General features: G+C 28.2%; 3 protein-coding genes across 5 annotated transcripts in view; all 3 read left to right on the top strand.

Moving 5' to 3' along the window:
- The first annotated feature begins 10,692 nt into the window (after positions 1-10,692).
- On the top strand, positions 10,693-11,350 carry LOC107446686 (CXXC motif containing zinc binding protein). The gene has a single exon (XM_016061398.4). It carries the CDS (start codon positions 10,816-10,818, stop codon positions 11,296-11,298), a length of 483 nt encoding a protein of 160 aa, XP_015916884.1. The 5' UTR covers positions 10,693-10,815; the 3' UTR covers positions 11,299-11,350.
- Positions 11,351-17,071: 5,721 nt separating this feature from the next.
- On the top strand, positions 17,072-39,985 carry LOC107446678 (uncharacterized). 2 transcript variants are annotated; one of them, XM_087168105.1, is made up of 3 exons: positions 17,072-17,829; positions 37,725-37,781; positions 39,756-39,985. In XM_087168105.1, exons 1-3 carry the CDS (start codon positions 17,817-17,819, stop codon positions 39,866-39,868), a joined length of 183 nt encoding a protein of 60 aa, XP_087024231.1. In that variant the 5' UTR covers positions 17,072-17,816; the 3' UTR covers positions 39,869-39,985. The 2 variants fall into 2 exon arrangements, with proteins under 2 accessions (XP_087024231.1, XP_087024232.1); XM_087168106.1 differs by lacking the exon at positions 17,072-17,829 and adding an exon at positions 24,050-24,199.
- Positions 39,986-47,882: 7,897 nt separating this feature from the next.
- The window catches only part of pod1 (coronin), a 35,139-nt gene continuing 10,932 nt past the window's right edge, over positions 47,883-72,089 (top strand). The window contains exons 1-17 of one of the 2 annotated variants that reach the window (XM_087168109.1): positions 47,883-48,009; positions 48,977-49,061; positions 51,349-51,445; positions 52,950-53,030; positions 54,752-54,822; positions 55,969-56,155; positions 58,043-58,167; positions 59,295-59,381; positions 60,806-60,888; positions 62,659-62,713; positions 62,856-62,913; positions 64,958-65,103; positions 66,506-66,601; positions 67,719-67,928; positions 68,710-68,896; positions 69,800-69,975; positions 71,188-71,299. In XM_087168109.1, the coding sequence (XP_087024235.1) occupies positions 48,999-49,061; positions 51,349-51,445; positions 52,950-53,030; positions 54,752-54,822; positions 55,969-56,155; positions 58,043-58,167; positions 59,295-59,381; positions 60,806-60,888; positions 62,659-62,713; positions 62,856-62,913; positions 64,958-65,103; positions 66,506-66,601; positions 67,719-67,928; positions 68,710-68,896; positions 69,800-69,975; positions 71,188-71,299 (1,834 nt within the window). In that variant the 5' untranslated portion in view covers positions 47,883-48,009; positions 48,977-48,998. Of the gene's footprint in view, positions 48,010-48,105; positions 48,204-48,976; positions 49,062-51,348; positions 51,446-52,949; positions 53,031-54,751; positions 54,823-55,968; positions 56,156-58,042; positions 58,168-59,294; positions 59,382-60,805; positions 60,889-62,658; positions 62,714-62,855; positions 62,914-64,957; positions 65,104-66,505; positions 66,602-67,718; positions 67,929-68,709; positions 68,897-69,799; positions 69,976-71,187; positions 71,300-72,089 lie in introns of those variants that run through there. The other variant, XM_087168110.1, reaches the window with a different exon arrangement.

A 72,089-nucleotide genomic window follows, 5' to 3' on the forward strand; every position in this document is an offset into this window, starting at 1 on the left:
TACACCATAAGACGATGCGTCACAAGTTAAAATAATGGGAAGTTTTTCATCTAAACGGGCTAAAATTACATTTTTTTCAGTAAATCTTTAGCCGCTTTATAAGCTTTTTTCATAAATTGTTTGACCAATGTCAAACCACATCATTCCGAAGTAATTAGTGTTACGGAGAAAAAACTTCGGATCTTCCTTTTAGAAAAGAAAAGTAAAGCAACAGAAATTCAGAATTCTTAAAAACGATTACAACTCGGTTTTATTTCTAGGGCTGGGTGCTTCATGAATTACTTTTACTTTAGTGAAACTTGGGTTGAATTACATTTTTATCAACTCGGAACCCCACTAAAGAGATTTCAGAAATTGCGAACTGACATTTTTCTCACCACATCAGAACACCGGAATCTTGCATTCGTTTTACAACCATTCTTACATTATAGTCTTCAATATCTTTTCCCTTAGTGAAAATGTTATCAAAGTATGACAAAACACTATCAATTTGATGATAACATTTCTTCCATCTGTTTCTGTTTCCAGAAAACAGTGACAGGAATGCCGCACGGAAAGCCTTTTGCCTTAACCCTTTATGCGTATTTAAAGTTATTGATTTTGACGAATTTTCATCTACCGGAAGCTGAAAATAAACTTCAATAAGATTTAATTTCGAAAAAATTCTACCACCCATCATGCTCGTTAAAATTTCATTTACTGTAGGCATAGTTTAGGTTTTTATTTCATTTACCGTAGCGTCGGGGGAAATTTTCCCAAACTTCGTACGTACCAAGTAATTTTCCTGTAAGTAATTTTTACCAAGTAATTTTTTTTAAGATTACTACTTTTTTAAACCCTAATACACCCAACAGCTATTTTTTAATTTAAAAACCATAAAAAGATCGAAAATTTTCAATAGTTTATATATAATTTAATGAAATAATTGTATGATAATCACTTTTATGCAAAGACTATTTCAAAAACCAGTTAGAGTTTTTTTTAAAGGTTGTTAAGTTGTCGAACTCAATGAAACAAAATTTAAGAACAGTGAAACAATTTTTCAATGAAACATAATTTAAATAATATATATTTTTTATTATAATCGTAGTTAGCAGCTATTTTAGCTTATGCACAATATATTTTTTATTGTTATGTTTATTTATGAACACTTTATACTACTGTGTCAAAAGTGTCTTAGTATCATTTTAGTTTACTAGGTGGCTCCACTCACCAACTCTCGGGATTGCTTTTCGATAATTTCTGTTTTTTTATTATTCTTAAAAGTCAATATCGTTTTTTTTTTTTTTTTTTATATATATATATATATTTTTTTGAACGATAATTTGCTTACAAAATATAATAGATATAGTTTTGTGGAAAAATATTTTGTGAATATGTTAAGCCCAACAAAATGAACGAATATTTGTATTTACAGAAACATTCAACTGTACTTGAAAAAACAAATACTTAACAGTTCAGATTAGAAACGGTTTTTATCATTCTTGAGACTTTCTCATTTTTAAAAATTTCAATAGAAATGTTAAGATTTATTTCCGGTAACATCTGTAGCGTATCTACCACTACAAAATTACAACTACAATTCACTAGTATATAAGACATGTTAACTCGACTCTATGTCGGGGTACCTTTTCATAGATGACGGTTGACATGGTCGATTGCTCCTCTCCCCACATAGGTGACCTTCGGACGTGATGTGAACACGCCTACCTTGGCAAAAACGCCCACTTTGATCTGGATACGCCTACATCGGCAGTAACGCCTACTTCGTTGGATGGTCCACATTGAACAGTTGACTTGCTACTTGTGACTGCAACATTATCCACCTTCTCGCGCTGTTGCTACTCAGTCTCGAGCATACAACGTCGGCCTGCATACACTCGACTGCTAAAGGCAACACAGGAGCGACTACGACAGTGAAGTTAATACACCTCTCACATTCAGCACTCAAAAAAAAATACGGTGATCTTAATACAGCTCTCCCGGCTTCGCACAAAACAGCAATGAATCAACTAGTGGCATCCATTCATCGAATTCTATCATAGCTATAATTCTGGTGGGGGAGTACTGTAGCGTATCTACCACTACAAAATTACAACTACAATTCACTAGTATATAAGACATGTTAACTCGACTCTATGTCGGGGTACCTTTTCATAGATGAAGGTTGACATGGTCTGTAACTACTCTCCCCACACATCTAACGTCTCACCCACTTATTTTTTTTTATTTACTTACTTTTTTGTTGAGTGAGCTTATAATTGAAAATCAGGAGAGAGATAAGTAAGCTTTTTTTCAATAATAAGCAAACAGACACTTTTTTCAAAAAAAAAAAAAGTTTAAAAAAAGTCGTGAGAAAACTCTTAACATTGAAATAACTTTAAAACAAACAGAAATTTTTTTAAATAAAAATCTCATTGAATTCAAAATTTAAAATAAACCTTTATGCATGTCAAATTACAACTCTGTATTTGTGTCCGATTCAACAAATTCAAATTTAACAGTTGATATTTCTGGAACTAAGAGCCGAATTCTTTTCTCTTTTTTATTGCATTGTACTCCTTGGACATTTTTTATGCATCTTCGTAATTTTAATTTTCAAAGTCTTACAGTTTTCGCTCAGTAAAGCTAAATGCAACGCAAATTTAAAAAATCATGATAAAAACACTTAAAACAAATTGAAATTCTTTTTTTAAAAAAATTCCCGTGGATTGCAAAGCGACGTTTGGGGTTTTTTGCTAGAAATATAGCTGTTTATAAATCTTGTATTCATTGTAAATAAAAATAATACTAATTATATATATATATATATATATATATATATATATATATATATATATATATATATAAAATTATACTAATTAGAGAGAGTTTTGTTTCATTGCAACAAACAACGTTAGCATGTTTTGAGCTCGAAGTGTATATTCTGATTCGCTTCAAGCATAAATATTTACGTAAATTTTGAGAGATCTTTTTAATATCCCTACAATTATTACCGTTAAAATCTATTTCATACGTAATATCATTTTTTACAAACTAATTTAAATATAACGTAAATTTTTTTCTCATGTTTCATTAGAATGTGTTCTAAACTATTTCATTTTTTTATCAAACAACTTTTGAAAATTTTAAAGACCAAATTGCAGAGAAAAAAAATGCATTTCTGCTAAACTTGCAAGGTATTCTTCAAACAGATTTTAAAACGCTAGTAGGAATTTCTTCTTCTCCCGTCTAAACATCCTTCATAACTTTCAAGGGACCATTGGGTAATCTTGCATACACTAGTTGATATAGTGAAACACCAGTGATACTATATGGCACTTGTCGGTAGGCGAACATCAAATGTTGGAGATGTAGGTCCCTATCCCTGCCATTTTCTTGAAAGTTCTTATCTAACATGTCTTTTAGAGTCCTGTTCCAGCCAGTGCCGTAACTTCACCCTTCGGGGCCCTGGGGCTCAAATTTTTGCCGGGGCCCTTTGTAAAACTTTGTGTACTCCATCTCTAAACGTCATTTTAGCTACTTATGTATCATGTTGATTAATATATTCATGAAAATAAGTCACTTGTTCACATAGAAATGGGATTACAAAATATTGCAAGTTGTAAATTTAACACTAGAGTGTAAAATGTTATATTTAAAAAAATTAATTTTTAATTACAAAACACAAATAAGACATCTAAAAATAATTACAAAACACATACTAAATACAGATTTTAAATGTATTTAATGGTTCTAGGTAGATAGATTTATACACTTAAGTTTGTTGATTATACATCAGTTTGCATTAAAATAAATGTCTAGAATAAAGATTTCATATTTAAAATTTTAGATTAGTTTCAGTTTTTGAAAAATATTTAAAGTAAATTGTAAAATAGATTTCATAGTAATAAATTTTTTTAAAAAAGGTGTAAAGAAAAACAAAATTTATAAAATAAAAATAGTCATAAAATTTATATTTATAATTATTAGTACAAAATATAAATCCATCCATAATTTGAAACACAGTCCACTAAATTTGCTAATCCATTATCAATTAATAAAAATTATATAATAAATTATAGCAATTTTAAAATTACTGAACATAAATCTTTCTAAAGATTTCTGAAATCTGAAATAAAAAATTTCAAAACTTAAAATTTATTTCTCCTGGCCTTTGTTGCCGCAAATTCATCAATTATATCGCTGAAATCAATATTTCGTGTTTTTTCGTTTTCAATAGACAGTAGAGCAAGTCCATTCAATCGATCCTGTCCCATCGAACTTCTTAAATAATTTTTTATAAGTTTCAATTTTGAGAAAGTATAACAACAAGTATAATCTCTACACACTGTCACGAAGTGCATAATACATCCTTAATCCATTACAGTGATTTTTGTTAGTAACTGACAATTTTAATGTTTTTTTTTCCTTTCTTATTTCAAATTTTATTGTCGTAATCTAAATGTAAATACTCAAAGTCATTAACTTCTTTGTTAATTTCTTAATTCAGTGAGATCTTCATACAAAAATTTCTTTCAATTTTAGTTCAAATGGGCGAACAATTAATTATCTCATACTCATTTTATAGGTAAGCAATTACATTTAAAAGAGATGTTTAACAACTATTTATATTTTAGACTTTCTTTTCCTCCTACACCAGTCGTTTATCATCATATAGGTCAGTCATTTTAGATATAAAATAAAGTTTCAGAACTTCCAAGTGTAAAAGACATTTTTTTTCAAGTGTTACATTAGAATACTAGGAATAAGCGTAACAAGAAATTTTTATGATATAGTATAGTATAGTTACGTTAGAATTATCTTTCAAATGTTAAAGGGTAGGATATATTAATTTTAAGACATTATTAAAATGAGGAAAAGAAAGAAGAAACAAAATATCTCGATTTGACCAAGATTTCTTACATTTTGAGAAACGAACAAACTGTGTTCTTAGAAAAATATTCTGAGTTTGTATTTTAACGTTTTGTCTGCATATTAAGACATTTTTACGTTTTTCCGCTTTTTACATATTCTTGTCATCTAATTTATTGTATCAAAGATTTTAAACATATGACTACTAGGAAATAAAATTTTTATAATTTATTTTTGGTTGTTTCAATAACGTATCATGAATTTCTATCATCTTTAATTAATAAGTTAAAAGACTTTTTCATTACATAATTTAAGTTCACATGCATTCCTTCATACATAACAAGCTAGATAGTTTTAAATTGCTTTTAAATCACTTGTCATTTTGACGATTATTTATTGATATATTTATGCAAAATTGCTTGATAACATTTGTTTTATCGAATTAAAAAATAAACTTTTGTGATGTAATGCAAATTAATTTACATTTCAAATGTTTCAAGAAAAGCTTGTAGATATTTCTAGAAGTAAGTAGTAGTTCACGTAAGGAAAGATTTTCGATCAAAGTTTTGATACATAATTAAATGAAATGTAATTCAGGTTGATAGGATAAATAGTTTTGAAGTTATAATGGTCTTCTTCATAATAAGTGCATTTCAAAGACAGTACTTTAGTCTTTTTGTCTTATTTGGTTCAGTGATTTAAAATACAGACGAAATACTACCTCATTTGTCTGTATAGCATAGCAATGTAAGATAAATAAGTTCAAGTAAAAATTGTACTTGTTGTACAGGGTCCTAAAAATATAGTAATATTTTGAGCAGAATTCATCCATGAATATTTTGCCTATCGAAACTTCTGAACAGACAAAATGGCAAATAAATATATGTATTTATGATGTCATGTAATTATACATGATAAAAAAATTATGACAAAAAACTAATATTTTTTAATATTCCAAAAAGTTTTTTTCTTTTTTTTTCCAAAACAAAAAATAAGAAGAAAGCCTTTTTAATGGTTTGTAATGACAATGAATTTTATCTGATTTGGATTTCTATATTGAAAAATACAATAGCTTTGAAAATACTTCAACGAATATCTTAAACATTGGTTGCAGTGAAAATGATATTCACAATGGAAAAAATAATAATAATAAGTCTCAAAACTAGAATCTTAAGTGTAATGTTTTACACATCTTGTTCCAATATTGAAAACGGAAAATAAAGTAATTCATTGATAAACAGAAATGTTCACACATTTTAAAGAAATGATTAAATGTAATTCTGATGATCGGATAAATTCCTTTCCTACATCAGCAATATTTATAGTTTCAGTATTAAAATTTTCAAAAATGTATACTATAAACTAAGAAAAATAATGCATGAAAAAAGTTCTCAGAAAGTTATCACAAGATAATTACTTTGATGATCCTATAACAGTTTTATTTAAAAAACACTATATTAAGTGCGCTCAACACTACCTCCTTCCTCAAATGTTATGGAAACAAATTGTGCCATTTTTGAAAATATGATTTTTTTTTCTAATTAAAGCAGTTTTTAATAATAATATTTTAGTTAAGCGTTTATATCAAATAAAATTTCTTCGTTATTTTAATATTTAAAGTATAAGTTAAGGATATTTTTTTGTGTTAGAATAAAAGTTACTTTTGTTTATATAAATTAGCGTTGTAGAAACAACAGAGATAGTCAAATAAATAGGACAGAATAAATGTGCAATGGGTTTGGTGTTTTATCTCCGCTCAATATAATGTGGTTATCATATAAGATAAGAATGAAATAGTAAATTTAAAAGAAAATAATTGCATTCTCAACCCAATCGTGATATTTCCGTGTTGTTTGAATTAACATATTTTCTTTTTTTCTCTCTCTTAAGTATATAAAACTACAACATGTACCATTTTAGTCAGTGAAAGCAAGGAATTTGAAATTAATTTTAATGCAATGTAGATAATGCTGATCTTAAAGAATCGACAAAAGTCTCTCATAAAAGTAGAAAGATTTATCGAAACAACATAATAAGAAATTTTCTTCGAAGAATTTCTTTTTATTGATTGAAAAACAATAGTTTATTTAAACCAAAATACTTTAAATGATGACATATTTTCAGTTATTCTCAACGAAACAATGTTTATAGCGTTTTATTAAATTAAATGTGATTTTTTAATTAAATTAAATATGATTTTTTTTAAAACAAAATCAAGTTTGCTTTTCAATTTTTAATAAAAACAAAATTGTTAAAAAGCATAAAAAATCGAATTTCCTATTTTAAAAATTTAATGGTCTTAATTTTAAAGATATAAAATAAAAACAAAATGTACTACATAAAAGCAATTTGACATAGTTTATTTGCAATAAAAAAGCAATTCCAACAGTACATTAATACGCAGTTTTGAATGTATTAAATAATTTAATGTAAACAATTGCTTACCTCCTTAGAAATCAATTTCCTTTTCGTTTTGTTGTAATCCAAAGTAATGACATTTATATTTAAAAAAAAGTTGCAAATAATTTTAATTAGTATCAATTAAAGTTACATTTTAATTTGAAAGATTGAGCAAAATAAAAGTTCACAAAAAATCTATATTTGAATAAAAAAATAGTTAATTTAAATAAAGCAATTAAAGGAGCTAAAAAGTTCAACAGGGAGTGATTCCCGCGTTTCTTTCAGAAAAAATATGTCAACAAAAGTAATCCCCTTCGATCCCTTAAAATCTTGCATTTGTTTTCCTAGAACATCTAGATAATTGCTTGTTTAAGACAACTGTGACTAACCGACAAATGCATGGTTCTGGAAATATATGATATTTTAGGACAAAAAGCCTAGGGTCGTAAAACCCAGGGCAATTTAAAGAAGTCAAAGGAAGGACATTTTCCCATGGTGTAAAAGGAGATGGCTATATTTTGAGGGGTCAGATAACTGTCTCGGTTGGTGATCTGAAGGTGTTGAGAGTCAAGGAATGCTTTAAAATATATGTCAGTGAAAGATGCATTTTATTACACCAGGGAAGGGGAAAAGAGAGGCAATTATTTTAGTTTCCTAAACACTTGTTTTATTTTTTTATGCTGAGCTCTTCTTTTGGTTAAATTTAAATTTTAAAATTTTTTCTTAATAAATTAGAAATTGTCATATGTAGAAGAAAATTCAAACAAAACAGACGTATTTGTCTCGGTTGGGGAGGGGGGAGTTTTATTTTATTTTTTTTATTTGAAAAATAGCGTCAAAAGGTGGAAAAAATAGTAGTTTCTTTTTCTGAAATTGCTAATTCTATTTTATAAGCAAAAATTACTTTATTGTAGTGAATGTCAATGTTTCAGAAGGAATGACGCTCATTAATTAAATTTACGAGGAAAATAAAGATTGCTACTTGAAAAATAGCTTAAAAGTAGAAAAAAATGAGTTAAATACTAATTTTACTTTATTTTCGTGAATGTCTGAATTACAGAAGAAGCAAAGTACTTTCTTAGCTCCCTCGTTTTAATTTAAGAGGAAAATAAAATTTTCTACTTGGAAAATATCTTTAAATTTGCTTTTCCTTTAAAAAAAATGTAAGCAGATTTCTCTTTTTTTATTTGGAGGAAAATTAAGTTTTCTATTTGGAAAATAACTTAAATGTTGAAAAAAAAAGCTTTTTTCTCTTTCTGAATTTACTAATTCTACTAGAACTTACTTTTGAGAATGTCTGGCAGTCGGGGCACCACCCCGGGGCCCCGGGGTGGTGCCCCGACTGCCCCGGCGTAGTTACGGCCCTGGTTCCAGCGTTCCACGGCTCCCAAGATGTCCTGGAGTATCAAACTTTAGAGACATTCCCAAAGTATTTACAAACGATTCTGTTAACTCAGCAGTAAAATTTGTCCCTTGATTTGAACAAATGGTTTCTGGAAACCCTGTTTGGGTAAATATTTTCATTCGAACTTCACTCGTTGTTTTTGCTTTAATGTTTTTGACAAGAATTGCAATGGCAAATTTTGAGCAAAAATGAAAGGCATAAATAAGATAGGAGTGACCTCTTTTGGATTTTAGCACCAGAGGTTCAATGCAATCGACACTCCATAAGTTTCAAGGGGTTTTCAAGACGAACAATAGCCTGCATAGGTACTCGATCTCAATATATTGCAGTTCGCTTTCTGTGACATTTTTTACAGCTATTGCAATAGCTTTCTACATCAGTTTTTACTGTAGGTGAACGAAACAGATTTTTTAATTCTCTGTTTTTCTTCTTTTCCCCTAGATGACCTGATAAAGAGATATCATGGTTTAATCATACTGCCATTGCTTGGTAATTATTCTTTTAAAATTACATTTCCAATTAATATAAAAATTTTAAACTAATATAACAGTTAGCTGATCGTTAAGTTCTGAATCCTTTAACTGTATCTCTTTTACTGTAATTTGTAGTAGCATATAAACGCTATTTACATCAGGAAATACTAATCGTTAAACTGTTAATTCGTTAAACTGTTAATAAGTTTAGGCACCGATTCAAATAAGATCTTAAAATGTAGCATGACAAGGTAATATAATAGAATGCTTATGGTCCCGCAGTGGACTGATCGTTAAAACATGGTTCCCAGCAGATCACCAAAGTCTACGGTCACTGGCTACTGTCAGTGTGCGGTATTAGTCCTCGTTAAACTGTTCTACCGTAAAGTGCTCGGCTTCGCGTGCAAGTCGTCGGGCTACCGAAAATGGGTGCAATCCCCTCTGCAGAGGATCAAAATTGTGATTGCATGTCTTCGGAACATTCTCAGAGATGTTTCCCAGACTGCCGCCAATAGCCCATTGTGCAGCTCTAGTGCGACGTAAATAAACTATAACAGCAACAAGAATGCTTATGCAAGTATTTAATAACTTCAGATAAGAACTGCTCATGCATGCGCCAATGACAATAGCGTGAGCTCTTTTCAACGCACATGCGAATGTTTAAAAACTACGTGTATGAAGCCATTCGCACTTCATGGAAAAATTTCATGTTTGTGAATTTGGTAAAGCGAATAAGAACCTGATTAATAAAACGTATTTTCCTAGTAAACTTTTTCCTATTAAGTTCGTGCTCAAATTTCCAATCTCGCGTACGTAATTTTCTCGCATCCTAAAAGAGCATTCCAACTACATGCGATTGCCGCTCCTTTGACCGATGTTGAGAGAAATAGTGCACCTAATTGGTAAGCGTTCCGCATGAAAATATACTTCAAAAATCCGATTCTTATGTTCCCTCAACGGTGAAAGGAACTATGTGAACTGCAGACATTGAGATTGGCCCTTTGAGCTGCTCATAAATGCTGCTGATGATAAAGGCATCTTACTGAATGAAGTTCACGCACTTCCGTACACCACAGAAAGAAATGAAAATCCTGATTTATGAGCGTCTCTTAAGAAAAAGTTTTTAGCAATCAGGATCTCATTCTATCTCAGAAGTGCAGTTACCGCATTTGGGGAGATTGGCCCTCATGCAATAAATTACTACTTAAACAGCATTCTCGTTGCATGTGATTCACATATGTAACCCACGTCAATGCGAGTAATGAATAAGCGAACTTCGTCTTACACAGTTTCTAAATACTCAGACGTCATCTAAGGCAATCGGATGCAGTGTGAAGTTTCACTGCATTCAATCTAACGTAATTGCAATTCGCGCATGTACGTATATTTTACTTTAAGCAGCATTCACACTGCTAACAATTCGCATATGCGATAGCACGCAAATGTTATTGATGCAATTCTGAATTCGCGTACGCTTTTTTGAACATATAGCGAGAATGATCCTTCAATAAAAGAATTTTATTTTTTGTCTTTTCCTAACTGATCTTAACTGTTGCAAAATTAAGCAGACAGAAACGTTGTTAATCAAATAAGCAACGAAGATAAAACATAAACAAACATTAATGTGAATTGAAATCACCGATTGTTCTAAGAAACTCGCCCACAGAGAATTGTTGACTTGAAATGGGCAAGATTGGACTTCAATTCAAAGCCGTATTAGAAAACGTAACCGATCTTCAAGCTTTTGGTGAAGATTTTCGCTGGTATTTGAAACTGAAATGTCTTAACTGTGGGGAAGAGCCGGAAAAGTGGCAGTATGTAGCTCTTACTGAAAAATTCCCGTTAAAAGGAGGTCGTGGAGAAGCCAATTTTGTGAGTAAATGTAAACTTTGTGCACGGGAAAATTCAGTTGAAATTCTACTGGATACAATTAAGAAGTACACAATTGATGATTCCGAATCATTTAAAACTATAGTTGTTTTTGATTGTCGAGGATTAGAGCCTACAGATTTCTCTCCAAGAGTTGGTTTTCAAGCGATTGGAGAAAATTCCAATGCATTATTTGATGACATTAATTTAGAAGAGAAAGAATGGGTTGATTATGATGAAAAAGCAAATCTCTCTGTATCCATTGCTGAGGTGGAACATAAATTTGTAAAAGTGTAAGCGAATCTAAGTGCCATGTTATAAAAATTCAAAATAAATCGCTCAAGCAATATATTGTTTGTTGTTTATTTTTCCTACATTCTTTGAAATTGCAAGTTTCTTAATATTTTAAGTTAATATTTAAAAGTTAGCGTACTTTAAAGAGAAAAGATTAAGATACTTTAAAGAAAAGAGAGAATACTTTTATTTTCTTAGAGATAAAGAATATATCCCTAAAAACATACACATATTATTGTCTAAAAGGGGATACTTTTGTATACTTATAACTAGTATCATCGCTACGGCAGCTATCATCGCTTCTAGTATCATCGCTTTGAGTTTTGAAAGGGCTCTCAATTAACCCCGTAAAAAATTATCAAATTGTGTAATAATATGTAATCTGAATTTGATCCTCAACAATTTTTAAATTACCCTGTTATACTATTTTATGTGTGTATTTCAAAAAATAATTTTCTCTCATTATCAAAATAAGAGAAAATTTGTAGCTTATGAAAAATTTATTAAAGACATGTTTAAAAACAATCACTGTGCACAATTTTTTTCTAAAAAAGAAATGGTTATTGATAAACAGATTGAAATCTTTTTTTATAATTTAAACTGAAAATTATAAGAAAATAAAAATCTAAAGATGCCCTTTTTTTTAAAAAAAAAATCTATTTAAAAATTATTTTAAAATCACTTAAAAATGTCATTATTATACCTCCCTCAAAAAAAAAAGAGAAACTTATAGAAAATTAACCAGTTGGTAGAAAATAATTCTGGCAAAATAAATATTTGTAATAGTAATCCTAATTAAACCTATAAATGCAGATAATTTTATCAGTCTAAAATTATTACTTAAATGGTGAATTATTATTCTTTTTATTGGAAAATAAATAAAAAGGCAGTGTTTTTAAATGATGTTGGCTTTTTTTGGTAGTATTATTTATATGGATAGGATGCAGCCAAGAGGTCGCTTCAAAAGGCTGGCAGGGCAGGCAGCCTTCTGAAATCGCTTTGGAAGATCACTGTCTTTAATTCAACAAAATTTTAATGTTATAATTTGGCTACTAAGATATTTAGCTTGCTAAGAATTATTGGAGTTATCTTTAAGTATATTTTTATATTTTGTTATTTACAGTTAAATATTATAGATGCATATCTTGTGCTGATACATTTACTGAGATTTTTAAATTTTGCGGAAATTTAAATCTCTTTTTTAAAATTAAGCTTTTTAAAAATGTATGTTTACGCAAAAAGAAAATTGAATCTGTAGGAGAAAATATATTTTATGCAGTCAATTGAAAAAATTATTAGTAAACTCTTAATATTTATTTTTCTAATGCATATCTTTTTAATTTAGATATTGGAAGGGTAAAATTATTTAAAATTTTGAAAAACCAAAAAAAAAAAAGAAATTGATTCATTGAAAGTAATAAAACTTAACTCAAAAAATTTTGAAAGCTTAAACTTAATTTTTCTTAAACTTTTTTTTTTCTTACTTATACTCTGTTACTGTTCATTATTTATAAGACACTGAATGTATATATATATATATATATATATATATATATATATATATATATATATATATATATATATATATATATATATATATATATATATATATATATATATATGAATATATATATATATATATATATATATATATATATATATATATATATATATATATATATATATATATATGAATATATATATATATATATATAAAAACAATATATATATATATATATATATATATTGTTTTTTATGCATCTTAGAGATATTTAAAAATGCTTAATATTTTTGCTGTTTCTTGAATAAAATAATTTTATTATCACGGAATATTATGCGTTTGCAGATATTTTAAGATTGCGTGAGAGGATAATTTATTTATTTTATTTTGTTCCTGTTTATAGTTAGTTTAGCGTCATTTTTTCTATTATCATTTTATATTTTATTGATATGAAAGTGGCTTAAAAACTAAAAAAAAGACATAAATTAAAAAAGGTGTGTAATATAAAGTAATTTTTTATATTATAGTGTTATGATATTACCTTATAACTCAGCAATTTATGATTAACTAATAAATATTTTCAAAGTGTATTTGTTAAATATTATTATTCAAAGAAAATTGATATGAAAACTTCATCCTTAGGCTCTACTCTGAGGTTATATTATAGTATCAGATAAAGTTCGCCTCATCTCTGTTTGCCGTGTAGATAGATATTTCTTGATGTATGACACAATTTCTACATTTCTGTTAGAATAAACTTGCACAAATATTATCTCAAAGGATTTGAAAGAGGATATTAAATAAACTCTTTGAAGGTTAAGTAATAAAATTGTACTGGATCAAAAGATTACGAAAAAAATAAAATGTTAAAGGTTTCCCAAATAAAATGGCATTAGTTTTATTGCTTTGGATAATAATTCAAATTTGATTATATGCTATATTGTCATGTATTGTTGTAAGAAGAGAGTCTGCTAGGCTAGGTACATTGCAAATGTTTTTAAAAAAATTATAAAATATTTTAAGCCTTCCATCTTTGTCTATGAGGAAAAGTATGTTGAAAAAGCTTAAGATTTTATTCTTCCAAATTTTTTTTTTTTTTTGTTGAACAAACATATTAACATCTAAGATAATACTTCCTTTTAGCAGAAGGGAAGGGAAAGCCATGATAGTTGGACTAAACCTTATTAATTATAATGAAGGATGCATGAAACTAGAAAAATTATAACTTAAAAAATTTCTTTGTCTGAACCAAAGCCAGCTATTTTCTCTCTGATTAAAAATGTTTTTATAATAGAAATTCTGCTGTAAGTATAAAATATTATCAACTGAATACCCAATTTTCATATAATTACAGTAATACCCTGTTCTATGAATGTTTATGTTTTATGAAGGAAAAATAAAACAGTTAAAATTAATTATATTTTTGGCATTCATACAATCACGTGTGAAACATTGAGGTTCATAACCAAATTAACAGACCCTTACTGAAGTAATACAGGAATTTAAACAATCTGTCTCAATTACATTTTCATTCACAAATTAGAGCCTTTAGGTCTATTTCAAGTTTTTCTTCATGGTTAAAAGGTTAATTTTGTAAGTCTTTTAACCATATCAAAACACTAAAATTTAAATAACAGAGATGATTTGTAGAATATTAATCATGCATTTCGAGCTTCCCTAAAATAGCAATAAAAAACCCTTTTCAATAACTTTATTATTATAAATTATTCCCTCAAATCAATCTTACAATTCTCATTAGGAAACTTAAATTTAATTTTTCTTAAATCAGGTGTATCTCATAGAATTTTTTTTAAAATTATAATACAAAACTGAAAGAATTAAAACATTATGCTGCAATACTTTTTTTAATTTATTTTTATATTCTAGTTTTATGAATCGTGTTTTTCTTATGCTTTAACATAAAATAATAAATTTCCTTTTATACTTTGAGGTTAACATACTATTACTCATGCATAATTTTTTTATTGACCACTTTTTTATATATATTTTCTTGCTAAAAGTTTAAATATGTACTTAATATGCTTCTTAAAACCAAATAACTTTTGGAAATTGATTTTGAAAAATTTAGATGAGTGCACTTGAACGCATTTTATTAAAATTGGGCATGAGTTTTGAAATATTTTAATGTTTCTTGGTTACATCTTCTCGAGAAAGCTTCTGTATGTGTGCTTTTGCACTTGTTGCATTTACAGTGTTCTCTTGGGTATCCGTAAGTGGATTATTTATTTGTGCCTTTTGCTTAAATTAAAAATTGGGGCGAAAGATGGGATATGATTATAAAATCGATTAGATAAGTGTTAAATTTATATGAGCATAAAACTTTTCAAAAATCTTTTCCAGGGGCGTAGCGAGTGGTTTGCTATGTGTATCATAATAAGTAAGTACGAAAAGAAAGAAAAAAACACGAAGAAAATTAAGAAAAACTCTAAGTTTTATTTACTGCGCATAAGCTGCAAGTAAATAGAACTCATAAAATAAGTTCAAAATATAGAGAAAACATGAAAAAAATAACAGAACAATGAAAAAAGTGGGGAAAAGAAAAATAATAATCAAAATAACAAGAGACAGGAAAAAAAGGAAGAAAAAAAATCCGGAAAATAAAAGATATAATCTTTCCATCAGCTCACACCATTCCTTTTTGCGGATATTATCGTGTGAGCTGATGAAAAGATTATATCTTTTATTATCCGGGTTCTTTTTAATTTTTTTTTTTAACCTTTTTTTCGGATTTTTCTCCGGTTTCTTGTTATTTTTATTATTATTTTTCTTTTTCCCCCTTTCTTCATTGTTTTGTAGTTTTTTCCATGTTTTCTCTACATTTTGAACTTATATATATATATATATATATATATATATATATATATATATATATATATATATATATATATATATATATATATATATATATATATATATATATATATATATATATAAATTAACAAGGAGGCCGGCTAAAGAAAATATTTTACCATTATTTTTTCTATTACCAAGGTATATATTGTAATCAACTTTTCTCTTATCTTTCTTTTTTTTTTTTCTTTTTTTTTTTTTATCTTTACCAGGGGCGTAGCGAGTGGTTTTCTATATATACACACACATATATTTTCTTTTATGAAGGAAAGTTATGCGTCATATTTTTTTTTTTTTTTTTTTTTGCTTTCACATTTGATTGAATTGATGCAAGTAAATAGAAATTCTAAATTTGATTTTGTGTTTTTGCGAATTTCATTTTAGCGAATGGATTGGTTTTTCGTCGCCAGAACTAAAAACAGCATTTCTTTTTTTTTTTCCCCACTTCACTTTAATACTTCAAATGACATAGAGTTTCACAAATCCCAACTAGTGTTTCAAATCAGATATTTTTTTTTTTAATATCAGTAAAAATGTATCGTTTAAAATTGATTATATAAAAATACTAATTAAATCTAAAATACAAAAAGAAAATAAAATATATCAAAGTTTTTTTTTAAGGGTTTAAAGCGAATTTGAGCCGGGCAATTATGCATTTTGCCCTCCTTCATCAAAAAGCTATCATTTGCAACGGCCCTGATCCCTTCTAATATTTTTATTTCATGTTTCAAAGCAATTAAATCTTCCAAAAAGGGTGGTTTCAGCACATTTCAAATGAAATTCTTCGAAATTGGAACGTTCTAAGAACTTTTTAATCGAATCTAATTCTTTGACCAAAAATTGATTAAAATTGCCCTCCCAACAAAATGAGTTGGAAGAAAATTTTGCTGCCCTAAATTTTGTTGGTCAATACTATACTTTGATTGTACTCTAAGTATGTTTGAATTTCATAGAAATAAATAATAAATGAAAAAAATCTATCTCGTGAATTAAAAATTTATTTTGGTTCAGAATCCTTATATAAATTTTCTATAAATATCTTTTTAGAAAAATATTTTAAAAATATCTTTTTATCCGATGTAGGAAACTTAAAATTTTAATGTTAATTTATTTTTGAATTAGTAAGTTATAATGAACGAAATCTTAAAATATGGATTGAAAAACAGACGATATTTTAAATGGAAAAAAAATCTTGTGATTCCTAAATTGTGAATTAAAAAAATTTAGCAACTTGTTTTGAAACTAAAAATAATTCGCAAATAAACAACAAAAATATGATTATGAAGATAAAAATATGTTGTTTTCCACAACTGGTATTCTCATTAAATGTCGAGTTTTTTATTGTGAAAATAAAATTAACAGATTTTAAGTGTCTTTAAAAGTAGATGCCGTCATAACTACTCTGCAATTCATTCTTCCATCGACGCCTACTCGAATTTAATCGATGACCTCGACATTTACAAAGTGGTATTTCAAGGTTGCTCAATTGGAATAAAAATAAAATATTTATTTTCATAACCATCAAGTTTATAGCAACGACTTAATATGCTCTTCGAATATTAAGACAAATATAAAGCCCTAATAATTCCGTCTACATCAAACCTAGGCTCAATTGTTAACTTCGCCAATATTACTAAGCCAAATTATTACCGCCAATCCCCTTTCAATTTCAATGACAAAAACTTGGTATTAGAAGTAGTAAGATTTGTTTTTCTTTGAATGAAATTGCATTTCTCATTACAAAAACAAAACCCCTATACGAAAAAAAAAAGAACAATAAAGAAACCTCGATTTGTATTCAGGTGTTTAATGAAGTGTCAAATACGGCAATCCTGTTTTCCTGTAGCATTGAAATAATTCCGCTTGTATCTATTGTTTTGTTGGCGACTTTTGATTCATGGCGCAATGTCCGTGAAGCGTTATTTCTAATTTTTCATTGATGTGGAAAAGGAGCTGTTTTAAGTCTTACGGCATTTTACACAGCTACTCGTATACATATTTAACTAAAATTTGAGAAGACTATCGTATTACTGAAATTATGGGATATTTTTTCTTCATCCTTGAATGTTTGTGAAATCTTACTGTACTGTGATTTGCTATGAATAATTTAAGTCTCACTATGTAAAATGGATTAAAAAAATTGTTAAAGATGACTGCTGGCAGTAAGTTGTGAATTATATTTTTTCTCTCGTTATTAGTTAATTTTTTTGTGATGGTTATAATATTACATTTTATTGAATTCGACGTCTTTTTAAAAAAAATTTAACTGCATATTTTTCTCAGATTTAAAATATATATATTATTTTATTTTGAATTTAGTTTTTAAGTTACGCTAACTTTGCTTATTTGAAATATGCTATGTTCAATTCTAACTATTTAAAATATAAATATTTTCATGATTATTAATACTTAAGGATTCTCTATTTAATAATACTATCATAATTTCATTTGATTTAGATTAATTTTATTATAGTAACTTAATTGTATTTATATTTAGCGATCTGAAAATATATAATTGTTGTTTATTTGTCATCATTTCAAATCTATCTTTAATATATTATGTCATCATTTTAAATCTTATATTGTTTAATAATTATACTTGGACTAAAATATTTTATGACTCTTCAAAAGTTAATGATTTAACTATCAAATGTGTAATGAGTGTTTTTTTACATTCAGTTAGTCTAAAATGAAATTGAATCCAAGATCATTTGTGGTTGTAGAACCGTTATTAGATAGACTATGTAATGCCCTGTACCCTTTAAACATTTACTTTCTGAGTTGCACTTCGGAAAATGATACTCAGCACTAGGTATTTAACTAATATTCGGCCACTACTGCTGAATATTCTGCCGTGCAATTGAAAAAAAAAAAAAAAAAAAAACGTAAAAACTTCGCTTGATTCCGAGAAAAGTGGTTTGACAATTTTCTTTTATTGCTAATGCTATGAACGCTGAAATAGAATTTCAAAAAACTCATTAAAAAAAATTTTTTTTTTAAATTTTTTTGCCGCTAATCATACAAAGAAGCCAAATATATAATAATCTCAATTTAGAATTTTTTGTCGCTTACGTTGATTTTTCAATTGCACAGCAGCATTCGGTTGGCCGAATGTTTGGCAAATATTCGGCAAAGTATATTTCAAAAAGTTTTCATCGTCAGATTTTTTTTAATTTGAATAGATATAATAAAGGGCTAGTATAGCCTTTTTCGTTGGGCACTGGGCCCATGTCCAAGAGGTCGTGGGTTCGATCCCCGCCGGCCGAAAAATCCCCGTGTAGTAAATGGTGACTGATGCACATTAAATCTGTCGAGTCACATAGTCCTCCATGTTCCCATAGCAAATCATACCTCTGGGAATACTGATCCAGGAGTTTCCTTGTCTTCTGGATTGGTTCAAAATCACAAGGCTACGGAGTTGAACATTAATAGTCGTAAACCCAAAATTGGGTCGGGTGCTCAACGACGATTATTAAATTATTATTATAAATAGATGTGATAAGGAGTAATCTAAAATTGTATTTTTTACTATACGTTATTATAAATAGTTTTTACACATATTTAAGTTCTAAAACTTGCAAATTTAGTTCTGAAAGACAAATGAAAAAGCGAAATTTGAAGAATTGAAACTAGATTACTATATACTGAACCACAAGTTTTATACTGCTGATTTTTTTAAAAATTTTATTCGGACTTGAAAATTTCGTCCTTTTTTCAACACTTTTTGTTTTAAGAATTGAGTATGTTATTTTTTTTTACTGTTTTTATTATATCGTAGAGTTTCTAATAGACTAATTCTTTTAATATCACTTTTCTACGGTAAGACAGATAACCGATAACACAGAAAACTGTGATTTTGAACGTTAAAATTATATTTTATCAACTAAGAAAATTTTTTTTTACTATTTCACTTTTGCTTTTTATCAGCAATTTTTAAGGACCGTTTTTAATAAACTTAATTCTTTTATCCGTATTTTTCTTTTAAAAATACGGCAATGGCAAAAATTTTAGTTGAGATTTTTAACGTTGAATTTTTCATTTAAAAATTATAAAAGCATTTTGTTTTGGTTTCTAACTACATTTTTCTTTTTTAACACTAGAAAGACTGAAACTTTATATACCTATATTGCTCAAAAGCAGTCAAAATGACTGGATTGTGAAGGAATAACTAATGTGTAAAGAAATTTGTTTAATTAATTTTTAATATTTTTTATATTATTTACAGTTATATAGCAAGTTATTGATAAATATTAACAATAAAAAAATTTACTTCACTTGGAAAAAAACTACTTATGCATTATTATTAGGCAATTAAGAGGGATTCTATTATACTTAATTCTGTTTTCTTCATTTTTCGAGAAAATACGGTAATTGGACAATTGAGATGTTCAGTTTTAAAATTTTCTTTAAAAATTAAGGTCGATTTTTATTTTTTGTGTTTCGCTTTTGACTATCTTTTTTTTAATGGACGTTTTTATGTTAGCACGGCATTTTTAAAAGCGTTTCTGATGAACTATATCTCTTTTAAGCGTTTTATGGATATTTTTTTCTCCAAAAAATATGATTTTTAGTATTAAAGTTTTGTTTTAAGAATAAAGAGAATTTTTTTTTCTTTTTCCTACTCAATTTTTTTTTTAAAATTGCCGTTAGTCAGTTTATTATCTTAAGTATTTCAAATGGATTATTATAGTTTTTTTCCCCTCAACATAAATAATGTAGCTAAGTCTTGATTATTTTTCTAAAATGATTAAACTTATTTATAAATAAAAAATAATATTTATTAATGTTTTTTTTTTCTTTTAAAAAAAGAAATGGTGCTATTCGGCTGATTTTTTTTGGCCGATAATCGAATATATGACCAAATCATTATTCGTTACATCCCTACTCAGCACCCCAGATTTCTGCTTGTATTATTGAAACGCTTATTATTATTATTTTTTAATTAATTTTTAAAGACAAACATCTTTAAAAAAATCTTATCTTTTACATTTTACACTAATGAATCATGTATACCTTATTAATCCAACAGTTGTAGATTATAGAAACAATGAGGTTTTGCGTTCAAGGGCCCTGTTTAATAATCACCATAAAATGTTTAGCTAAATCTCATTTCATAATTTTAAAATTTTGATGTGAAGTTTTTTGTGCTGGGTATCTAAAAATGTAGACTTCTACTTTCTTTTCTATTTCATATATATAATAAATTAAATGTTCCGCAGGGATCTTGATCGTTAAGACACGGTTCCCAGTAGTTTACCGAAGTCAAGCAGTAAGTGTGCGGGTGGCTGACCACTTTAATCAGATTACGAAGGTACCGAGGGTGTGCGGTATTAGTCCGCGTTAAACTGTTGTACCGTTAAGTGCTCGAGTTCGATTGCAGGTTGTCGGGTTACCGAAGCATGAAGGGATGCTATCCCCTCTGCAGAGGATGAAAATTGTGATGGCATGTCACCCGATCATCCTCAAGGATGTAACCCAAACCGTCGCCAATAGCCCATTGTACAGTTCTAGTGCGACGTAAATAAACTACAAGAAATTAGATAACAAGTTCTTCAATTGTAAAAATTTTAATTTATTAAAAATGAAATTTTTATATATTTTTTTAAATGGAAAATCACTAACTTTGAATCCCCTAGTGTCTTTGAAAGGTGAACCCCACTTGCTCTACTGTCTCTATATCCTTATCAGGGGTCTGTTTAGAAGAAATTTGAGTCCGTTAACGGACCCTTCACAAAATATCTTTTCATAAAAACGGACCCTTCACAAAATTATTTTTGTTTTAATTGGACCCTTTCCAAATTTGTTTATCTTCATTATTATTTTGTTAATTGAATAAACCCTTCCCAGGACAGAAAACAAGTAAGATGGATGTAAAAGAATTAAGTTTTGTCTTGGGCAGATGATTCTTCCATTATTCGTCCGAAATGAATATTCTGTGTTCAGCAGTATAGGCTAAATACTAAATATTTGTATGTTGCATCTCGAATTTAGAAACAGCAATTGCTGTTTATTTTTGAAAATTTAATTTTTTTCATTATAATTTTACATTGCTGAACATAATCTTGAATCTATTTACAATTTAAAAACTGCTTGAAAAAGTTTTTTGCAATAACCGAACCCTACTTGCACAAATTCATAAAAGCATGACCCTGGTTGAAAGAATGTGAGTAATTTTTCCACAATTTCACAAAAACCGGACCTTTCACAAAATGTCTGGACAGACCCCTGCTTATAATGGCTTAGGTGGCAATGCCATTGGGGGGGGGGGGTACTTGTCATCCGGGAATGTGTCCTCTGTGTATAGTGGATATGAGTTCAGTTTTACTTTTCATAGTCCGAGCCTCAGATTAATAGGATTCTTTTGTAAACAAAGCTTGCCCGACTCCGTGATTTAATGTGACAAAGACCGAAATTCGCATATGTCAAATGAAATATATTATGCTTCTTAATTATATTAAATTTAAATTATTTTTCACATTTAATAATTCAACTAAACGGAATTCTGTGTATTTGTTTAGTTTGAAGGTAGTAGGAATGTATATTAAAACTTTATTTAGAGCCCGACTCCCAAGATTTCTTTCAGATAATGAGCCCGACTTAATTGCATAGTCTGTTTTAATGACACTGGGCGAAGTTAAGCAAAACATATCAGCTGCATATTCAAATTCATTGCAATAAAATACCCTGAAATTTTAAAGGAGAAAAAAATATAATTGCTAAATTTATATATATGTATTTGTCTTTTAGTTAGTAGATTGTAAGCAAACTATTTTGGAATCACGTGTTTAATTTCGTATACAGGTATGTAAGTCCGAAGTCAGAAAGTATAACATTAAAATCCAGACTTGAAACAGTTCTTTTTTTAAATCATACTTTGTTGGAATAACAAACAAACTTTGTTGGAATATAGCCCTCACAGAATAAATATTTGTGTAAATATTCATTACAAACTGGTTGTCATTAAAATTGCTACAATTTCAAAATTTTCAGATTTAATGATCAACAATTATTAAAAATCCCATAAATAAAGATGCTTTATTTTTAATATCTTATTTTGTTAAAAATATAACTTCACTTCCTTGTTCGAATCTATTGCTGAAAACTAGAATAAAATTTTAATTGCCTTTCCAGGAATAATTTTAAACTCAGTATGAACAGACTTTCAAAATTACTCAACTGTTATTTCGGAAGTTGAGACTTTAATTTGTATATAACATAGTAAATGCATTCTCTTCTTATAACAAAAATTCAGTGTACAGAATGTTCCTTAGAGATTGTTCTTAATATGTATTTTTAAGTTCCTTATCAAAAAGGAAAACAAAAAGTATCTACATTGAATGTCGTAATGACGTCAGAGTGGATTATCTTTAAGTATTATTAGTTCATGGCTAGTTCTAAACCATTAAGAACGTCTCTCCCAAACAATCTAATTAAAGACTTTGAACGATTTTTAGGATCGGTGGCTGAAATTACCTTAGGCTGCCGCTGTCCAAAATTCAGGATGATTGAACAAACGGTTCTGGAGTTAAAAGAGCGACACAGAAGCAAACTTAACATCTTATTACTAAAGATTTAGATTCAAGTTTATGTGGGTCATTCTTTAACAAAGTTTTTTAATACAACATCTGAGAACATAACAATTTTAAATTCATTAAATAGAAATTTTGTTGGACAATTGTTTTAAAACAGTTATGCATGTAAGATGCAAGTAAAGTTAGGCGATATATCGTGAAATATATTTTCTTATGCATCTCTGAAACGTGATTTAAAATATAATTCTCACGATTTATCTTCAATACCACGGCTTAAAACTAATATCATTTATATGATCTTAAACAGAAATGATAATAGCGTAATTATTATTGATAAAATATCAAATACAATGATATCATTATCGACAGCGATGAATATTGAATTTAATAATATCGCAGTATTATCGATAACTGTAATTATGGAATACAGTATTTTCCTGAGCATTGATAAATTTGGGTAACGAAAATATTCTTTCTAAAAAAATTATGTAATTTAATTAATTTGGTGAAATGTCCCGATATATCATGAAATAACTATATTTCTTGACCATCTATCGCTATATTTAAATTATGATATCGCCCACAGCTCTAAGATACAACTTAATCTTGAGCTTTATTAAATTTATGGTGATTATCAATCCCATTATCTCTCATTTTTACATTATATAATTTGTTTTTTCTGTTATCTCTTTGTTTTGTCATTTTTTTTAATTTTCATTTTTTTCTTCATATTACAATTTTTTATCTATTTTTTAAACATCGTCGACAAGGTTAATGTAATTAGATATCAAGAGATGAAACAGCATTAAAATTACAAATTACGTACGTCTTAGAAATAATATTCATGTGTTATATGAAGGAACTAAAACTTAAATAAACATTTGCTAACATTTTAAAAGCTCTGCTGTAAATAGTTACTTAAGTTATCTAAAGTATTATTTGAATGATAAAGCGATGAATTGCATGTACAGTGTATTCAACATTTTGTTTTAAATGACCCGTGAGTATTTTTACCTTGAAATTTTTCATATTATTGTATTGTTATCTTATATTTAAAAAACATTAAATCTGCAATTTTGTCATCATTATTTGCTATTATCTTTATTTTAGTGCTTTATTAATAATAAAATTACTGGTAAATTCTATGAATCCAATTTTTATTATGCGTGTAGGAAATAAGAAAAATAAATATTCTATAGCATTAGGAGGAACTCGCTTCGCTCATTAACCCCCTCGATTGCTTTTCATTCATCATTGTCCCCCCCACTTTAAATGTCAATATTTTCCATATATACAAACATATTTTGTTAATAAAATATATAATTATTATTATAATTTTGTGTAAAAAGATTCTGTTGAACGTATCAAAATTGACGATTATCTGGTTTTGAAAAATAATCGACTGTTCAAAGAAAAAAAATATATGATAATCAAAAATATATGGAATACAAATTATTGTGTAACTCAATCATAAGAGATTAATGAAGTGATTTTGCTTGTTAACAAGACTTTTATCATTATTGCAGTTCAAATTGGCAGAGGATTTTATAGTTCTGGAATTAAGTTTTTTAACATTTTTAAAAATATTTAAATAATGAAGATAATATCAACGTGCTAAGATCTGGCAACATGCAATCTCTATCTTTCCTTTTTTTTTATTAATTACTTCCGACAGTCAGACGCGACCTTAATACTCGAAAAAGATTAATTGTTACTGCAACAATGCATTAATAGACATTATTTAACGTAAAAAAGGCAGGAGAAATATTCGCAAAAAAAAGTAGTTACGATTTCAATAATAACTCATTAAGCTCATTAATAAAAAAGTAAAATTTCAACTCTTTAGTTACATTCTTAGAGACTGCAGAGCGACGCGCATGGTGTTTCTTACTACAAGTTTAACAGTTAAAATTTTTTGAACTGATTAATGAATTTTATTCTTTTTATTCCTTCGTACTTCTGGTACATTTTTCTCTACACACCACTGAAATTTCAAATTTTTAAATCTCATAGCCTTTGCGCTGCATAAATACCCAAGTAAAGTTGAATGTTCAATACAGCAGCTCTTACAATTTTTTTCCTTACTATGGAGAGCAAATGCAAATAAAATAAGCGCTTTGACCATGATTTCTTCATATGCCAAGGCATTAATATTATAGTTCGTTCACCAGGAGTTGGCGCTTGGCTCCACCTCCTCGGACGCAGAGTTTATTTCAGCGTGAGAGTAAGTAAAAGGAGAAACATCTCCGCTCTTGAAAATGAGACAACCCTTAATGCGCGCCAAATGCAAAAAGTGAATTCTTTTTCAGTCTCTTACTTCGCTTTATCACCTGCTATTATACCTTTCGTTATTCTAGCTAATTAAATATATTTCAAATTTAGAAACTGCTGTTTTAAATTTAAAATACGTTTAATTAGCTATAGTAACGAAAATGTCTCAAAAAGAACAAATTATTCACTCAAACGACAGAAATATCATCAAATTTATGAAATATATTTAATGTTAAAAAAATGCACATAAAAACTGCGAAATAAATATTTTTGTTATACGATTGTCAAATAGTAACCTTATTCAGGATTGTTTACATCTTTCTCCCTAAAATAGCAAAATAGTACAGTCGGATACCACGTGATGGGAGGTGGAGCCAAGTGCCAACTCCTGGTGAACGAACTGTACTTGATACTTGGATTAATAAATATTTGTTTAACACCGGAAGTATGTGTTTTCAACATCAGTTTAAAGCTGCGTCACCGTGTCTAATTAGAAGTTACACGTAAGCATTTTTCGTGATATAGCATTGAGTAACCGAACTTCTGCATATCATGTGTTAGTTTTTTGTGTGTTTAATTTTTTTTATGACATTAGAATCAGCAAGCTGTTATTTACCAAGTTACTAGTTTTAGGAAAAAATAATTTTTTTATTCTGTTTGTTTGAAAGCTAATGTTAGTCTACGGAGAAAGGATAGGGACTTAAAAAATAATAATTTTATTAATTGGATACCTGAAAGTGACGTCATCGTTGGTAAATCGTGGCATTTGTCGATTCAGAAGCCAATCAGGTTTGGCATAGTCACTTCACATCCTCCCGAGTTGTAAGTACCCAATAGGAAATATTTTACAAAGTGATTTTAAACTTAAAAACGATCACTAATTAATATTTTTCAGCAATAAATAGAACATCGCTATGATGACTTATTCAGCTTATAATTTTATAAATGAATGGAAAAAAGTTCTTAAATCTATTATTTCGTTGCATCGAAGCCGATGATCTAAATTGTTTATTTTATTAATTGATTAATTTAATTGTTATTGCTATTTAAATATTTTTAATTAAGTTACTCCATTACCATTTTATTATTACGAAGCCAAGTTAAGCTTTTTGACCTAACAACAACAAAAAATTGTAACTTGATTAATTTGACTTTGTTGATTCTAACAGTTTGCTTAAAAAGGGTAATCGATTTCAACTAGTGTATCTAAAACTTAGAAAATGTACAACATTTTCTTGCAATTTTTATGTGTTACAATAATTTCAAAAATGTTAAAAAAAAGCAACAAAAAAAAATTAAAAAAATGCTTTAGCAAATAAAATACAAATAAATAACTTCGATTAAAAACTGAGCAGTAACAACGAGACATTATCTGACCTGGTTATCGAAATTTTAAGTTTCAATTATGAATTGTGTCAAAATGCATTTACCATTTTGCTATGGTTGATAAATACCGAAAGGTTCAACGAGATTTTGCTTATAGCATCATTTGATCAGTTTATTTTAGTCCGCATACGTTTACGCAGCATAATCGATTCTGGCCTTTGTGCCAGGATCGAACTCGCTACCCCTGGCTCTGTAGCCAGAGGGGTGAGCTACGCCTTAACCGACTGCTCCACTGCAGTAAACACTGCACTCAAAATCAATTCCAAGGAAAGAAAACAGGAAAAAAAATTAATTTCAACAAACGGTTAAATATATATTTATTGTGAAGGGCTGTAGCCTTAAAGAAGGTTGAAAAAATTATCATTTCTACTTATATGGTTGTAGGAATAAATAAAATGGCGTCGAATTGAAAGCTATTGTTATTTTTCGACATGGATTACGTTTAAAACAGAGATTTGACTCATGATGACGTCAATTTGCATACAATAATATTTTATTTAACTCTAGCAATATTGTGTACATTTCCATCTGTCCACTGCGAATTATTTATTTTAAATTTAATGAGTTAAGAGAAAAGAGTATTTCCTTTTTATGAATTTAATTTATTAATCATAAAAAACATTTAATGTATTCAAGAAAAATGCTGAGTAATAAATACAAAAATGAATAAAATTAGTTACAAGGACAAAAATTTAAGAGATAACAGCAATGGGAAAAAAGTATGAGAGAATCGAGAATCCTTTTTGTTAGCATTTAATTTATTACAATTAAAATCAAACAATAGTTTTCTATTTTGGTAATCGTTTAACTACGATTTATATAAGTCTGAATACATAACTATGTTTGTGAAGAATAAATAGGTTAAAATTAATGTATCATATTTTTGTTCGGATTCCTTTTTCAAAATCTTGCAGAATTGGCTACGAACTGGCCACAAGGCGGTCGCTTGTGACCGCCAACAATTAATTTAATTCATGAGTACATTCAAATTGATTGAATTTTAAAATTTAAACAATTTGTACTTCATTGCACTTTTAAACTTTTATTACATCATAATTTAAATAAAATTGTCATAGGTTTTTCAATGTTTTGTATTTATAAAATTTTTAATATTTGCATTTCATATCTTTTAAAATTTTAGCGTGTTTGGAAGTAAAAAAAAAATTTAAATGCTAAAACCCTAGACGTAACCTTCTCCTTCCATATTAAGTTACTGTAGTATCTCAGAATGTCGTAAACAATGAAGAATCCTATAATTTAGCCCTGATTTTTCGCGAAGTTGGAAAAAAAACTTGCATTGCGAAGACGTGGGAAAGCACAACAAATCAACCTGATCAACTTCAGCGCACAATACCGTACTTCCGTTCTTTCACTTTCACTTGATCTATTTCTTCCGTTTCTTCCATTTTAGTGCTGTACTGATTTAATGACCTATGGCGAAATGTAATGTCTCCCTTTTTTATTGGTATGCTAAAATATTCTTGTTTTGATTAAACATAAAACAATATGTTTAATAACCATGAAAGATATTGCACAATTTTGAAAACCAGTTTACTTTTTTAGTGCTTACAATACAAAATCTGTAAATATTTTAACATAAAGAGGCAAAATTTCGTAGTGTTTATAGGTGAGTAAAATCTAAAGTTATTAACGACGTTATTTTTCATAATGCTTTCGAATGCAAAACATTTATTGATATTTATAAATTATTATGTTAATTTTCATATTGCTTCTCTTCAAACTAATATGTTAATCTTCGTGTAATAACATTCAATTATCTAATTGTTCGCTCCAAGGTTATCAAATTGTACAATTATTTTATTAGTGGAGTGTTTTGGTTGATCATCGACCTCCAAAAATTTAAAGAAAATAGAATTTTTAATAATTTAAGTTCAACTAATGATTCAATGATTTCTATCGACGTTTTCAATTTGAGCTGAAAGAGGCTCGATAATCCATCATGGAATATCGATATTTTCATGCGTAGTTTAAAATCATCGATTAATTTTTTGAGATGATTTGTATATATATTCAATCCCTTTCCACTTGCATTAGAAGTGAGATAATCTACTCTCGTATGGATTTACTGTGTGTTTTAAAGGCTAGTGTTTGGGCCATCTTGTAGCAAAACGAGCAAGAATCATTTCTCACTAGTCTGAGAATGAGTAACACATCGAAAAACGAGCAAACTTCAAACTGTAAAAAAAAAAAATCGTTTAAAATATGCTGAAAAGATAAGATATATAATATACAGGGTGTTTATAAAGTCCCGGACCCATTTTGATGTTTAATAACTCATGAAATAATAAAGATTGATTAAAATTAATAACATAAATGGTTAGATAAACTCAAAAAGTTTCATGACCCTTGTCAATGAACTTCCACGTGTGCCCCCTTCTTTTTTAGAGGTTTACAACGGATATGGTTGGGAGGATAGAAGATGCTGCTGATTTTCTGAAGAGCATAATGTTCTCCGACGAAGCATTCTTTCATGTTTCTGGCATTGTTAATCACCATAATGTGCACAGATTGGGATCTGAAAACCCCCATGAATACCGTGAGACACAAAGGGATTCCCCAAAGGTTAATGTGTGGTGTGGACTAATGCACGACCGAGTCATTGGGCCTTTCTTTTTTACAGAAAAGACGGTCATCAATCGTATACTTAGACTTGTTGGAAAACTTTGTATTTCCAGAACTAGAAGAGCTTCAGCCACATGTCTTTTTGCAACAAGATGGTGCACCCCCTCGTTGGGGTATCATCGTTCGTAGTTCTTTGAATGACCATTTTCCAAGAAGATGGATTGGGCGAGGAGGTTCAATTCCTTGGCCACCCAGATCACCTGATATAACGCCGCTGGACTTTTTTCTTTGGGGATTTATAAAGGACAATGTTTACAGGAGGGTCGTGTCGAACATTGATGACCTAAAATCCAGAATTACAACCGCAATAGCCTCTGTGGATGCCGACATGCCTGCCGCTACCTGGCGTGAAATTGACTATCGACTTGATATTCTCCGTGCGACGAAGGGGCACACGTGGAAGTTCATTGACAAGGATCATCATGAAACTTTTTGAGTCTATCTAACCATTTATGTTATTAATTTTAATCTATCTTTATTGGGCCGGGATAGCCTGGTCGGTAGGGCGCCGGGCCCATATCCAAGAGGTCGTGGGTTCGATCCTCGCCGGCCGAAGACTCCCCGTGTAGTAAATGGTGACTGATGCACGTTAAATCTGTCGAGTCTCAAAGTCCTCCATGTTCCCACAACAAATCAATACCTCTGGGGGTACTGATCCAGGAGTTTCCTTGTCTTCTGGATTGGTTCAAAATTACAAGGCTACGGAGTTGAACGTAAGTAGTCGTAAGCCCATGAAATTGGGTCGTCTGTTCAACGACGGTTATAAAATAAAATAAAATCTATCTTTATTATTTTATGAGAAATAAACATCAAAATGGGTCTGGGACTTTGTAAACACCCTGTATTATAAAAACTTTACTTACTATATTATACTTACAAATGGCATACCTTGCGAAAATTGTATATACTGCGTTGCTGTCAATAAATTTGCGATTGAAAAGCATTGATATCCATTCATCGTTCTGTAATCGATCCTTTTGGTCGAATCGATCTTTAATCGTACAGTTACGACCTTCCAGTTGTTGATATCGAATACTGTGATTTTGCTGCGTGTAAATACTTCCTTATGTGGCCAAAATATTCTTTTCAGTTTTTAGTTAACTTATTGAAGTGAATGTATGTTATTAGAGCCGTGGTGGCTAAGGGGATAGAGCGTTGGCCTTTCAATGAGGTGAACCGGGTTCGAATCCCACCGGTGGCTGGTTGATGCGAATTCCACACCTGGCTCGCATCGACCACAGTGCTGACTTAAAATATCCTCAGTGGTAGACGGATCATGGGTCAGAGTCCCCTTGCTGTCAGGTCTGTGGAAGGTTTTCGTGGTTTTCCTCACCATGTAACGCAAATGCGAATTAGTTCCATCAAAAAGACCTCCACGTAGGTAAAATTTCTCCAAATACTTTGTCAAGGAATTCCCTTGTCTTCCGGATTGGGTTCAAAATTACTAGGTTACGGAGTTATACATTGGTAGTCGTAAACCCAAAAATGGTTCGGCTTCGGGTATAAATTTCTCGGTTGTAAAATGTTTGTTATTAAGTAGTTTAATTGATAGATATTGGATAAATAAAATTTCATCGATTTTTCTCTCGCTAAACAAGCAAATGCCTTTTTATAAAACATTTGTAAAAATAAAAATTTTAATTTAACTGTATTTATATATAAAAAATATGTAATGCTTTTATTATTATAACTAGCTTAACATTAAAAAAATTTCTGAATATAAAATGATGAACCATTGCAAGTAATACCATTTAATGAACCCTATTTGTTACGAAGAATTTACATTTTATCTTCTGTTTCAAAATGTGCCAACTCTTTTTTTTTTCCTTCGTTTTTTTGCCGGAATTTTCAAATTTATTTAAAAAAAACTCCTTTTAAATTAAAGTTCCGATTTTTTGAGTTACCGAAAAAAATAGTAGCTTTTTAAGCTTTTTTCTCCCTATAAAAACTCTATTCACACGATTTAAAATAACACATCGCGATTCGTTTTCACCCGATTCAAAATTTTACCTTGCTATTCTTATTCACACGATTTCGCACATTAATCTTGCACTCACCCGCATTGATCACACATCAAGATGTTGCACATTGCATTGAGATTATACTTCAAGATCATATCATGAAATTTGAAATTGCACTTCACGATTCACGTGATTTAAAAATCTCACATTGGAATTCGTGTTCGCGTGATTTAAAATTACGCTATTTTTCCTCAAACATTTTAATTTTACACATCGTGCTTTATTTTCACTCGATTTGAAATTACACATCAAAATCTTGCACATCATATTTGAACATCTAAATCGCATTAAAGAATTTGAAATTCGACATAACGATACATTTACTTGTGATTTAAAAGTGTCACATCGCGTTTCTCATTCATGCGATTTAAAATTACGCATCAAGATGTTGCACATCATTGCAGATTGCATTGAGATTACACATCAAGATAATATCAAGCTATTTTAAATTATACATCATGATTCATTTTCACGTGATTTAAAAATCTCACATTGGAATTCGTATTCGCGTGATTTAAAATTACGCCATTTTTATTCAAACATTTTAACTTTACACATCGTGTTTTATTTTCATGCGATTTGAAATTACACATCACGATTCTTAGATCACGCGATTTGAATTTACGCATCAAAATCTTGCACATCATATTTGAACATCTAAATCGCATTAAAGAATTTGAAATTCGACACAACGATTCATTTACTTGTGATTTAAAAGTGTCACATCGCGTTTCTCATTCATGCGATTTAAAATTACGCATCAAGATGTTTGCTGTTGTTGTTCATTTACGTCGCACTAGAGCTGCACAATGGGCTATTGGCGACGTTCTGGGAAACATCCCTGAGGATGATCCGAAGACATGCCATCACAATTTTGATCCTCTGCAGAGGGGATGGCACCCCCGCTTCGGTAGCCCGACGACCTGCACGTGAAGTCAAGCACTCAAGATGTTGCACATCATTGCAGATTGCACTGAGATTGCATATGAAGATTATATCAATCTATTTAAAATTATACATGATGATTCATTTTCATGTAGTTTTAAAAATCTCACATCGGGATTCGTATTTCTTGTAGTTTCTGCTAATTTTTCTACTGCATATCATTTATTTTAATTTAATATTGTTTGTTTCAATGTCTTATTATTAGTACCTATAATGTAAAATTAGTACAGATCTCATTCTCCATACAATAGATTTTTTCGAGGTAAATTTTCTTGTCTTTATTAAATAAATTGCTCTAGTAAAAATTATTTTGCTCTGAGGATGTGAAGAAAAAAAAAATTGGAATTTCTTAAGAGCAGAAAGATTTTTGCCTTTTCAGAGAATTATATAACACATGATTTAGCGTAGCAAAACGCCCAAAATACCATAAAAAGTGACCTTCATGGTTGTTGAGTAACTATTACTAGCAACTTGGAGTGGAGATAATAATAAGAATAAAATAAGTTTTTACAGCATAGTGAAAATTAGTCATGTGTGACGTAATCGAAGTTTATTTGGGGAGGAAATGAATGTACAATTTACAAAGCGTTTCTACAAATTATTAGCCATTGTTTATTATTGGAAAGCATTATTTAATGTTTTTTTTACAATTGGTAAAATAGTTAATAAATAAATTGACTTAGCTTTTTTCAGAGGAGTAATAATTTTTTTAAATGCGTCACAGTGTCATTCTTCTTTAAGTTCTAAGTTGTTTTCAATTTTTAAGAAAGCTAATTTTAATCTTGCAGTTCTTGAAGATCAGTTTTTAAATTCTAAGCTAATTATTTAAATTATTAACCAATCGCAGTGTTTGTTTTTTTAACTGAACTAAAGTTGATGCACATACACATGCCGACTTGTGTGGTCATTACAAAGGCGGCTTATAAGTCCTTGTGAAGTTAAAGAACAAATAGCACACATTAGAGAGGGACATCATAAAGAAACAAGGAGAGTTACAGCGGGATTCGAACCTGAGTGCTACTGAAATGTTCGGCCAAAGATTGGATCGGTGAGACTGCTTGACCAGAAAGGCCCGCCTGAAAAGTTCTAAGTTCTTTTCAACTTTTTAGAAAGATAAATTAAATCTCAAAGTTTCGTTTTTTACTTCAAAGCAAATTATAAACAACTTTAGTTTTTTGTTTTGATTATGTGAAATTGATGATCTACTTTGACATCTGCTTTCTACTAATTTACTTTGACAATCTAATTTCAGTAGTTTATAAGGTTTGAGCAAAATTAAAAATATGCATATTAGATGCTGGCAGATTTGATTAAAATTCAATAAAGAATTCAAGACACCTTTTTTATTGTTTTATAAGTTTTCAAGCTCAGCCATATTTAAAACACGATTTCCTTAACACTGATAGAATCTTAAATGATTTTGAAGGTTTTAACCTTCATTCTTGATAAATATAAAGATAATTTTCATAGGTTATTCTATAGAATGAATTCTTAAAATTGAACGTAATAAAATGTCTTTGTCTTTTGAGAACAGGAATTGAGTTAAGAAAATAAGCGTCCTTGCTTTTCAATAACAAATATTTTCGACGAATTTATAACTACTACTGAAAACAAAAGATCTTCGATAGATATATTATTTTCGTAACATTTAAATTTTATACATTTACAACGCAACTCTTTCTATATTATTAAAATTAAAATTTTGCTTAAATTATAACTAGTGGGCACCCCCCTGTTCGCTTGCGCTTGCCTACTCCTGAAAATTAATATGCAATCTTATATGGTTCGCATTGCAAACAGTGCTCACTTTACTTCCTAAGTTAAACCCATTTGAAATGTGTTCTAGTGTCAAATATTAAGAATTTAAACTGTTAAAACCTTTAATAGGAATTACTCTTTAAAAAATTAAAATTTTTAGTCAATAAGTTATGGAAACAAAAGTTTTTAAATTTAAATAAATGATATGCTATAAAAAAATTTCTGAAGCAATATAATAATTATGCTTTAGAAAAAAAACTTGTAGGACGTCACGTCTCTTACGCATTCTTTAAATTTTACATCTTTCATCATTGTCATCAATGCTTTCTTCTGCTTTTACGCTTTCATGCTTATGACAGCTCACACACTTGATATTTCAATTTTTGATGCCAACGCAAAAAGGAAATGAGGGCTTTCTTTGTCGTCCTGACAAAGACGGCGTAAATTATTTTGATTAGTTTAATAGTTTTTTTTTAGTTCCTGTAAGCTAAAATAAAACACTCGCAGTCCGTTAAAATCCGGTCTGACCCACTGTGTTTTGAATGCTTAAAGGACTGAATGTAAATTTATTTTAATTGGTGGTAGACTAAGTATAGATTAAGTAAGGTTGAACTCCGACCCACCCCAGGGGGGTATACGGAGATAAAAGTATAATTATTACAATAAAATTTCTCTAAAAACTAAAATTACAGTAGAATTTCGCCAAATGACAGTGGTGGTGATCAGTTAAAAGTGGATTAACAATAATGTTTGACAATTAAAAACATGTGTTAAAGGCAATGAAACCCAATAGCGCCGGTGTAAATGTCGAGAATTAAATGATTATAATAATAAGGAAACAAGAGATAAAAAATCTCAAAACTAAAATCAATGAAAGCTAAAAGTCCAAATAGTAAATGTCTAAAAGTAAAAGTCTGACTAGAAGTCTATGAAGTCTAAAATCAAAAGTAGATAAAAATTCAAAATGTAAGGCTAAAAGTTGATTAGTAAAAATTAACGATGACATGCTCTATTGTTGGTTCATGACTGGGGCCAGTTGATCTGGGGCTAGAATGTCCTCGAGGGTTTGTTTAATAATTTGAGTCACAATTTTCCTGCAGGTCAATATAGCGAAGAATTGATGTTCCTCTTCGCAATTATTCATGTGGGTTCCACGAAGTGCCCGGAATCTTGGACAGTGCTTAAGTAGATGATCAATGTCCTGTCTCACTCCACAGTAAATGCATGAAGCTGATTTTTTGAAATATTTTTGTTGATAGGTCCCGAACACTCCGTGGCCAGTATAGATTAAAAAGAATTCGTTAATAAAATTAGTCTAACATATACACCAATGAGAGTATTTAATCAATTTGATCACCCATTAAAATGATGTTTCGTAATCATTTCCTTAATAAATATATTTTTAGACTCCTTATCAAAAATGAAATAAAAAGACATGCTCACTTGAGTCGCATATAAGTATTTAAGACAGGAAAAAATAAAAAAATTTATCAAAATTTTTCGAATCACTAGTGAAATGTATTTTCAAAAAACGTTTTCCTCTTCATCCATTTATTTAAAAAAATTAATAATCAGCTCCAAAAATAGTACATTAGTTTTTAAGAGATAAGCATTTTGTTAGTTCAAAAATTATTGTGAATGAAACAATAAATCACGTGTGAGAATTTAAATATTTTTTCCTCATTTGAAACAGTACTTAATTGAAAGATAATTTATTTACAAATTTATAACAGTGTAAGACAATATTTCTGCTCTTTTTTTCAAAAACGTATGTATTATTTATAAACATATTCACTAATTTTATTTCATTTTATAACCGGCGTTCAACAGCCGACGCAATTCTGAGTTAACCACTATCAATGTTCAACTCCGTAGCCTTGTAATTTTGAGCTCAACCCAGAAGACAACAGAATTCCTTGATCAAACATTGAGACACACTTTTATGAACTTTCAAACCATGTTGAATGTTTAATTTTAAATTCTTCTAATCAAAAAAATATGCAATGAGTTTAAAATCTCACCGTAAATTAAAAAAAGTGAATCATATTTAATTAGGTATTTGCAGCTGGAGAAGGAGTGAAGGGATTTTACCTCATCATGCGATTTAAAAACGAATCAACGTAAACGTAACTTTTTGATAAACGTAATTCGGATGCCTTTTAGTGACGTCTCGCACGTGTGTCGAACCTTATTGTCTTCTCAATCGACAAATGCCACTACTTATCTACGATGACGTCTGGTGATTTGCAGATATTCAACTACAACAAAATTTTAAATGTCGATGCAGTAAAAATAAAATGTAAATGTTCGTAGTCAATTTAGAGTATTTTGTTTTTATTTTATAACAGGCGTTAAACAGCTGAACCAAATCTGAGTTTCAATGTTCATCTCCGTAGCCTTGTAATTTTAAACCCAATCCAGATAACAAACGAACTCCTGGATAAAACATTGGGATAAACTAGCCTTCATGGAGTACTTTTTGATGAAACTAACCTGCATTTGCGTTAAATGAAGAGTTAAACAACGAAAACCTCTCATGGTTAGCTTGACGGCAAGAGGATTCTAAACCATGATCCATCTGCCACTGATGATTCTTTTCGCCAGCACTGTGGTCGGTGCAGGCCGGGTGTGGAACTCTTAACGTCCAGCCATCGTTGGGATTCGAACCCGTTTCACATCATTAGGAGGCGAGTGCTCTTTCCCCTGAGCCACTATGGCCCAAGCTAATTTTATTTTTTATGTCATAAAAGTCTTTGAACAGCCGACCCAATTTTGAGTTTACAACTACCAATGTTAAACTCCGTAGCCTTGTAATTTTGAACCCAATGCAGAAGACAAAGGAACTCCAGGATCAAGTATTGGGAGAAAATTTGCCTTCGTAGGGGACTTATTGATGGAACTAAACAGCATTTGCGCTACATAGAGAGGAAAACAACGAAAACCTACCACGGTTAGTCTGGCGGCTAATCCTTGATCCTTCTACCACTAAGGGATCTCTGAGGTTCAGGGCTGCTCAAGAGATGGGTATGTCCTTAATTCTTCCCCCCCTTTATCCATACGCCTATATTAGTAGCTACTTTGCTCTATTTTTATACACGAATAATTTTTTATGACCCCCACTGCCCTGCTTAGTAGCTCGAACGCAGTGACATCTTTCTTATTTTTCCTCCACAACGCAATTTATGTTCGTTACGTCGGACTACTAAATTGATCCGTGCTGAGGCCTTCTCTTCTCTAGGAGGTGTTGCTCGATTACTCTCGAAAAATAGCCAGACAACACAGAATGATACCGAAGTAAAAAAATTACATTAGAATTTCTCTCATAAATTTAGAAGTTGACTTTAAAAGTATCTCATAAACTTAGACAATATTTAAACTAAAGATGAGTAACTTTTTACTCATTAATGTTGATTATCAAATAATTTAATTCTTTTGTTTGAGAAACTAATTTAATGCATGAACCTGTTAAAATTTGCTTTTATTCATTAATTTCTATTTCAGGCTCCCAATACAACTCGACGAAGATTGAAGAAGTGGCTCAACTTATCCTAGAAAAAAGTAAGTAGTTATTGAAACTATTATTCCAATATTTTTAATATTAACCTTTCGCACTCCGAGTACTTCAATATACTGTTTGAACTGATGTAAATAACTAAATCATTTAAACTACAATAGTACAATATCTTAATATAATTTCTAAAGTTCATAAAATTATGTGGTTATTAGGATATAAAAATTTTAAGGTTCTGAGTGGTTATTTTTTATGTCTACTCAGTGGTTGACATCGGAGTGAAAAAGATTAATAAATAAACAAATGAAAGTTTTTCATGGTCCAAGACAGCTATCTAAAGTTTTAATTGTAATTGATTATATTCAAGCGTAATGGACTACTAGTCAAATTTTCATAATGCGACGTAGCTAAGTTAACTGTTAACCAATCACGAAGCATTTTAAAAATTGATTTAATTTTTTCTTAAAGAAAAAACTTGAAAGGGTGTATAATCATATTAATGCTATGTAAATATTTAATAATTCATAATGAAAAAAAAATATTAAAAATTAATTTCCTAAAACTTCATTGATAAATTCGTTCGGAAATCATATTTTATTATTCAATAAATATTCCAATTAAGATAGATATTAAAATTAAATTTTCTGTTAAAAGTTTTTATTTTCTTATAAAATTTAAATGCTATAGATGCAAAGTTCGTAATCGTCAAATGAATGTCCCTTTGACCCCGCACTTCTGCACGCCATTGTCTGATTTCAAACGTTTTCAAAATTAATTAATTAAAATAATTTATCCCTTTCATTCAATTAGGAATAATGTTTCTCGTGAGTAAAATTTGTTCCATGGTGAAAGTGCTTTTCTCCCATATTCTTAGCACCGTATTATCCCTGATGCAGATTTTTTATTAATACTCTTCATACTTTTTCCTTATTTTGTATTAATTTATGTCAAAATGAATAGAAAATATTATGTTTAACATTTTAATAATTTAAGGTTATGAAATACAGCAAGAAACACCAGTGTTTTTTTCTGCGTTAAAGTTAAAATCTTCCAATCACGGCTCACTTCTAAACAATAATTTTCCAAATTAGCACTTACTTGCAGTTATTTAGATCTAAGAGAAGTAGTTATTCATCATTGAAATTTATTTAAATTGCAAAATCAATTATTAATAAGTTTTTGAATATGAATGTAAAAAAAAAAAAATTTTAACTACTTTTTTCAGATTTTATATTTTAGGTACAAATATTATTCCGATAATATAAGTTTTTTTAGTGACTATTATACTGTTTATTTTTTATGATTCAAGAATGTCAAAATATATTTTTCCTTGTAATTAGAGCGCCAGAAAAAAATGTATATATATATAAAAGAGACACCGGTGTCCCCTCTGCGTCAAAGGACTAATTTTTAACACGAGACTTTTAAAAAAACTCTTTTTATATTTTATCAATGACAAAAAATTTTTTTTCGAAATTCGAAATATTTACAGGAGGTGTTGTGGTTTTAGTTTTGTGTTGCATGCGAATCGATCATAAAATATTAGCGATCATAAAATCGTTTTTACGTGTGTGCTTACATTTTATCATCGGTTTTGTGAATGCTACTGCTTAAACGGGAAAAAAATGAAAGAAACTGAACGAGAGGCACATATTTTATGAATCACCAAAAAATACGGTTTATTCAAACGTATTTTTTTCTTTTAAGTTTGAAAAATATGTATTTAATAAAAGACAAAACCTTTCTACTTATGAGTAAAATTCTATTATTCAATCTTTAAACTCGTTTAGCGAGACCAATTATAGATGAATAACGTTATTGTATCATAATTTAATCTCATTAATAATTTATCATAAAAATATGAGTTTGTTTTAATGAACCCTAAAACCTTAAAAGTTGTAGCTCGTAACGCTTCATTGATTATTTTAATTTAGTTGATAATTGATTATTTCAGCAAAGATTTTATTCAAGTGAGTATATTTTTAAATACTTATTCATAATGGTACTTTCTTCTGTTTCAGATATCGAAAATAGTTTTTATATAGAAGGACTTGTTGGTATATCGATATGCAGCTTAGTGATTATTGCTCTCATTGCTGTTTTGTTATATTATATCATCCCTTGGCATAAGTGACTGCTTTAAAAAAATGAACATTTGCAAAGACATCATGCTTCATCTGACTTGCTCATCATTTAAAATAATTCAATACCATTTGAAATGATTGCTATAAAATAAAGTGCTTAAAAATTGTGTCGTTTACTTTTTTATTGAAAGTACTTACCTTTAAAGAACAGATTGTGGCTTAACTACCACTACGATTATTAAACATCAATTCACTGGTATATAAGACGTGCCAACTTGATTCAATCTTGAGGTACCTTTTGATAGATGAAGGTTGGCATTGTCTTGTGGTCTTTCCCCACAGGATTTTGGGTTTTATACAATCTTACTAATTCCATTGATGAAACAGGAGTCACAGCTAAGAAAATTGCTCTTCAAGGAAGAAAAAAACCGGATAGAAGTACAATGCCCGCCGCCTATTAAGATCACTTCCATTTTGAGAACACGCGATTTTATAAGGCAGCTGATTTCATAAAACTGAATGATAACATAAAGGGACAAATTTTTTGTTGCATTTATACAAAAACTTGATATTGCTTAATTTGGGTATGGGGAATTTCAAATCTGGAATGATTTTTTTCTCCTACAGCTGCAGATGTTTTTAAAAATGACAATTTTAGTCAATTTTTTTGTCGAAAAGTACAAGTTTAAGAACAAGTATATACTAGGGGCAGGGTGCGTAGCGTTTGTAAAAAGTACTTAAAGGTGCTTTTGGGGGGTATTTCAGCTGGCGTTTTTTCAGCTGGCGTTTTTAAAAAGTGCTTTTTTTCCCGAATAATTTTTTTTTCTTCCCTTCAGTGATATCTGGTGGATCCCATGCATTTCACGAAAAATGGGGAGTTTGCTACGTAATCATTCACGCGGACTTCATGTCGTACCCACGTTATGACTTGCGCATGCGCGCACACTTGAAACCGAAACCCGAGTGCTCCAATTCGGATAGAGAATATCAGATCCTTATGAAATGTTTTTCTTTTTAATTTTGTTCTTGTTTATTTATTTTACTTCTAACACTTTTTTTGACGTGGGGGGTAAGGGTACTTTTGTTCTGAGTTCAGGGTCAGGTTGAATTCACTCGGTGATGTGGGAAAGTACTGATTGTTTCGATTTACGTCCGTTTCTTTTTGGGGTTTTTTTAACGCTGAAACTGTTTATAAAAAGTTTTGTTTTTCAATAATATCATTGATTAGATATGAATTTTTTGAGTGCTTGAAAATTTTTGTAAAGTGCTTGAAAAGTTTTTAAAAAGTGCTTATTTTTTATTCAAAGATTTGGCTACGCACCCTGAGGGGGTTACGCAAATGTTGCTAGAAACCTTTGGGGGAGTTAAAGCACATTATTAGGTTTGAATTGCATTAGAACCCATGCACTGAAATGTCGTTATACGCCACTGTTGACGTGTGCTTCTGAATAGGTCATTAAAAGAGAAGCGCCCCCTAACTTACTTACGACGACATTTTCGGGCATGGGTTCCTATGCAATTTTTATCCTAATGATGTGCCTAACTCCCCTAAAAGTTTGTCACATCATTTACGCGATGCCCTACTATGTAAAAAGTTTTTAAAGCCTCTACATTTTGACAAAAAATAGACTAAAAATGTCATTTAAAAAATTGTAGCTTGGAGACAGAAACCTATTGCAGATTTGAGATCAGCGATACGAAGTAACTAAGATCTATTAAAAAATCTCATGCTAAGATCTATCAACAAAAAAAAATTGCTCACTAGCATAATTTTTCTGCATTTAGGGAAAAAATATTAAACTTTAGCAATACACTAAAAGTTGTCTCGTTTAAACCAAGCGGTTTTTTCCTTAAAAAAATATCTTTGTTAAACAGGTTGTCATTTCGTTCAGAAGAAACCTATTTTTTCCAAGATGGTGGGAAAAACTTAAAATATACGAAGAAACTGGATTAAATGGAATAAATTAAAAATGACCAATACAATTCTTTAACAATAAGTGTTATAAGAATAACTCAAATTTTAATAAATTAAATTTAATATATTAACAGAAAGTTTAAAGTTTTTCATTTACTTTTTTTAAAGAAAAAATTATTTATGTATTACTTAGATTTTTGGAGAATTTTCAGTTGTATGTATATTATCTAAGATTTGATTTGAGCATTCATACTTAATATTATTTGATTATAAAAATTGGTATGCTGTTTATTATTAAGAATTTAATATGTGTTTCTTAGATGTATGTGATTTGTTAATTTAGTGATATTAATTAAATTTGATGTTAATTTAATATTTTTTTATATATAATTATATAAAATTAAGTTTTTTTATTCTTTGACATGAAATATTGCAAATTAGTTATTAAATTTTTTCGAGAAATTCATAAAAAATTCTGGAATTTTTTTCTCCTTATTAGATTTTAATTATTTAAAATTGATGTATTAAATGCCACAAAAATTAATATTTAAAGTATATTGCAATTATGAATTGTTTAAAACAATTATTTAGATATTTGATATTTCTTTTTAAAAAAGAGTTTCTTCCATTTAGGTTGGAAGAAGCTTGTTTTTTTTCTACTGTGAAAGAAAGTTGCCATCTCCGATTGTTAAATAATATGAGAGCAGAATTTAAATTAAGTAACAATATCTCGTTAAAATATTTAATACAAATTAAATGACCTTGTTCTATAGTTTTTAAAATTTGATAATGTGATTATTGAAGATAAATGTATTGTTGTTCCTCAAAGAGCTTATTTTTATCTACTTGTTTAATACATCATGTTCGCTACAATCTAAAGTATATATGGGAATACGGTGCTTTTCTTAATGTAATGTTTTTAGTTTAATTTTAGAATTATTTTGTGTCACCAGGGTAAATAAATTTGCATTGTACATATGCTTATGGCATTTAATTACATTCATTATTGTAATTTTCAACTTAAATTTTTCATATTAAAAAAATCTGTTAAAGAAAAATATTAAATTCATTTAAAATATTTTTTTTCTCTTATTTATTTAATGCTGCCATACAACAATAAGAATGTTGCTAAATTTAAGATTCCATAATGTTGCAATAAATGACAAAAAAAAGTAATTTATTCTTTATTTTCCAAACCGTTGGTACTAGTACTTACATTTAAAATTTTATATTTATGCAGTCCATTTGTCTTTTTCATTTCTTTTTATTATTCAATGAATTTTAATTGAAAAACATTTTAACTTGAATATATCACGCTCATTTAAATTAAAATTTGTAATTAATAAATAAATCAAAAACAAGAATTGATTGATTTGGAACGAATAATTGATGTGTTACCAAGTGTATGCTACTAAATAATTACTCTAATGTAAATAATGTTGAATTGCGACATTTTTATGCATACTTACAATTAAAGAGGTAAACTAACTTTTACATATAGTCACTACTAAAAAGATGTTTAGATAAAAAATAATTATTTGCTTGTCAAGTCCATGAATAAATATCCATATTGAAAAAATGTAAGTATTATGCTTTTTTTTTTATCATGATCACATATTTATGTTCAAAGGTAATTTTTTATGTATTCTTAATCAATAGTTAAGAATTCTATGAAATACTTTTTAATGATTTAATTACTTTTTATTTGGAACTTAACAAGTCATTTAACCTTTTGTTTTAAATAAACCTAGATAACTCAGTTTAAGCCAAAAAAATATCTGTTTTTTTTTTTTTTTTTCCTTGAAAAAAAACCCGGTTTTTTCCAACCTGCATCGACATTTGGCATTTTTCATCGATGTTAAGATAGAGATTTAAATAATTGTAAAAAAGTCGCAAAGTGTTTTTAGGTTTACTTTAATAATTAAATTTAAATTCTCTACTGTATGAGAAGAATATTATAGAGATGTGTCGACAGCAAAACCTATAATTTTACCATATAATTTTGACTCACATAAAACATTGATAAAAACAAAAAGTGGACTTTATGTTGAATTTTAGAAGACACCGCTTTTTCTTAAAAAATCATACCAAGTGTTTAATTAATTTTTAACTGAAATTGAAGAATGATTTAAAGAAGTTATAACAATGTTCTCAAACTCCTATAGAATTTATATAAAGAGTCGAAGCAATCAAGTGCTTTGGATTGAAGTAACGTCTTTTTAGTGTTTGAATGGGGTAAAAAAATCCTTAAAGTAAATAATCTTGATATATTCTTCTTCGAAAGAAAGATATAATATTTTCTTTTGAGGAAGAATGGATTTCTTTAGTTTTTACCATACTCACAATTTTCTAAAATTTAAATAATTTTGAGATGTATATCAAGATATGCCCCCCTCACATATATGTAGTAGAGGTATGAAAAAAGTATAGGGAAAAGTGAAGTAAGGACCACTCGCCACTTGGCGAGCCAGAAAAAAATGGCGACTTAAATAACCGGTTAAGGACCGAAGAGCTAGACCTGAAAATTAACCACTCCTCACTTGGCGAGCCTAAAAAAAATGGCGACTTAAATAAACAACCGGTCACATTTTTCAGTCATTTTTTTTCCTTTGAAAATTGTTTAATTAAAAAAGTACAAAAGAAAAAGACCCTGGAGAACGGAATTTTCATTAAAATGTCCAATATCTCCATTCAAAATTTTGATCCTTAAGAAGATTCATGTGGAAGGAGAGTTCTTTAACATTTCACATACGTATTTCAAAATTGTAATGTATGCATTAAATGTTTTTTGCCACCCAAAATGGCTTTAAATAAGGTTTTTTAAAGTCAGTACTTATAACTGAACTTTGTCACATATTTATATTACTTTTTTAACAAATATAATTTATTTCACTCAAAAAAGAAGTTTTGCAAAATGTAATTATTAGATGAATTGTTGGGGAATAATAATCAAAGTGAAGCAACAGAAAAAACTAAAACATCGACATTGTAGAAGGGTTAATGTGTGGTTGCGAAATGGAGAGTTTTGTGAGAGGCATGCATACCTCCTGGTCACAAAATACGATTAGTGTCTCTTATATACAGTAAAGCGCTTATAGACAGGGGTGTAATCTGGAACATTTTTGTTACTTAAATTGTGCCTATAAGAGCATCTAACGTTTACTATCATTAAGTAAAATAGTACTGTACTCAATGAATTGCATAACAAACAAAGGCTATGAGGAAATAAAATTCAGAGTAGATAAAAGGGTGCAAATGGTAATCATATTGGTTTTTAAGAGGAAAAAAAATCAAGTTATAAATAGAAAAATCTTTTTGTTGCGTTTTTATTGGTAAGGGTAAGGTGACCCAGGCGTCTTCAAATCATGAGAACAGTCCTCGAATTTCATTAGTTGCTCTCCAAAACTTTTGAAGGACAGAAATTATCCTCAAATTTTAACGTGTGTTCTCGAAGTTCTCTGAAACATAAATTTTTTTATATGCAGTATAACATGAAAGAAAAAAAATCAGAAATGTGCATGTTTTTTTTTTCTCCAAAAAAAAAGAAAAAGATAGTTTTGTCGTAAAGAGAATACAAATGAAAAGCAAAAATGCACCACACAGATGAAAACGCAATACTTGTCTTAAAATAATTTCGGTAAAGAATTAAGTTAACTCAAAACTGCTCAGTAAAAAATCAAGTGTAATGAAAGTTGTTCCGCACCTGATTAGTCATCAAATGCGATCACAGCGCTTGAATACGCCCTCTAACGGGGTGAATATTTTCAGGCTACTATTTATTAAGTTTTCATTTAGTTCTTGTCATAATCATTGATAGAGTAGGGCGCTTTTTTTTCAGAAGCAAATTAGAAGCAAAATTTCTCTTAGGAAAAGGCAGAAGAACTTGAAAAAATGACCCAGAACATTGGTAAATGATTCTGAAACAGAACGCGCCCAACATTTGAAGAACAATTTCTCAATATTTCTTTCCTTTCTAATATCAGCAAACTTGCATTGCAACCGATAGCTTCCGATTTCGTGATCGCACTCTGTTACCGATGTATGTATTATGATAAAATACATTTTTTTAATTTAATTCATTATAAATTAAAGTGAAGTTATTTAAATCCATATTGCTTATTTCATTCCAATGAATAAATGTGATTTCAGAACGTGCAGGAAATGTAACAGTTATAGAACATTCTTCTTATTTATCGAATAGTATATACAGTCAATTCGCTATAACTCGAAGTACGATAACTCGAATATTACTATAACTCGATTTTTTTATGAGGTCCCGACCCTTTTATCTTCAATTTCATATTAATTATTCTCGATTACTCGAATTTTACTCCCTTTTACTCGATTTTTTTTGGATCTTTTAAAGCAAGAAAAAAAAACCTAGGAGCTGATATCTCTCCCCTTCCTTTGCAACACTCACACAATGTCTTTTGCACTCTTCATGGAGAAGCTAAAAGCTGTTCCTCTTGAAGTATCTGAACAGTGGTTAAATGAAACGTTACTAAATTTACTTCAAGCATACAGTTAAAATGATGTTTTCAATATTGATGAAATGGGTTTATTTTTTAAATGTCTTTTAAATAAGACTATGATGTTTAAGGATGAAAACTGCTCAGGGGGAAAAATGAGCAAGAAAAGTTTGACTGTCCTAGTTGAAGGAAATGCGTCTGGGACAGAGAAATCGCCCTTACTTGTTATCGGAAAATGCCGAAATCATGGAAAAATTATGTTTCAAGAATGTAAAAACGTATCCTTTGGATTACAAGTCTAACAAAAAGTTTTGGATGACATCAGTTTTATTTGAAGACTATGTAAGAAAATTGGGTCGGAAATTCTTCGCCAAAAAAAGAAAAGTGATACTCTTTATGGATAAATGCACAGCGCATAGTGATCTACCTAATTTGAAAGCAGTAAACTTGCAGTTTCTCCCGCCAAACACAACAGCAAAGTTGCAGCCGATGGACCAGGGTATCATAAAGTGCTTAAACAGTCTTATCGTAAATGGCTTGTCAGAAAAATGATCTTAAATATTGTAAACATTTAGAAGATTTGTAATTAATAAGCATTATTTAAATAATTCGACAATATTTTGAAAGTCCAAAACCTAAACTAACGGTAAGTCGAACTTCCGATATGTCGAAGCTTTTCGTCAGTCCTATCAGATATCAGATTCGAGTTATCGCGAATTCACTGTATTTCGGTATTTATGTAATGCGGAAAACAACAATACAGAATCATCCGAATTACTTAAAATAGTTTTTGTGTTAATTATTAATAAATTTTTATCATTGTTTTCTTGGTAAGTATTTTTTAATTTTGAATGATTAATTTGAACTACAATTCAGCTACTCTGTTTTTAAGTTACACGTTGAAATTCATATCGAGATCTAACAATTATAAAATTTTATTGTGTAGTCTGTAGTGTGTCATCTTAAATTAATGATGTTGTTGTTGTTAATTTACGTCGCACTAGAGCTGCACAATGGGCTATTGGCGACGGTCTGGGAAACATCCCGGAGGATGATCCGAAGACATGCCATCACAATTTTGATCCTCTGCGGAGGGAATGGCACCCCCGCTTCGGTAGCCCGACGACCTGCGCGCGAAGTCGAGCACTTTACGGTAGCACAGTTTAACGAGGACCAATATCGCACACCCTCGGTCCCTACGCAGACTGATCCAAGTGGTCACCCACCCGCACACTGACCGTAGCCAGTGATGCTTGACTTCAGTGATCTTCTGGGAACCGTGTCTTAACGATCAGGCCCCTGCGGGACTGGGAAAAATAAGAATCTGATTTTTAAATTATATTTTTCTGCGAAAAACTCACCATTCTCCACTTTTCTTTGCGGTGACCGGAAGTGCGTGACGAAACGCATTCTGTGAGAATGGTCCTCAGCAACAAGATCTTAAAATTAAATCTTGCCACTGGTTCTGTAGACGAATAATAAAGTGTTAATTTTGAATTTATTAAGTTATATTAAATGAATTCAAAATGAAGTTGTTAAATAAGTTTTTTACCAGTGTTGTAACTAACTTTCAATAGGATTGAGGCGTTATTTCACAAATGCGGTACCGCATATGCATTTAGTTAATAATCTCAGCTTAGTATGAACCGTACCTATGGACATTTTCTGAAAATATAAATCGGATATAATAACTGAAACTGTATTTCAAAGGAAGTTCCGGTTTTCATGACGTCATTAAAAAGAGGCGTATTTTCGCTTTCTTGTTTTTATTTCTTCTTCAGCTGTCAAATTCATATTTGTCAAACAAGTAATTATTTATTTAAAATTAAGTCTTATTGTTATTTTTGTTTACATTTCTGAAAGATATAATGTATAAACAGTCTTCATTCTTTAACTTTCATTTCAGAACTTCAGAAATCATATTATGTCAGATTTCCTGTTTTCCTTAAATGTTTAGCATTTAGTCATCTATAAACAATCTATTATTTGTTTACAACTGATGTATGCATTGCGAATAAAATTTTGCTGCACATTAATTGCAATATCTGCATTTATTTGTGCATAATTTATATATCATGTTTTCTATTAATAAATTCACTGTTCTGTTTATAATGTTGAATTGATTTATAGTTTTTATAAAAAAATTTTAGTTTTTATATTTATGTCCATATCGGATTATTATACTTATATTTCATCCTATAAGGACACTTTGGTTACTATTTAATTTTTATTTATTAAATTTATTTTTTGTGTTAGATCTTTTTCTTTTGTTTTTAAAATATTCATAATAGTATATAATTTTTCAGACGGTACAGTTTGTAAATAATTAGTTCCTTAGATTTAGTTTAATTATCACCAATATATCTATTGTTATGTTTTTGAAAAATCTCTGTTAGCAATTTGAAGTGTTTAGTTTCTAATTCCTATGACTTATTTTTTATTTATCTATTGAAGGAAACTTAAATAAATCTATCAAAAATCAACTTGTGATAATGATAGATTTTAGAAAATTCTTGACCCCCTTTTTTAAGCAAACGTCGTTTCTAAATTTACTTGTTATAATGTTAATTTACTATGTACAAAATACATGCCTTTTAACTCTGTAAACATTTGAATTATTATTGGTTTTTCAAAATTTTTTTTTTTAAGGAAGAAAAAAAACTTTAATTCTTAGAATTGTTCTAAATGACCTAAGTATTATTTTGAATTCTAAATGATTTTGATATATTTGTTATAAATTTTCTATTTATTGAAGTACATTAATATTTTTACAGGTAGATCATTAAATTGTGAAGAATGTGGAGATTTAAGCCTTCAAAATATAAAAATGCAAATCCTAAAATTCCTAAGAAAGGAGAGGTATTTCATCTTTATTATATTGAAATATTACCTATATTCTTTATATATTAATATATGATTGAAGTATTACGTAGCTCATTGTGCAGCTCTAGTGTGATGTAAATAAACAATAACAATTGAAATATTACTCTGTTTAAAATATATACTTACTGTTTGAAAAAGGACATTTTGCGATTGTGTAAAAATACAGTATATTTGTTTGAATATACAAAGTTTAAATTTTTTATTAATATTAATTGCATTTTAAAGAGAAGTAACAGTCTGAATAAAATTAAATAATGCCTACGTTTTCCTTTCTTACATATTGATTTCTTCCTTAATGCTTCTATTTTTTTTTCAATTAATTTTTTTTATTGTCTTTTCTGGTTAGCTGGGACTTCAGCAGTGAAGCATTGTTTTCTCTAGCTGGTTTAAGAAAGCTTAAGCAACTTTAATGCATTTGTACAAAAATTTTAAGAAACTTATAAATAGGCTGTGGAAATAAGCAATGTAGTAATTAAATAGAAGCATATTGAAAATTTCTTTTTTTTTTGTATGTGATTCCTTATTTTTATAAAATGTATACATTTTATGATAAGGCTTTCTTAATGCTAACTGAGAAATACTAATGTTATCCATTTTTACTTCATTACAGAATAGACATAAAAGTAACTATTCTCAGGTTGGTGAAAATGAATGTATGCATGGGATATGTAAATCGTTGAAACTTTTGTCGTATGCTGAATTTACGAAAACAGTTTTATCCTAGTCTACTGCAAATTCTAAGTAATGAAGTATAGAAGACTTGAATCAGATAGTGTAATTTAGTTAGATATACTTTGAAAACAACATAACTAATTAGTTAATTTATTAAAATTAAAGAAAATTTATTTGTTTTAATATTTAAAATGGTTTGTCCCAGTATATCTGTTAATTTGAAGCTGTTTTGCTTGCTAAATGTGGTCATTAATTTTTGCAATAAAGCTTAGCTTAATTTTCATATCCTTCTTCGAGCTGTTTTTCAAAACTCTTTCTACAAAGAAAAAAAGTTATAATCTAAGTATTTTCTTAAAGTAACATTTTATTTTTATTTTTTTCTCTCTTGCCAAAAAAGAACTGACTGGATAATAAAATGGAAAATTATTTTGAATATTTAGAAGAAGTATTTTCATACCGCCAAGTATCCTGCTTTTTAACGAAGACTCCCGTATTTTACGACTATCTCCTATTTACTCGTATATTCTCAATTTTCTCGTTATTTGTCGAAGAAATTTAAGAAACGAAAATAATTTTTGGTGATAAAATATCCTCTGATGGCAAAAATATTTCTTATTCCTCAATTGATGGAGCTGTTGCCAGTACTGCAGTATGTTGGGTGTTTATAGTTTAAGTAATGGTTTAAAAAAATCTTCTTTATATTAAAATTTATAAATATATTTTTTACTTCGCTAAATGTAAGTGCTTATATTATCTCCAATTTTGACTTGCATGATTTTGCATGATATATCAAAACTTTACTCGTAGCCCAGAAAAATGTTGCTAGAAAAATCTCAGTTATTTTATTTCTCCAATGTTGGCTGGTATGTATTTTTCCCTTTAAAAAATATCGCCAAGTAGTTGTATTCCTTTTTTCTCTCTCTTTTTTTAAAAGTATAACTAATTGGTGATATTTTTTTCACCTAAAAAATCATTGAATAATTTTAAGTTTTTTCACATATATCTCAAACATTACAATGATTGATAACCAAAGCTGTGGGTTTTCTTCATTTTAAAATTTTGGTACATTTAAAGTCAATATCAAGTTTACTGTTTAGCTTATTCCTTTGTTTTTCCATGGAGAACTGTATTTTGCATGGACATTTTTATACAATTCTTTAAAGTATAACAATATTTAAAATATTAGTACATTTCTTTGAAACTTGAAATATATTTGTTTTCTTGAATAAGCCAAATAGTAATTGTTTTCAAGCAAAATAGTTATAATTGTGACTTTACTTTTGAATAAATATTTTAGTTTTATGATAAAAAATAAGCGTTTAATTTTTTTTCTTTATTATGACTCATCCTAATATTGATGAATAAACACTTGGTTTAAAATTTTTTTCATTTTCGAAATTTTGTTATTTTTCACTTAATATTATTTTTCATTTAAATTTTCTAGGTAGTTCTATTAAAACATTTTATTTTTAAGTAAGAAACTTAGTTTTGTATGCTAACTCTTATTTATAAATTTTCCTTTCCTGATATTTGAAGTTTTATTTCTTTTATAACATGTTTTCATTTATTTACTTTATATTTTTATTTACAGGGCTGGATAACTGATATCTCTGTTGGCTCTTTACCATCTTTTGGGAACCACATCAAAGCTAGTGCATCTTTAATTGCATTTAATGTTGATTCTGGAGGTACTATTTAATTCAAAAACTGCATTGGAACTAATTTATTTCATAATTTATGAAAGTTTTACTTGAAATCAAAATGATTAATGCACAATAATGTTAAATTTTACAATGCATTTTTGTAAAAGAAGCATTTTGTTTCTTAGTAGGGTATTTTATGTTTTATTGATTGAATTTGTCTTATTTTAGTATTATGCTTAGTTAATTCATGCAATAATTTAATACTTTGTCTTGAGTTTACACATTTTGCCACATGCTTATATTTGAGTCATCCGTTGAAAAGAAAAACTGGAAAGTTTAATTATATATGTCCATACACATTTAGATTTTTAGAGCTTTGTTTTTACCCATAAGTGCTCTGCACCCACATTAACCCACTGACGGTTCTGCACGTAAAAAGTCGCATTTTAACCTGCAGACTTCTCTGCATAGCAAAACCGGTTTTCCCATGTTAACTGATAGGGAAACTGTGTGTAGGGGAGAAACATTCTCTCAATTTTGCCCATTTCCTTAACCGCCAGTGGGTTAAAGGGCAATTTTTTTTTTAGAGAGATTAGAATTGGTTGATTAAATATATTATCTTTCATCTTGGAAAAACAAGAAACTGTGATGTATATTAATATTACAGAAATCTTAATTTTGATCTTAAATTGTAGAATTATAATTTTTTTCCTTAAATAGCATATATATATATAAAAATTGAGCTGAGCATTCACACTCAATTGGAACATTAATTTACTAAAAATCTTTTCACACTCATACTTTTTATATCATTGTATTTAGAAAAATTGGAATGGATTGAAAAAAACTTTAATTATTAAAGAGTCCCTCAATTAATAGTTTAAAAAATTGCGTGTTCAAATTACACCTTGTTAAGAAAACATTTCTCCATTTTCTGGTATGAACAGAACTTAGACATTTGATCAAGTTTATCTATCACGATTTTCTCCTTTAAAGAATTGAACATTTTTTTTTATAAGTAAAATTTACTTACCTCTTAGTATTTTTTATTTCTGTAAAAATTTTTGATTAAATTTTAAAGAAGAACTCAAAAATTACTTTTAAGATTTCATAATTTAGCTTCTTTTTTTTGGGGGGGGGGGGCCTAAAAGTATGAGAAGGATAAATTCTATATTGGTAATGTCATGTGCAATTTATTTTGGTTATTTGAATGATACCATTATATATTTAGTTTGGCATCATGATAGGTAAATTTTTTTTAAGCTTTAACCTAAAAAAAAGGTCTTGAGGTCTGAATAATTTGAGCTTTTCTATTTTTAAATTCTATATTTCTTCCATAAAATGCCATTCTAGTTTTTTGGTTTTACATTAAAATTTAGTTTTTCATATTTTCACTGCACGAATGTGTTGTTTCATTTCCAATTTATAAATAAAAGTTTTGTATAATTATGTAATTTTTCTATAATATGTTATTAATTTTTAATTTATAACTACATTTATTAATATTTAGAAAGAAATACTCTGTTTTATTTTTGACTTGTTCCTACAGGAGGTGGGAATCTTGGAATTCTTTCTCTTAATGAGTCTGGAAGTAAAAATAAAGGCCTCTCTGTTTTACGTGCTCATTCAGGTGACAATTTTTATTGTTTACGTAATTTTATGTATTAATGTGTAATAATTTATTTGTTTAATTTCAATAAACTATTGATTTAACAATGCTTAATGCAAAAATAACGCATTAAATTTTTATAAAATCTAATGTTAATTTTTTCTCAATATACAGTAATATTCTGTAGAAAAATGAAACTCTGTAAATTATTATTATTATTATTTTTTTTAAATCTCATAATTTTTTTTCTTTAATAATATTCCTCTTTTAAAATACTTAAAAAAATGCCTCTTTTTTTAAAATAATTTCTTATTAATTTATTTTTTCAATTTTGCTGATAAAGGAATTCTTATTTATAAGCTCTCAATTGCTGAGTTTTAAATACATTCTTTTTTCTTTTAACTAAAGAATTTTTAGTCTTTGTTTTTCAATACAATCTAAACTCATAAGGGCTAAAAGCCACTTACAGTAGTTGCCTTCTCCAGAATGTTTCAAACAATTTAGTTGACTTGACGGTTGCAAGCGTTATACATTCTATTATGTTTGTTATAAATCCTGATATTAGTCTTAGTTATTACAGATCACATTTTGTTTGTAATTAAATCAATTAATTTGTTGCACATCATCATTTGTTAATTTTTTGTATGCTTTCTTAATCAAATTGTTGCTTTCAATTTACTTGAACATTTTTTATGAATCGTAGATGGCCTATTATAAGGCATAAAAGATTATAAATTATTTTTACACGTATTTCAATATAATAATGATTCAAAGCATATTGAGCATCTTTTTTGGTTATTGCTATACTAATGTGACTGGCCCTCTATAACATTGTAAAGACAGGGGGTCTGTTCAGGCCAAATTTACTGCCGCTTAGTGGTACCTTCACAAATTGAACTTTAGGAAAAACGGTAGTTTCACAAAATACTTTATCTTAAAATTTTATTTTTGTATCCCATAAGATACGATAAATCCATATTTTTACCATATTTTTGTGTTGATTTTTTAATATAATTTTTAATTTTCACAAAATAGGTACCTCTTAGAAAAAACTAGAAAGACCCCTGAAAGAATCAATATATTTGCAAAATAATCTTTTTTAATCGAAGAAATATTAAATATTTGATTTGTTAATTAATTATCAGTTTTAAAAGTAACAAAATAGTAACCTTGTAAATCATATATCCTTTAAAATTGGCTGCTAGCCAATGTATGCCTATATGAGAAGTTAGAGCTATCTTAATTATGACAATGGTTTTTTTTTTAAATTAAAGATAATGACAAAACTACTTAATGATTCTTCTACTGGAGAATTGATATGTCTGTGACTTTCAAAACTAATAAAAATATGAGAAACACATATGTTGGAAAATATCAATCTTGCATGTCTTTATTTTCAAAAATTAATAGATGTGAGAAACCAAAAATAATTCTCTTCGAATGCTATCAACTACTGTTATTACAGAAACACTTTTTTGATTAATTTAGATAGAACTTTGTCCTCTTATTTAGTGAACGTTTGTATTCTAGGTATTGTTAATAATTTTGATTTTCCGTTGCTTTTTAAGAATTCGTTACAGATTTTGAATTTTGTCCATAAGTAATTCTCTTCGAATGCTAACAACCACTGTTATTACAGAAACACTGTTTTGATTAATTTAGATAGAACTTTGTTCTCTTATTTAGTGAAAGTTTGTATTCTAGGTATTGTTAATAATTTTGATTTTCTGTTTCTTTTTAAGAATTCGTTACAGATTTTGAATTTTGTCCATACGATGATGGTATCTTAGCAACTTGTTCACAAGATCATCATGTAAGTGGAAAACTAATTATTTGGTTCTTTAATGTTCCTTTAGTAATTGTTAACATAAAACTTTGTTATAATGTGAATTTAATTGTTTAAGTTGTGCTATATTTTCTTTCAATAAGTCATTTCTGAGTAACAATCAGCATAATGGGTTATTTTTCTTCTTTTGTTTAAAATTAAAATCATAAACTAAATTACATATATTCTGTTTATACATATGTTCTGAATTACATTTGTTTTGTTTATTGTATTTGAAATAACTGCTTTTTATTTAAATGTTAAAATCTATGATTTTTCCTGAAATTGTTTTATTAAAAATATTATTCAAACCTCATCTATGATGCGATGTTTAGATGACAGAATGCATTTAAATAGTTTTTTAGCTGCAAAAAAATTACCATTTTTGAAATGAATTTTTTTCTGTTAGGCTAAGAAAGCAAGATCAAGAAGTTTTAATGCCAGAAAATAATGTACGGTGCACATAAAAGAAAAGAAAAAAAAAGAAACGGTCCTCCCTGAATAACTTTTGATCTAATGATCGGATTCTCGCGTTCTAGGACTCAAACTTAATGGCTCAAAAGGGTGACCTCAAATATGCTAATTAATAAGTTCAGATGATATTTTAAGTTACAAAAGCAGTTACATAATACAGTCTAAACCAAACTAATACCAGAACAGTGGCGAAAATTTTCAGTTCTAAAAATACTTGCTAGATTAAAACTTTTGCCTGCCACTACATATATTAATGAAAAATATGAACATTTTTTAAAAGGTTAACAAAAGTAACATGAAAAACTTTTTTATGACCAAAACGTCTAAAGAATGAATGTAGAAACTTGAAAATCAAAACCGATTTGTAATAACAATAATAATATATTTAAATAAAAATAAGGTTGTCTTAAGATTTCAAAGTCTCTACAAGCAGTGATTTAGCAGGTAAAAAGTGGTGTTGTGTATTTCATCAATTGTTGCTCTTTGGCATGCATTGTAATTATATTGCAAATTTTGGTAAAGACTTGTTGATGAATTCCTAAAGTGAGAGAAAAGATGTAAATTATTTTTTAGCTATGTATTATAAAGCTATATATTATTTAATATATCATTGAAGAAAAGTTTCAGCAATTCAAATAGCTTCTATTCTTTGACTTATAGATAAAATTATGGAGGTTATCAGAAGAAAATTTATCAAGCAATGTTCCTTGTAATCCAGAAGTTGACATATTAACTCAAAATAAAGTTGAAGTGTTGAAATTTAATCCACAAGCGGATTGTATTGTGTCCACTGCTGAAGATAATATTATCCATTTGTGGGATGTGAACAAGAAACAAAGCATATTTGGTAAAATATATTTGTTAAAATTTTTTCTATATTATTCTTGTATTTATACGCTGTATATGTCTTAATTTTGAAAACAATTTAAATACAGTTTCATTTTATAACATTTTATTAGTTTGAATTGTTATGTATTTATTTTCCTATAATTATATTTACTATAATTTTTTTTATATTTCCTATAATTATTCTTTGTAATATTTTATTTGTAATACAGTATAGGACCACAAATCCGGCACTCACGGGACCGACAAAACTCCGTACCTCGGAATTTGACGAATTTCGGATCTCTTTCGGAAATTCCAATATGGCACCCATATATTACGATAATTCAATTATTCTCTTAATTTCAGAAAATTTATTAATTCCAATAAATTTAGTTAAGTTTTGATTGTAGATTATAATGGGGTGAATTTAAAACTGTCCCATCTTAAGAAATTTCATTAATTAAAATAATGATCTATATACAAATAATATATATTTTTTATAAGCTAGCATTTTTTTATAAGCTAACTACTAATAACGGTAAAAAAACAAGCTAACAACTGAATACGATTAAAAAAACAAGCTATCAATTAACAAAAAAACAGAAACAAATTAACAGTTAATAACTAATAAAAAAACAAAAGAGTATAATTTTCATCCAATAAAAAAAGCCACAAAAGTGATAGAATTCATTTTGTACCCCACATGGTAGTTTCAATGTCAAAAGGGTGTGGCTAATTTATGGTCAAACAGGAGAAGGAAATGTGGGGACAAACCAGCAGAGCACTTGCACAACTGTCAAGATTGATTGATCAGTTTTTTCCAACTTGTATTTCTTTATTTTGTTCATTGGAAATGCAGGTGTTTTTACTTTTACCTTTCACTTTATTTTAAACTGCTTTAGAAACAGATGTTTCCTTTAACACTGATTTTTTTTATTTTTAAAAGATAAAATAAAGTTACTTACTTCAACAGAATAAAACTCCGAATAAAAGGAGAATTTAACTGATTTTTTTCTCTTATCAATAAAAGTTTCTTTAAAAGAGAGAAAAAATTTACATCGAATTAAGTGCGGAATTTCGGGATGCCGAATTAGGGGTCCCATACTGTATGAGTTTTTTGTATGAATTTTTCTGGTAAAATATTGATAAAATGTTTATATTTTAATTGTTAATATAATACAGTTGAACCTCGATTCATTGTTCCTGTATGTATGGTATTTTTTTAACGGTCCCATCAATGCTGTTTTTCTAATCTTAATACCCATTTATATATGTTTTTTTAAATTAACAGATACTCGCTTCTATCAATCAGAAAAAATTTATCGATATTTATAAAAAACAACAACATTGAAGTTCATTTGTTATGAGAAGTAAATTGGTAACTCCTGTTTTATAATGAAAATGTAGATTGGTTTCAGTTTGCTTAAAAAGCCTCAAACAGCAGGTTTGATGTCTGTTCAAGAAATGGTTGCAAAAGTTAAAGAAGTGCAAAGTGATATTGATAACGATCGAACTTAACACAATCAGAGAAAGCATTGCAATGTATATTAAATGTAAAAAATTTTTTGTTTGTGCTGAGCAGAAAAATAACTAAAATTTCCAAATATTTTAAATAAATAAATATATTTGATGTAAATTTATTAATTTTCTTAAATTTTCTAGTCTTTGTTTGATATTTAAAGCTAGCCCTCATTCATCGTTTACCCGTATCTATCGTATTTAATAAATTATCTCTTGAGAAACGATGGATTGAAATTCTACTGTATAATTGTTTTAAAATAATTTATTATTGCTATAAAATCTACCCAATAATTAATATTTTACTAATTTATTTTTTATAATTCATTCGTGTTCCAGTAAATATTGTGTTACTTAATATATTCAAGATTTTTTGAAATAAATTTAGCTGATTCTAGTCATGAGGATACAATTCAGAGCATATCATGGAAACATTCCGGTGAAGTTTTAGCAAGTTGTGGTAAAGACAAGAAACTGCGACTCTGGGATCCCAGAGACTCATCAAATAACAAAGTAATTATTTTTAAAATCTTATAAATTTTTCCAAGCAGAAACATTTTTTAAAACAGGGATTGATTTCTTTTTTTTTAAATCCTTATAATTCATATAAAGTTTTTATTATCTGAATTTCAACATTGTGTTTCAATAGACTCGTTTATATTTTCATGTTTATAAACTCATGTAAACACATTAGAATGTCATGTATATCAAAATAATTAAGAAGCCAATTTTGTAGTTTTCTCAAAATAAAGTTAACAATTTGTTAATGTCTAACTATTGAGCAAATGTTTAATTTAAGGTTAAATTTTTAAAATTAGTCATAGTTTCAGAAATTTGTTTTATTTATTCTACTAATTTTAACACTCATTCTTTGTACAATGAAAAGAAAAGTAAATAATAAAAAAAATTGGCTTTATTCTACACTATTCAATCATGCACAAATTTGATACCTGTGCACAGACACAATTAAAAGTTTAAAAAATTCCAATTTTTATTATTATTATTTGTTGTTCAACCTGCAGACTTTGCTATTTGATTAATATATCTATTTTGCTTAATCTAATATCATCGTCATATTTGGCATGACAGGGTGGACCAAACCCTTCTGTTGAAGATTCCTCCAGGACAACTTATTTTTTGATTTGGACTGCTAATTATCTGATCTCAAAGAATCAAGCTGTCGTTGATTTGGCCTTCCTCTTTTTCAACTAATAAGGGCTTTGGCACAAGTTTTTTTTCTTCATCTTTTTCCATCCATTCTGGAAATATGAACCAGCCCAGTTTATTCTTTAAAATTTAGTACTCATGATGAAATCAGGCTCTTTAAAAGTTCTATAAATTTGAATCCTAAAATGTCTTCATCAATTTTCTTTGACACTGTTAGGAATACTTATGAGTACCTTTCTTTTAAAATCTGCTATTTTATGTTCTCCATTTTTATTTAGAGGCCAGGTTATAATTTCGTTTCTCAACTTTTTAGGTGTCAAGTTCTGTGGAAGAATCTGTGTAAAAACCGTGATTAAACACTGTTTCTTAATTGTATTGAGTTATTGATAGAATTAAACAAAACCTTGACATTATAAATTATTTTAACATTTTTTTGTACAAATAGCAATTTATTATTTTTACAATTTTTTTAGGCTGTTGCTAGTCATAGTAATAACAGAGATTCAAGAGTGGTTTGGTTAGGTGATACAGACCAAATTATCACAACAGGATTTGGAAGTGTAAGTTATTACAATATTTATATTTAAAATAGTACTGCTTAAGACTTTTTATGAGATTAATGTGAGAAATATCATAAATATTATGCAATAATGTTACAAGTAACATTATATGGTTATCTAATTGCCATTAATTATAGTTATTGCTAATAATAATATAAAACATTTATAATTGTTAATAATAACCAGGGGTCTGTCCAGGCCGAATTTACTACCGTTTAGCGGTACCTTCACAAATTCAATTTTAGGTAAAACGGTAGTTTCACAAATTCAACTTTAGGAAAAACAGTAGTTTTACAAAATACTTTTTCTTGAAATTTTATTTTTGTATTCCGTAAGAAACGATAAATCTATATTTTTACCATGTTTTTGTATTGATTTTTTTAATATAATTTTTAATTTTTCACAAATGTCAAAATTTTCACAAAATAGGTACCTTTCAGAAAAACCTAGACAGACCCCTGATAACACATAATAATTATTGTGTGTTATTTATTTATCTAGTCAAAAGAACAGAAAGCTTTTCATATTAAAAACTTTTTATACAATATCCTTGGTAGTATATATGCATATTCTACTTTTAAGGTGTGTAGCTAATAGTCTATTAATTTAAGAAAAAAGTAAGTTTTGTTGTTGTTAGCTTTAAGGTAGAAAAATACGTTAGAAAATATTAAACTAATAATTTTTCTGCTATAGTTGACTTGGTATTATTATTGGTACTTGATATGGTAATATTCAAAACATTTTTTAAGAAGTAATTTTATTAAAAAGTTAATGATCAAAAGTCTTACATAGAACTATGTTATTGCAGATTACACGAAACAGTTCTGTATTTAACTCTCGTGTTAGTTGGCTTCATTGCCTTTATTTTTGCAAAATAAAAAAAAAAAATGAAAAGAAAATCCCTATTTAATAATAATTTTTTTACAGATATATAATTATAGAAAATGCTACATTAAAACTTCACTGTGTTTTGCAGACATATAATTATAAAAAATGCTAAATTGAAATTTCACTTTTCTTATTTTTGAAAAACCAAAAAAAATCTGCATACAAATTTTGATGTCATTTCAAAAATACTAAGTTTTTAAAAGCATAACAGTTCCAATGTAATATTGCTAACTGAAACTTTTTAGAACAGCAATAAATATAATAAATGTCAAGCCTAGTAAAAATCAGTTAAAATTTTAAACTAAAAATGCTTTGTAAATTTTTAAATTTATGATTTTTTAAAATTTTTTTTATTTCTGTTTCAAATTAAGGATTATTTTAAGAAAATCAGTTGATTTGAATCAACAAACCATGTTTAAAATTTCACTTATCAGTGTCTTGTATTTCTCTAGTTTCTTTTTATAGTTGTAAATTTTATAATTAAAATTTCAAATTTTTATCCTAGTTAATATGTATGTTTTGTATGTTTCTTTAAGGGACGTGAAAGAGAAGTATTTCTGAGAGACGTTCGTAAATTAGAAGAACCTGTAGCATCCTATTCTGGTGATTCTAGTCTTGGGTATGTATTTCGATTATTTGGTTAAATGTTTAAATTATTTAAGGTGACACAAACTTTAATGTTTAAAGATTCATTTTTATTCCTGAAAGATAAACTAATTTTAATTATCCCAATGTTATTTATCTCAAATTTTGCTGCTAAAGCTAAGTCTATCTGAAAGTTGGATTTCTGCAATTATCTCAAAAAGTTGTGAATGTAATTTAATTTGATTATTAAATTTATTTAATTAATTGATTTAATTAATTCATTGAATAATTAATTGAAATAATTGATTATAATTTAATTAATATAATTTATTGAATTAAATTTAATTTGATGAAGAAAAATCTTGTTTTATGTAGGTTTTTCCAAAATTAAGTTTTTAAAATGATGTCATGTTATGCCTGAAAAATCAGTAAGTAATAGTGTAATTGTTTTAAAGGAAACATTTTTACGCATTAAGTATTATTATTTTTTTATTAAATATAAAAGGAACTGCATTGAAATTGATTCACAATTTTTCAAGTGTTTGAAATTTGCCTTTTTCTTATTGACTTTGTATATTACCATTGTTAACTATCCATGATATAGTGCTAAGCTGCATTAAATAATTACATTAGTAAATTTGTTAAAAATCTTTTAATAATTACATTTTAGTGCTTTGCGTAAATATATTGTTTTTAATCAACGCAACTCATGGTTTTGTTTAGAACTCTGGTTGTTAAAGGTCTCAATTCATTATTTAGAGGAAACTTTAATATTTTTTTCTCTACCATTTCTAGACTTTTACAATTATGAATTTAAGTAAAACCGGTATAAGAATTTTATTCTGCATTTAAATTCTAACATTGTAAGTTTTGTTTTCTTATGAAAACTTGTGTAACAGATAGTATTAAAATTTTGTATTCCTATGAATTTTTAGTTGTGTTCCAAATACATGACTTCTTAGCTATTTTTTTAAGGATATACATTTTTTTAATTTTATTTAATTATATTGATGCTCATTAAGAAGTAAATTAAGTAATGGTGTTATGTTAGTAGTTTGGATAGATTAAGTAGTATAGATAAGTTTACTCAATTGATTTGTTTGCTTTTTGAATTATTTTTTAAGCATTCTTTTAATTTTATTAAGGTGAAAAAAAGCAGATTTGAAGGTTTAGAAATTCTTCAAATTGTTCTGTCTGGAATAATTCTCAAACATATAAACAAACATCTAAACATATTTTAAACATATAAAAGCTAAGTATTTATTTACCTCCAACTAGTATTTTATTTCGGAAAGAAATTATGCAGAATTTTCCCACTTTTCACTCTTTTTCTCTTTAAATAACATGGAAAAAACTTTTTTTTGCGAGAAGGCTATTTGCTTTAAGTTTAAGAATAACTCAGAACTGAAAAATCAGAAAGTTATAGCGTTAATGTTCTCTGATAATGTTTATTGCTGAATTGTTTTACTACAATTGAGAAGAAAATTCTAAAGCAACTGCAAAATACTACACGGCAACTATCTTATTTCAATTAATCATGAGTAAATTAAGTACTCACATAAGTTTTGTATATGTTTAAAAGAATATTGCATAGCTGTGTAAATAGCTATCACATTAAAAAGAATCAAAATCAAAAATATATTAAATTGAAAGCATATTAAAATTTTTTCCTCTCTTTGACCATACCCTTCTTATGAATGTTTTATTAGATGAGGAAGGAGATGTTTTAAGCAAAATATTTTAGCATTTATTTGTTATACAATGGGAAATTCCAAAATATGTTGATTGTACTTTTATTTTTTAGTGTTTACATTCCTTTGTTTGATCCTGATACAAATATGTTGTTCCTCATTGCTAAGGTGAGAAGAATGTTATAAAAACTTAATATGCATATATAGTGCTTCCATTTAGTTAGTTAAATGGAAAAAAAATTAAAGTTGATAATTAAGAGGATATAATTTAGAAATGCTAAAGAAAAGTAACAGTAATATTCTGTTTTAGGCTGATACTGCAATTTCATTTTGGGAAGTTCTTGAAAATGCCCCATTTCTTCAAGAAGGTTTGTATAGTTGCTATTTAAAGCAATTCTTGTTTATTTTCATGGAAGAAAATTCAATAAATTTATACTTTAATGTGTACCCAATGATATGTTTATAAAAACATTAAAGAATTATTATGGGTATTTTTCTGTTGTATTAAGTTAACTTCCTATTTTTGATTACAAGATTGCAAATTTCTGGTATCTCAGGTGTTTAAGTTGACCACTGAATAAACCAAATATGAAAATTTCTATTGTAAAGTCTTTTAAAAAATGTGAAATTTCAAATTCTATGGATAAGGGTGAAGATGATTTTTTGTGGGATGAAGTAGAATCCATTGAGGGAGTAGGATCTATATGATGACACTTCTGTAATCTTTGATGATGATCTGTTCTTTGATGTTCTGTAATTGTTAAATTTATAGCTTTATGGTCATGTTTTAAAAGCTTTCATTGTGATACATTTTTAAAATACTTTTGAATAAATGATATTAACTTTCCTAATTTCTAATTATTTTTTCTGAATATAGGATAAAGTAATTCTAAAAAAACCTTCATGTGTAAAGACAATTAAAATGAGAGGAAATGAAAAATTAATTGTATATATATTAAAAATAGTTTTTTTAAAGACTTTAATTGATACAGAGTTATTCATATCTAGCTCTTTCTTTACAATGCACTTTATTACTCTTGTATATATAAACTCACTTTTTTGTAGAATTTTGAGATTTTGAAAAGTCTATTTGTACACCAGTATATAGGGTATACTTAAATTTAAATTGGAAAGTAATTTGAAATTGAGCAAACGAAACATGAATTCAATACAGGATACCACCCTGTATGCATGCATGTGGGAGCTTTTCTGTAAATAACTGTAAACAAAACAAAAGTGTTACATATTCATGTCCCAAAGCATCATTTAGAAAATAAAAGGCTTATCCACAAAGAAGCTCCCACTTAAATGCATGCATGTTATCTCCTGAAAAAGTTCTGTATTGCATTTGTTCAGTTTCTATTTACTTTTCTATTTCAATTTAAGTGTAGTTCTCTATTTTATTTATTAATATATTTAATGATAAATATTGGGAATGTGTTTTTCCAGTTTTGACTTCGATTTTGTTGTATTGCTTTTATGCTATATCTTCAAACTTTTTCTTTTAACAGATTTTTATTAAAGAATAAGATTGGATTACCTACTGATATCTTAATGTTTATTCTTATTTCAAATGATAGAATGAATATTTCAGGTTTTTTGAATAAGGTTAGTCCAGTGGTTCGCAATTTCTTTCTGCTGTAGAACCCTAAATGATCGATTTTCCTTTAGTGGAATCTGGAGACTCAATGAATAAATTTCTTTAGCAATTGTGTTCATATAAATTAACGAAAGACGTTAAATTATTTTTAAAACATGTAATGATCTGAATTTTATTAATTTTTTTTGCATCATATTGCTTTATTAATATTGTTCTTAAAATTAGGTCTTACATCAGTTGTGAATCCACAGGTCTGGAACGACATCTAGTCTAGTTCTTAATGAAATTTTAATGCTTGCATAAACTGAAAATGAATAAGCTGAAATATGATTTCTATTAAAAAAAATTGAAAAGTAAGAAAATAAACATTGAATAGTTATCAAAGGAACATACTTCTTCATTGTTGAATTTGGTTATTTTTATTCTATGCAAAATACTAATGAAATTTTTCATAAATGTATATCCTTTTTCATAATTCACTCATTACATTATTAGAAAAACATTGCTTTAAAATTTCTTTGTCATTGCAAACATTTCAATTAAATACTTTAATGAAGACAATGTGAATATCAAATAAATAATAGATTATTAACTAGATATAAATTTAATTACAAGTTTCAAAAATTATAACCAGTTAAAAAAAATTCCTAGATGTCTGAACCTATATGACCCTTCCACGGAACCCTAGGGTTCTGCGAAACGCCATTTGGGAACTGCTGGTTTAGTCTGCTAGACAGTTAATTTTGCTGAAACAAAACACTTCTGTTCTATTTAATATTAGTTTCAACTTCATAAATTGTTTTCAATTGTAGCGACCAAATTCATGGGTGAAGTACAGGCTAAAGGAGCTGCTTTAGTTCCCAAAAGAGCACTAGAAGTAATGGATGGAGAAGTGAATCGATTACTACTTTTAGGCCAAAGCTGCATTGTCCCAATATCTTTCCAAGTACCAAGAAAGGTATTGTTGTTATTTATCATAACTCATCATCTATCTGTAATTATATAAATAGCTTATATTCCTTCCAATATGAATAGTGCTATATTTTGTATTTATTGAATATTATATTGAGTGTAAGTCATTATTTTATCTCTATGCAATTTTCTAGTATTTCTCATAGTTTTCCACTCCTAAGTCTCTTTATTTTATCTAATTTTAAATATTTAATGTTTATTTTATAGTTTAAACTAATTTCTGGCTTATAAATGTTTAGAATTGGTTTTTATTGTCGTAAAAAATTTATTTTGTAATCAATTTAGCATATTTTTTTAAGTTTGGGAAAAAACTATACAATTAATTTCTGCATTTCTTTCGTAATCCATAATATCTAATCATAACAGCAACTCCAGTGCACAACCCCACACCTAGGCCTCACGAAAAGTATCTATTGGGAATATGGTCATGGCTGGCGAGACAAGTAAAAAATTATTATTTTAAACCTTATAAAAAAACAATTGCTTGAAACCCTCTAAAAATAAAAAAAGATAAATTAATTTTAAAAAAATGCTGTTACTTGAAACCTTATATAAAGGACTATTACTTGAAACCTTATTACTCTAATTAAAATAATAGTTGTCTGGAAATTGCATAATTTAAAATGGAGTTTTGAGGGAGAATGTTGTTGAGGCATAAGTTAGGACTGACAAGAAGAGTAACAGACAAGTTACTGTATTTTTTTCTGGAGTAATCGTTTTGAATTTTTTTTTGGTCCTGACTTATAGCTTAATTATATTCAATGGACCATTTAAGTTCAGTTTTTTTCTTTTCTTTTTCTCATTATTATTACAGTGAAAGAATATCTTCATATTCAAGCAGAAGTCTTTAGATTTATTGCCCTTTGCCTTAGGAGAGTATTCTTTAAAATAGATTTCTTCCACTCTATTATGCTACCGTTTGCTAGTCTTCTCAAGTGGAATGATGTCGTTAAGTCACACGTTGTGGCATAATAATATCAAATCACATATCCTCCAACAATCTAGCGTTTTAAAGATAGATGGATAATCATTAAATTTGTTGTTTAAAAGTTATGTAATTTATCTCACAGAAATGTTAAAAATATAATGCGCTTTGAAATATAGTTTTAATTGTTCTTTATTTTGTTCTACCTTTTAAGATTTATATGCACCAATTAGTATGTGTAGTAGCTATTATATAATATTTTTTTAGAAACTTCCTATTTTAAATTTTTTTTTTTTTACAATTTTAGCTTAATTCAAACCTTATTTTAATTTTTTATTTTGCTATTTGATGATCAATCTACTTATTACTTAAAATTTTTTTTGAAGCCTTCTCACAAATAAATATTTTTATATGTAAGGAGTTTTGCTTTTAATTAAATTTTCAACTATGTACATTTCTTTAGTCATATCGAGAATTTCATGCAGACTTATTCCCTGATACTTATGCACCAGAACCATCTCTGACAGTATCACAGTGGCAGGCTGGTGAAAAATCAAAGGTAAGAAAACATGCTATTTTCATTAATTAATTTTTTTAAAAAGTTTGAATGATTGAAAATATAATGGATACTGCTACTTTTAAAACTTGAATATTATATTTTAAGTTCAGTTTCTAATTACTTTGGTCAGATACTTATATGCTAAAATGTTCATATAGATTTAATTTCTCTATTTGCCTACTTATATGCTAAAATGTTCATATAGATTTAATTTCTCTATTTGCCTAAATGTGTTTTTAGTTTTGTCATCAATAATTTTCTTACTATTGTTTAGAAGAAAGTTCAGTCCTCACAAGTTGGCTAAAATGCAATGTCTGTAACGAAATCTAATCTGATAAAAAAGTATATAAAAAAATGAGAATGAAATAAATCAAAAAGACTTTTTTTGCATACATAAAAAAGATATGAAAATAAAATGAAGTTTCTGCAGTTATATTTCAATATTGTTTCCAAATTAAAGAAAAATTACTTGTGAATAGTTAAAGCTACTCAAGCAAGAAAAATTAAAGAAAAAATTTTAATAAAAATATCGTAAAAACGTTTTAATTAAAAATATTGTATACTTCCTAAGGTAAAAGTCACACCTACTAGTTATGATTTAAGTTGGTAATGAAATTTAGAATACATACATATCAAGAAATGTTTCAAAAATTTCTGTTATAATGGTTTATTTTTGTTTATTTAGTTTTTAGATCGTCATAATTTCAATAACACATAAATTCTCTAAGAATAATGTATGAAATTTTATTTTTTACTTTAATTATTATTCTAAACATGTTGTTTGAATGTTCCAAATCAAAAAAATTTTTTGTTGTTATAATAGAATATCATTTACTAACAACTAAAGAGCTAAATTGCTAAACTATTATTATCATTACTACTACTACTGCTAACTACTACTATCATTTACTAACTAAGGAACATATTTAAATTTTTAAAAGATGATTTGTACTAAAATGTATCAGAGTTATTGTTTCTGTTTAACTTGTAAATATATTGTATCTTTTTAATTTTTTGTATTGGATTACAGGTTTTTTTCTATATTGAATGATAACTTTAATATTATAAGTTTTATTCTTTTAGTCAAGAGTTAATGTTCATTACATTTCTATTTTAGACATTAAAAATTAGTCTTAAGCCAAAATCTGGGGAAACTCTTAAAAAAATTAATCACCATCTTGGATCTGGGGCAAGAAAAGGTTTTCAAAATCCTGCAGCTGTTGAAAAAAAAGTCCAAGAAGAAGCGAATGAAAAATCGCCAGGCGATAATTTGAATTCAGAAAAACCTGAGACAAACAAAGCAACGAAACCTACTATTGCACGAAAAGTAAGTTTATGTTTATCTACTTAATATTTAATTAAACAAAAATTGTATTTAATTTTTTTAAAACTATTATAGTGAATATTTCATTGTCAAAATATTTTTATACTGGAATTAATTACCTTAAAAAGATAAAACTTTTTCATTTTGGATTATGAAAAAGCTCTAAGAAACCATTATATATATATATATTAGAGTCTATCAGAAATGATTCGCACAATAAAACTTCACATGATGTGACAGAATTAGCCATTGAATTGAAATAGTCACAAGGGGATATGAGAGGATACATCATTTTCATATTTTCATTGAGAGCAGAGTTGGAAGGTGATTATCATTGTTGGTTCAACTGCATTGGAAGGAAAGAATCCAATGTACTTGTGGGAGTGATTGACACACCCTGAAGGCTTACCGTTTATCATGCTTGTTGGTCAAACTCAGCAGTAGAGTGGAGACAGTGGCCAAAGATGTTAGCAAAGTAGCCAGCAATGTCACAAACAGCAACAAATAAGGTAGCTTCCTATATCCTCCGTATTCAATTGATCTGGTCATCTTAGAACATATCTTATTAGACAATATAAAAGAAGCAATCAGGTCAGGGAAGAATGTTATATATTTTGGCTGATATAACTAAATTAATATATTAATTAGCCTTTTTGAAACATACATTATAAAATTTCAAGTAAATAAAAAAAATTAAGCTAATTATTATTTATGTTCTAAATTAGAATTTCTCTTGAATGTTAAATACTGTTTCATTTAATTGTTTCTTACTACATTCTTATAGCCAACACCTCCTATGAAGCCCAAAACATCTTCTGAAGAATCATCCACAAAGTCTACGTCACCTGTTATGCCCTCAAAGTTTATCCAAACTAGAAAACAAGTGTTTGGAAATAATGCTGAAAAATCTGACAATCAAACTCAAAAGGCGCCATCACCTTCTGTTCGAAGAACAACTCGTACATTTGGAAGTAAGTTAAGATTGCTTGACACATCATTTAAAATTTTTATTAACTAATCTTGGTAGCTATAAGTTTCGGTGAATAATGATCTCTAGATGTATGGAGAAATAAACAAAACGTAAAATTAACATTTAGGGTTCGGAACTTTGGATCGCTCTTCTGACCAAACTATGGGGAGCATATTTCCCAGATTGCGGCTACCCCCTATATTTTGAGGGTTAAAAACCGAGTCCGTCGACAAAGAGGTATATTTATTCAAAGAAAGTATGTTTTTGTGTCTGATTTTTATAACTTTAAATATCGTCTGCATTAATTAATTAGCATATTTGAGGTCACACCTTCAAAATTTTAAGATTGAGTTCTAGAATGTAAAGATCCCATCATTAGATTAAAAGTTATTCAGGATGGTACGTTTTTTTGCTTTGCTTGCTGTACATTGAAAGTTTTTAATGCATATAAAGGGGTAGAAATTAAGAAAATTTAGTCATTGGTACAAAGCACCAGTAACTAAAAGATATTATTAGTCCATACACATTTTGACTGGTCTGTTTACAGGTCTCTACTAGATTTTTCGTAAAAAGAGTAAGGTGAATTTAAATAAAGAAATTTCCATATGGGAACATGTGTAATGTTCTCAAATTAAATGAAATATGCTATGTTAAAACGAAACCTGAAAGTGAAAAAAAAAATAGCATACTATCCCTTTCGATCAAGGATTACTAATAATTATTTCACGGTGGTCCAAGTCAGAATTTAGTGGTCCTGGACTAAGGAATCATTGTTAATTTCAAGCTCTCCTTTTTATATGTATTCAACTGAATGTCAGATTTTTTTAAAACTTCGTTAAGCTGTGTTGAAAATGTACGTCGTAAAAACATTTGTGTGCAATGAAAAACTTTTTTTTTCCTGTAGTGCGAGTTTCAAAGTTTCGTCATTTGAATGGAAACATTTTCCCAAAAGAGTTCCATATTACTGACTTACCTACGCTCACGAGAACCATTCCTGGTGAATGCAATGGGTTTGATGCGAATGAAAAACGTGTAGCTGTTCCAATTGGGGCACCTGGTAATTTCCTAGCTGTTATGGAGGTAAAAAAATTATTAAATTTGTTCTTATGAATAACATATTTATTTGTCCTCAGTTTTGTTACTTTTGATAAAAAAGAAAGTTTTTACTAAACTATGGATTACTGCATTACCTTTAAAAATAATTACTTTAAATGATATATTTAGTAGTTCCCTTTATTTTGTGTTTAATATTGTGAGTATTTTGCGATATGTTTTGTTATTTCAAGATAATCATGCATTTAGTTATCACAAATGCTAAATTTTTAAGGAAAGCATAGTTTTTTTAGAAGTTATTTTAGTAAGATATTCATAAAAGTTAGCACATTTTGCAGTGGTAAAATAAAATTCATTTTAATTGTATTTTTTATTGCTTTTAAATATGTATGGTTGAGACAATAATGCCAATTTTATGTGTGATATAATAGATAACTGACTTTTAAATTTTCTGGGATGAAAACAAACAGTTTTAAGCCTAATTTTTATATAGATTGATATGATATAGATTTCATGAAAAATGAATAATTAAGCCTATTTTAACATTGTGTTTTTCATGATATTACAATGTAAATATAGTATCTGAAAATTTTTTTATGGAGTTTGGATATAATAATTCTAACAATATTAGATTGAATTTAAAAGTTTCCAAAAATAATTTTCTCTTACTAATATTTTAATGTGATAGATAATATATAAACATGAAGTATGCATAATAAAACAGTGTAAATCCATTATGTAGATTTTGGTATGCCTGTTAATGATTAGAAAAATACTAATTTCAGTAGAGAAAAAACATTTCATGAACATTTCATTTCTTAATTTAATATGCATTTACTGCTTTTCTACCATAAGAAGCTTTGTACTTATGTAGAGTTCATTTTGATGTGAGAATGTCATTGTGGAGTTGAATTGTTATTGATGGAAGATTTTTCCATGCCTACCATAATTTCTTATATCTTCTCTTGTTTTCAGTTTTTATTTGAAACCCTTATTTTATCAAACGGACTTATTCCAAAATTAGGTATTCAATCATGTTTTTATGGTATAAGGACAGTTGTAACACATAATTTCTACTTTTAACTTCTCATGCTTTTAGAACCATTTATAATTTTTTTTATTCAAAAAAGGAGACAATCATTTGAATATGAGAAAGGTGCTATAAAATACATACTTTATTTATAAACTATTTAATCATCACTCGGAATGATTTCTAATATTTCTCTTTTTGTCCAACAGTTAGAAAAAACTGGTCGTGCCCCAGCAGCTGCTGATTTGCCAGGTGTTTTAACTGGAACAAGTATTATGGATTTTACATGGGACCCTTTCGATTCTAGTCGTCTTGCTGTTGGTCAGTTATTTTTAGTACTCCTAACTTCACTAATATTGTTAATTAAAAGTATTTATCAATTATTTATAAATTGTTTATCTTTTAATAAATTATCATATGGCATTTTTCTTAGAATTGAGATAAATCATCATTATGAATTTTTACTTTTAATTCTTGTATTTAAGAAAAATTTTTTTATATGAGGGCAATACAAGGAATTTAACTATCTTTGGTGCACTGTTGTAACATATGCTAGTTGTTTTTTGGTAATTTGTGTATAGATTTATATGTAATTTTTCATCTCTCTTAGCTTACTTATTTTTATACTACTTATGAAAAAATTTATACTCTCAATATTAAATTATTTTAGATTTATTGATGATTTAATTTTCAATGTACAATTTTGTTTAATAATATTTGACTCGAGGAATTAATCTTGCTTCGTAATCATGATGAAAATATTAATTTAAAATTTTTGGATTTAGGTATGGAAAAAAGAAGAAAATATCTGCATTGTTGTTTTATGCGATAAAATAAATGATTTTAGTATAAAGAAATTACTTGGAATTCTAATTTTTTTAAAAGCATTTATTTAAATACCATTTTTAACCAAAGAAGTGGAATTAAAATAACGTGTAGCAATATGTAATAATATTTATCCAAAAAACAGATTATTACTTTTCAAAATTTGATAAAAATGTGAGAAGATTTAAATGAGACAGAGAGGTTATTTGAGAATTACTTTTTCCAAATTTGATTAAAAAAAACAAACAATAGATACTCAAATAATGTAATTACTTTACTAAAAACT

This window comes from Parasteatoda tepidariorum, chromosome 7 (assembly GCF_982258835.1).
Source record: "Parasteatoda tepidariorum strain Cologne lab strain chromosome 7, Ptep-v5.0, whole genome shotgun sequence".
Classification (NCBI taxonomy): Eukaryota; Metazoa; Arthropoda; class Arachnida; order Araneae; family Theridiidae; genus Parasteatoda; species Parasteatoda tepidariorum.

Coding starts and splice junctions, on each gene's coding strand:
- LOC107446678 (XM_087168105.1), top strand. Junction 37,782..39,755: donor TCAACTTATCCTAGAAAAAA/GTAAGTAGTTAT, acceptor CTTCTGTTTCAG/ATATCGAAAATAGTTTTTAT.
- LOC107446686 (XM_016061398.4), top strand. CDS start 10,816: ATGGGCAAGATTGGACTTCAATTCAAAGCCGTATTAGAAAACGTAACC.